Below are 72089 nucleotides of genomic sequence, written 5' to 3' on the forward strand. Positions count from 1 at the left end.
CCGCACACAGGCTATCAAAGGCCTAAAATAACAAACAATAGGCTCATGGCAGTTTTACATCGGTTACATGGATACACGGGCAGGCAGCTTGGTGGTCAGTGGAGGAGTATTTAAAGTAGGGACCGCAGACAGGCTATCAAAGGCCTAAAATAACAAACAATAGGCTCATGGCAGTTTTACATCGGTTACATGGATACAGAGGCAGCTTGGTGGTCAGTGGAGGAGTATTTAAAGTAGGGACCGCAGACAGGCTATCAAAGGCCTAAAATAACAAACAATAGGCTCATGGCAGTTTTACATCGGTTACATGGATACACGGGCAGGCAGCTTGGTGGTCAGTGGAGGAGTATTTAAAGTAGGGACCGCAGACAGGCTATCAAAGGCCTAAAATAACAAACAATAGGCTCATGGCAGTTTTACATCGGTTACATGGATACACGGGCAGGCAGCTTGGTGGTCAGTGGAGGAGTATTTAAAGTAGGGACCGCACACAGGCTATCAAAGGCCTAAAATAACAAACAATAGGCTCATGGCAGTTTTACATCGGTTACATGGATACACGGGCAGGCAGCTTGGTGGTCAGTGGAGGAGTATTTAAAGTAGGGACCGCAGACAGGCTATCAAAGGCCTAAAATAACAAACAATAGGCTCATGGCAGTTTTACATAGGTTACATGGATACACGGGCAGGCAGCTTGGTGGTCAGTGGAGGAGTATTTAAAGTAGGGACCGCAGACAGGCTATCAAAGGCCTAAAATAACAAACAATAGGCTCATGGCAGTTTTACATCGGTTACATGGATACACGGGCAGGCAGCTTGGTGGTCAGTGGAGGAGTATTTAAAGTAGGGACCGCAGACAGGCTATCAAAGGCCTAAAATAACAAACAATAGGCTCATGGCAGTTTTACATCGGTTACATGGATACACGGGCAGGCAGCTTGGTGGTCAGTGGAGGAGTATTTAAAGTAGGGACCGCAGACAGGCTATCAAAGGCCTAAAATAACAAACAATAGGCTCATGGCAGTTTTACATCGGTTACATGGATACACGGGCAGGCAGCTTGGTGGTCAGTGGAGGAGTATTTAAAGTAGGGACCGCAGACAGGCTATCAAAGGCCTAAAATAACAAACAATAGGCTCATGGCAGTTTTACATCGGTTACATGGATACACGGGCAGGCAGCTTGGTGGTCAGTGGAGGAGTATTTAAAGTAGGGACCGCACACAGGCTATCAAAGGCCTAAAATAACAAACAATAGGCTCATGGCAGTTTTACATCGGTTACATGGATACACGGGCAGGCAGCTTGGTGGTCAGTGGAGGAGTATTTAAAGTAGGGACCGCAGACAGGCTATCAAAGGCCTAAAATAACAAACAATAGGCTCATGGCAGTTTTACATAGGTTACATGGATACACAGGCAGCTTGGTGGTCAGTGGAGGAGTATTTAAAGTAGGGACCGCAGACAGGCTATCAAAGGCCTAAAATAACAAACAATAGGCTCATGGCAGTTTTACATCGGTTACATGGATACACGGGCAGGCAGCTTGGTGGTCAGTGGAGGAGTATTTAAAGTAGGGACCGCAGACAGGCTATCAAAGGCCTAAAATAACAAACAATAGGCTCATGGCAGTTTTACATCGGTTACATGGATACACGGGCAGGCAGCTTGGTGGTCAGTGGAGGAGTATTTAAAGTAGGGACCGCAGACAGGCTATCAAAGGCCTAAAATAACAAACAATAGGCTCATGGCAGTTTTACATCGGTTACATGGATACACGGGCAGGCAGCTTGGTGGTCAGTGGAGGAGTATTTAAAGTAGGGACCGCAGACAGGCTATCAAAGGCCTAAAATAACAAACAATAGGCTCATGGCAGTTTTACATCGGTTACATGGATACACGGGCAGGCAGCTTGGTGGTCAGTGGAGGAGTATTTAAAGTAGGGACCGCAGACAGGCTATCAAAGGCCTAAAATAACAAACAATAGGCTCATGGCAGTTTTACATCGGTTACATGGATACACAGGTAGCATTGTGGTCAGTGGAGGAGTATTGCAAGGAGTGTCTGTCCCAGTACTCCCAAAATATAAATAGATGTTAATGTGTCGCAAAACAACCAAAAAAAAAAAAAAAAAAAGGTGGCATACTTAGGTACAGGGGTGGGCTCATCTGCTGAGTTTCTGACATAGTAATTTGGCAGTAACTATTTAATGGTGCCAATATAGGACACAGACACAGACTACTTTAAGTTGCATCATAGATGTCTACAAATTTGTATTGTCAGTGCCAGACATTGAATGATGTCAGCGAATAGACTAAAGATTGGTGGAGCTGTGCGACATAATTTTGCACGTGGTAGAGCACAGTTTGAGCTGGGGGAGGGGGGAACTCTCTTGAGGCCGGCGGGACCGCCCCAGGGCCCCTCATGTTACAACGGTGTGTCTGACGTTGGGTGCGCACCACCACCGCCAGAGACACTACATTGTACTATGAGGGACCCAGTGGCAGTGCCGTCGACCAAAAGCGGCCACACCCACCTCTTCAGACAAACAGCAGTCTCACGGGTGCTTGCGCCAAGTCGCGATACCACGGCCCCGTGTGGGGAGTTTGGCCATTTAGGGAGGTGTAAACATGTCGTATGCTGGACAATCAGCTGCAGCAAATTATACATTAGAAAAGTAATTCACAGTAGTCCACAGGCAAGAGCTTTTCATAGGAAAGCTAGGTGTCGGCCGGGCAAGGTGGGGCAAAAGATTTCGAAATCCAGTTGTGGTTCATTTTAATGAATGTTAGATCGTCAACATTTTGGGTAGCCAGACGAGTCCTTTTTTCGGTTAATATTGAACCTGCAGCACTGAATACTCTTTCTGATAGGACACTTGCTGCCGGGCAAGCAAGCTCCTGCAATGCATATTCTGCCAATTCTGGCCAGATGTCTAATTTTGATGCCCAGTAATCAAATGGGAATGACGGTTGAGGGAGAACATCGATAAGGGATGAAAAATAGTTAGTAACCATACTGGACAAATGTTGTCTCCTGTCACTTTCAATTGATGCAGCAGTACCTGTCCTGTCTGCGGTCATAGCAAAATCACTCCACAACCTGGTCAGAAAACCCCTCTGTCCAACGCCACTTCTGATGTGTGCACCCCTAACACTCCTAGTCTGCTGCCCCCTGGAGCTCGTGTGAGAACGATCACGTGCGCTGTGTGCTGGGAATGCCTGAAGCAAACGGTCAACAAGAGTTGATTGTTTGGTTGCTAATATTAGTTCCAAGTTCTCATGTGGCATAATATTTTGCAATTTGCCTTTATAGCGTGGATCAAGGAGGCAGGCCAACCAGTAATCGTCATCGTTCATCATTTTCGTAATGCGTGTGTCCCTTTTTAGGATACGTAAAGCATAATCCGCCATGTGGGCCAAAGTTCCAGTTGTCAAATCTCCGGTTGTGATTGGTTGAGGGGCAGTTTCAGGCAAATCTACGTCACTTGTGTCCCTCAAAAAACCAGAACCCGGCCTTGCCACGCAACCAATTTCCAGTGCCCCCGGGAAAGCTTCCGCATTAAAAATATACTCATCCCCATCATCCTCCTCGTCCTCCACCTCCTCTTCGCCCGCTACCTCGTCCTGTACACTGCCCTGACCAGACAATGGCTGACTGTCATCAAGGCTTTCCTCTTCCTCTGGTGCAGACGCCTGCACGCATTAGGGGGATGCTCATGCTTATTACGGCGTTGTCTGCACTAACCAGCCGTGTGCATTCCTCAAAACACTGAAGGACTTGACACATGTCTTGTATCTTGGACCACTGCACACCTGACAACTCCATGTCTGCCATCCTACTGCCTGCCCGTGTATGTGTATCCTCCCACAAAAACATAACAGCCCGCCTCTGTTGGCACAGTCTCTGAAGCATGTGCAGTGTTGAGTTCCACCTTGTTGCAACGTCTATGATTAGGCGATGCTGGGGAAGGTTCAAAGACCGCTGATAGGTCTGCATACGGCTGGCGTGTACAGGCGAACGTCGGATATGTGAGCAAAGTCCACGCACTTTGAGGAGCAGGTCGGAGAACCCAGGATAAGTTTTCAATAAGCACTGCACCACCAGGTTTAAGGTGTGAGCCAGGCAAGGAATGTGTTTCAGTTGGGAAAGGGAGATGGCAGCCATGAAATTCCTTCCGTTATCACTCACTACCTTGCCTGCCTCAAGATCTACTGTGCCCAGCCACGACTGCGTTTCTTGTTGCAAGAACTCGGACAGAACTTCCGCGGTGTGTCTGTTGTCGCCCAAACACTTCATAGCCAATACAGCCTGCTGACGCTTGCCAGTAGCTGGCCCATAATGGGACAACTGGTGTGCAACAGTGTCATCTGCCGATGGAGTGGTTGGCCGACTGCGGTCTGTGGAAGAGCTGTAGCTTCTGCAGGAGGACGAGGAGGAGGAGGAGGAGGGGGTGCGAACGCCTACAGCCAACTGTTTCCTAGACCGTGGGCTAGGCACAACTGTCCCGAAATTGATGTCCCCTGTGGACCCTGCATCCACCACATTCACCCAGTGTGCCGTGATGGACACATAACGTCCCTGGCCATGCCTACTGGTCCATGCATCTGTAGTCAGGTGCACCTTTGTACTCACAGATTGCCTGAGTGCATGGACGATGCGCTGTTTAACGTGCTGGTGCAGGGCTGGGATGGCTTTTCTTGAAAAAAAGTGTCGACTGGGTAGCTCGTATCGTGGTTCAGCGTACTCCATCAGGGCTTTGAAAGCTTCGCTTTCAACTAACCGGTAGGGCATCATCTCTAACGAGATTAGTCTAGCTATGTGGGCGTTAAAACCCTGTGTACGCGGATGCGAGGATAAGTACTTCCTTTTTCTAACCAGAGTCTCATGTAGTGTGAGCTGAACTGGAGAGATGGAGATCGTGGAACTTGCGGGTGTGCCGGTGGACCTGGCAGACTGAGAGACGGTTGGAGACGGTATTGTTTCCGCCGGTGCCCTAGATGCAATATTTCCTCCTACAAAACTGGAGATTCCCTGACCCTGACTGCTTTTGGCTGTCAAAGAAACCTGCACAGATACTGCCGGTGGTGCGGAAAATGGTGGCCTTACAGTGAAGGAAGGGATGTTGCGTTGCTGACTAGCTTCATTGGCCGAGGGTGCTACAACCTTAAGGGACGTTTGGTAGTTAGTCCAGGCTTGAAAATGCATGGTGGTTAAGTGTCTATGCATGCAACTAGTATTGAGACTTTTCAGATTCTGACCTCTGCTTAAGCTAGTTGAACATTTTTGACAGATGACTTTGCGCTGATCAATTGGATGTTGTTTAAAAAAATGCCAGACTGCACTCTTCCTAGCATCGGATCCCTTTTCAGGGATTGCAGACTGAGCTTTAACCGGATGGCCACGCTGTCCTCCAACAGGTTTTGGCTTTGACACGCGTTTTGGGCCAGATACGGGCCCGGCAGATGGAACCTGTTGCGATGTTGATGCCTGCTGCGGCCCCTCCTCCACCTCTGCTTCTGAACTACTGCCGCCTGCACCCTGTTCCCCCAATGGCTGCCAATCGGGGTCAACAACTGGGTCATCTATTACCTCCTCTTCGAGCTCGTGTGCAACTTCGTCTGTGTCACTGTGTCGGTCGGTGGTATAGCGTTCGTGGCGGGGCAACATAGTCTCATCAGGGTCTGATTGCGGATCAGTACCCTGAGAGGGCAATGTTGTGGTCTCAGTCAAAGGAGCAGCATAGTACTCTGGCTGTGGCTGTGCATCAGTGCACTCCATGTCAGAATCTACTTGTAATGGGCATGGCCTGTTAAGTGTTTCACTTTCTAAGCCAGGGACGGTATGTGTAAAGAGCTCCATGGAGTAACCCGTTGTGTTGCCTGCTGCATCCTTCTCTCTTGTTGTTGTTTTTGCTGAGGAGGACAAGGAAGCGACTTGTCCCTGACCGTGAACATCCACAAGCGACGCGCTGCTTTTACATTTACCAGTTTCAGAAGAGGAGGCAAAAGAGCTAGAGGCTGAGTCTGCAATGTAAGCCAAAACTTGCTGTTGCTGCTCCGGCTTTAAAAGCGGTTTTCCTACTCCCAGAAAAGAAAGCTTTCGAGGCCTTGTGTAGCCAGACGACGAAACAGCCTCCACAGCTCCAGACTTAGGTGGAATATTTTTATCCCCACGACCACCTGATGCTCCACTACCACTACCATCATTACCAGCTGACAATGAACGCCCACGGCCACGACCTCTTGCACCAGACTTCCTCATTGGTTGAAAAACTTAACCAAATTAACTTTATTTGTTGCTGTCAAACAACTTACACGTTGAGCTATAACTTCAGTATGATTTCAATATCCCTTAACAGGTTGGTGAGACCACAAGGAAAATCAGGCACAATGTTACACACTCTGTTTTCTGTGGCACCAAATCACAGAGATGACACACACGCAGGACTGTCACTCAAGCACAAATGTCAATATTAATCTCCCACCTATTTTTTTTTTTTTTCTCAGGGAGACTTTAGAAACCAAATAAGATAAAATGTTTTTTTCAGGGAGACTTTAGAAACCAAATAATAAAATAAAATAAAAAAAAGGCTTTCTATGGCCCACTGAATGAGAGATGGCACACACAGGAGTGGCACACAAGCCCTGACTGAGGCCAATATTTTTCTCCCACTGACTGATGTAGTGTTTTTTTGTTAAGGTAGATTTTCGAACCCAAATCAAGGAAAAAAATAAATAGGCTTTCTATGGCCCACAATTTGAGAGAGAGAGGTGGCACACCCAGGAGTCAAGACTGGCACACAAGCTGAAAGGGCAATATTAATCTCCCACTGTTTTTTTATTTTTTTTATTTTTTTTCAGGGAGACTTTAGAAACCAAATAATAAAAAAAAAAAAAAAAAAGGCTTTCTATGGCCCACTGAGTGAGAGATGGCACACACAGGAGTCAGGAGTGGCACACAAGCCCTGACTGAGGCCAATATTTTTCTCCCACTGATTGATGTAGTGATTTTTTTAAAGGTAGATTTTAGAACCCAAATCAAGCAAAAAATAAATAGGCTTTCTGTGGCCCACTGAGTGAGAGATGGCACACACAGGAGTGGCACACAAGCCCTGACTGAGGCCAATATTTTTCTCCCACTGATTGATGTAGTGTTTTTTTGTTAAGGTAGATTTTCGAACCCAAATCAAGGAAAAAAATAAATAGGCTTTCTGTGGCCCACTGAGTGAGAGATGGCACACACAGGAGTGACACACAAGCCCTGACTGAGGCCAATATTTTTCTCCCACTGATTGATGGAGTTTTTTTTTTTTTAAGGTAGATTTTCGAACCCAAATCAAGGAAAAAAATAAATAGGCTTTCTATGGCCCACAATTTGAGAGAGAGAGAGGTGGCACACCCAGGAGTCAAGACTGGCACACAAGCTGAAAGGGCAATATTAATCTCCCACTGTTTTTTTTATTTTTTTTATTTTTTTTCAGGGAGACTTTAGAAACCAAATAATAATAATAATAAAAAAAAAGGCTTTCTATGGCCCACTGAGTGAGAGATGGCACACACAGGAGTCAGGAGTGGCACACAAGCCCTGACTGAGGCCAATATTTTTCTCCCACTGATTGATGTAGTGATTTTTTTAAAGGTAGATTTTAGAACCCAAATCAAGCAAAAAATAAATAGGCTTTCTATGGCCCACTGAGTGAGAGATGGCACACACAGGAGTGACACACAAGCCCTGACTGAGGCCAATATTTTTCTCCCACTGATTGATGGAGTTTTTTTTTTTTAAGGTAGATTTTCGAACCCAAATCAAGGAAAAAAATAAATAGGCTTTCTATGGCCCACAATTTGAGAGAGAGAGGTGGCACACCCAGGAGTCAAGACTGGCACACAAGCTGAAAGTGCAATATTAATCTCCCACTTTTTTTTTTTATTTATTTTTTTTTTTTAGGGAGACATTAGAAAACAAATAATAAAAAAAAATAAAAAAAAAAGGCTTTCTATGGCCCACTGAATGAGAGATGGCACACACAGGAGTGGCACACAAGCCCTGACTGAGGCCAATATTTTTCTCCCACTGATTGATGTAGTGTTTTTTTGTTAAGGTAGATTTTAAAACCCAAATCAAGGAAAAAAATAAATAGGCTTTCTATGGCCCACTGAGTGAGAGATGGCACACACAGGGATGGCACTCTAGCAGAAATGCCAATCTTAATCTCCCACAAAAAAAAAACAAAAAACAACAGGGACTGTCCTACAATTACTATCTCCCTGCAGTAATCTCAGCCAGGTATGGCAGGCAGCAATAGGAGTGGACTGATGCACAAATTAAATAAAAAGTGTGGACAAACAAAAAAGATAGCTGTGCAGAAAGGAAGGAACAAGAGGATATGTGCTTTGAAAAAAGCAGTTGGTTTCCACAGTGGCGTACACACAGCAATACAGCTATCACGGAGCCTTCTAGGGCAGCCCAATGAGCTACAGCGCTGAGAGAAAAAAAAAAAAAAATTAGCTTCCACTGTCCCTGCACACCGAAGGTGGTGTTGGACAGTGGAAATCGCTACAGCACAAGCGGTTTGGTGGTTAGTGGACCCTGCCTAACGCTCTCCCTGCTTGTGACGAAGCGGCAGCAACCTCTTCCTAAGCTCAGATCAGCAGCAGTGAGATAGCGGTCGGCGGGAACGCCCCTTTATAGCCCCTGTGACGCCGCAGACAGCAAGCCAATCACTGCAATGCCCTTCTCTAAGATGGTGGGGACCAGGACCTATGTCATCACGCTGCCCACACTCTGCGTTCACCTTCATTGGCTGAGAAATGGCGCTTTTCGCGTCATTGAAACGCGACTTTGGCGCGAAAGTCGCGTACCGCATGGCCGACAAGCACAGGGGTCGGATCGGGTTTCATGAGACCCGTTTCGCTCAACCCTAGTGCCTCGTTCATCTGTACAAACAATTATATGCAAGTAGAAAGAAGATGGGAATGTCCAGCCATCATACCGCTCAGGAAGGAGACGGGTTCTCTGTCCTAGAGATGAACGTGCTTTGGTCTGACATGTGCATATCAACCTAAGGCCTCATGCACACATTCAGTATTTGGTGAGTTTTTTATCCCAGTATTTTAAGCAAAAACCAGGAGTGGAACGGTCAGAGGAAAAGCATAATGTAAACATTTGCACCCCTTCTGCATTTATCACCCATTCCTGGTTTTGGCTTATAAATATTGGGATAAAAACGATTACTGTATTAACATGGGCTGTATCAACAAGACAAAACTCATCATCTTTCCCTCATCTCGCGTATACCCCCTACCTGATCTGTCTATTATGGTAAACGGCATCATGCTCTCTCCCGCACCTGAAATCAGCTACCTCGGGGTAACTCTCGATTCTGCTCTGTCTTTCAAACCGCACTTCCAAACTCTTGGCACCTCCAGTCGCCTCCAACTCAAAAATATTGCCCAAATCCGTTGCTTCCTCAGCCCACAATCTACTAAAAATCTTATGTATGCACTCATCATCTCCTGCCTTGATTACTGCAACACCCTCCTCTGTGGGCTCCCTGCTAACTTGCTTGCACCACTCCAGTCTGTCCTCAACTCTGCTGCCTGGCTAATCCACCTTTCTCCTTGCTACTCCCCTGTTTCTCCCCTCTGCAAATCCCTCCACTGGCTCCCAACTCCCCAACGAATCCAGTTCAAACTACTAACACTGATCAACAAAGCCATCCGCAACCTGTCCCCTCCCTATATCTCTGAACTAATCTCCCAATACCTTCCCTCACGTAATCTTCAATCCTCCCAAGACCTCCTGCTCTCCTCAACACTTATTCGTTCCTCACACAACCGCCTCTAAGATTCCTCCCAAATATCCCCATCCTCTGGAATTCCACACCTCGACACGTCCGATTATCCACCAACCTCGGATCCTTCAGACGGAACCTGAAAACCCATCTCTTCAGGAAAGCCTACAGCCTGCAATAACCATTCTGCCGCCTTACCACCACCCGAGCTGCCGCCTCACCAAGACCAAAGTTGCCGCCGCACCCCCAACATTCTGTCTCTTCCCTATTATCCTGTAGAATGTAAGTGTCACGGGAGACCTAGGTAGGATAGAGCTAATAACCCGGGCCCCTGCGATTTCCCTCAGACTAGGGAAACCCTGACTGACCCTCTACCCAGAGTTTACACTGATGGTGTGCATGTCCAGGGGTGGATTAAGCGTAGCCAGGGCCCCGGACTGTTCAGACACTGTGGGCCCCCCCCGGTCATGTGACGGGGGGTCATGTGACGGGGGGTCATGTGACGGGGGGGTCATGTGACGGGGGGGTCATGTGACGGGGGGGTCATGTGACAAAGATTTTGTAAGCCGCCACCATAACACGGTAGACACTTTTGGCCGGGCCCTACTCTACTGTAACCTATTAAATATTTGTTAAAATATGCAATACAATTTAAGTAAATTTTGATTTATTTTTCAATTTTTAAAATGACCAATAATATCACATACAAGGAACAAATACCACCGCACCATGACCAGACCACATATTACAACTACAGTGATCGAATAATATCACATACAAGGAACGAATACTGCTACACCATGTCAAGACCACATATTACCACCACATGGTGACCAAATAGCACATACAAGGGACAAATACCGCAACACCATTTCCAGACCACATGTTACCACCACATAGTGACTGAATACTACAATACTGATCAGTGATAAAAAAACCAAAAAAACACAATACTATCACCATAAGTGCCAGTATTCACAGGAGATCTATACTTAGTATGCAGTGTCTGTGTAGAGGTTATACAGTGATCACCGGTGACATTGTACACAGGACCTCTGTATATAGTATAAAGTGTATAGTGTCAGTGTATAGGTAACACTGACTCACCAGTGATGTCTGTAGGTGAAGTCCTTCATCTTTCATCCAGCACAGACCGCCATCATTTCTTCCAGCCAGGGCTCGTCTCTGCAGGAAATAACACAGTTATCTAGAGCTCCGCTTGCAGAACACATTACTTAATTTTTCCCAACTTCTACATTACACCACATGAAGAAAAAAAGGCGACATAGTGTCACTCTGCAAAGTAACAGGACCGCCCCCCCCATTTAAAACAATATACTCAAAATAAAATAAATACATCACTGTAGTAATAATATCCCTTAATTAGCCCCTATGATAATAATATTTCCCATCCTGGCCCCGTGTGTCTCATTCCTGGCTCCAGTCATATGTTCTCGCATCCTGCCCTCATGAGTATCCATTCTACCCCATATGATCTCCCCATCCTGCCCCATCTGTCCCCATCGTATCCATCCTGACCAATGATCCTATCCTGCCCCATGTCTTTCATTCTGCCCCGTGTCTCCAATCATGCCCCATATCTACATTCTGCCCATGCCTCCAGTCCTGCCCCCCAGTGTGTCCAGCATACTGCCCCCAGTGTGTCCAGCATACTGCCCCCAGTGTGTCCAGCATACTGCCCCCAGTGTGTCCAGCAATCTGCCCCCAGTGTGTCCAGCAATCTGCCCCCAGTGTGTCCAGCAATCTGCCCCAGTGTGTCCAATATTGCCCCCAATCTGTCCAGCAAAATGCCCCAGTGTGTCCAGCATTCTGCCCCAGTGTCTCCAGCATATTGCCCCCAGTGTGTCCAGCATTCTGCCCCAGTGTGTCCAGCATTCTGCCCCAGTGTGTCCAGCATATTGCCCCCAGTGTGTCCAGCATATTGCCCCCAGTGTGTCCAGCAATCTGCCCCAGTGTGTCCAGCATATTGCCCCAGTGACTCCAATATTGCCCCCAGTGTCTCCAACATATTGCCCCCAGTGTCTCCAGCATATTGCCCCCAGTGTCTCCAGCATATTGCCCCCAAGTGTCTCCAGCAATCTGCCCCCAGTGTCTCCAGAAATCTGCCCCCAGTGTCTCCAACATATTGCCCCCAGTGTCTCCAATATTGCCCCCAGTGACTCCAGCATATTGCCCCCAGTGTCTCCAGCAATCTGCCCCCAGTGTCTCCAGCATATTGCCCCCAGTGTCTCCAGCATATTGCCCCCAGTGTCTCCAGCAATCTGCCCCCAGTGTCTCCAGCAATCTGCCCCAGTGTGTCCAGCAATCTGCCCCAGTGTGTCCAGCATATTGCCCCCAGTGTCTCCAATATTGCCCCCAGTGTCTCCAGCATATTGCCCCCACCCCCAGTGTCTCCAGCATATTGCCCCCAGTGTCTCCAGCATATTGCCCCCAGTGTCTCCAGCATATTGCCCCCAATGTCTCCAGCATATTGCCCCCAGTCTCTCCAGCAATCTGCCCCCAGTGTCTCCAGCAATCTGCCCAGTGTCTCCAGCAATCTGCCCCCAGTGTCTCCAGCAATCTGCCCCCAGTCAGTGTCTCCAATCTGCCCCAGTGTCTTCTCTCCAGCATCCCCAGTGTGTCCAGCAATCTGGCCGTTCGCAAAGAAAAAAAAAACAAAAAACAAGTTCTCCTCACCTGTCCTGTGCGCTCCAGCGTCGAGCCCCCTCCTGCAGCGCACACTCGCCAGCGACTGACAATAACGTCAGATGCCAGCGATGTATGTGCTGCACCTGCGGCAGACTTCAGCTGCCAGCCTCCAATTGGCTGGCGGCTGTTGTTAACTATTGACGTGCGGGCGCGCGCCCGCACGTCAATACTGAAACTGCCACAGTGCCGGTAGGGGCCCGCTGAACATATGAGACGGGGCCCGATGCGGGCCCCCTCTCTGCCCACCGGGCCTATACGCCAGTCAGGGCTGTAATGCCCTGACTGGCGGTGGGCAATCTGAGCGGTAGCCGAGGGCCCCCCACACCGCTGGGCCCTGGGCTACCGCCCAGATTGACCCTCTTATAATCCGCCCCTGTGCATGTCTGAGCCTCCATTCTCGCCCTATCTCCTGTTTCAACCCTAGGCTGAAACCACAACCCACCACCCAGTGAAGAGTCCACACTCCAATACCCACAGTTAGCACAGACAAGGATAACGGAAAAATAAGCACAACGCCGCAGTCACTCAGGAATACACTATAAATGCAAAGGGCAAAACAAATACAAATATAGGAAGGAGCAAATAAGACAAAGGGAAATACACCACCAGCAACGATACTCCAACTACTAGCTCACCACTCCAGACCGAGATAACATGCACAAGACAGAAGCTATAATCGGCGACGCCCAATGTTTAGGAGAACTATTTAAAAGCAGTGGGCATGGCCCAGCTTCCAATCCGAGCACCAGGTAATTTAACCCTGGAGCAGCTAGATAAAATCTAGCCGACGCCAATGAGCGCATAGTGGTCAAAAGCGGAATTACCGCTGTCTGTCGAACGACCTTGTCTGAACAGCGTCCGACATGACAGTAAGTCCGCAAGGACAGGGTCCTCTCCCCTCTGTACCAGTCTGTCATTGGAAATTTGTTTACTGTGAATGATATCTATAACTCTTATAAGTCTTTTTCTATGCACGTGATTCCAGCATATGCTGGCACCTATGAACCTAGTGATAGGTTCCTGCACACCCTCTAGGTTTTTTTGTTGGTGGATGGAAATAATTAAAATTTCACACTGAAGCACTTGGTCACTTTATTTATATTGTGGTATATTTGCACACTTTATAATTATATATTTGTGATTATGAGGATTTTTCTATATTTTTTTTATATTTTTAATATTTTTTATATTTTATTTTATTCACAATGAATATGAGTTTTATGCTCTTCTTAAACAAGGGAGATCTATTTTTGTACAGCACGTTTTAATATATCCTTATATAGTAATAGGGGAAAATTAAGGAACGATAATTATACCTGGTACCGCGCAAGTTTGTTTAATTTGTTATATAATAATTTTTATAAAAAAACCCTTTTTTTTATTGTAACCATTGCCACTTTCATAAAATAAAGGCATATTTTAATAATCCTATGCTTTGATTTTTATTTTTTGGTATTTGGTCCTTGCTGTATTGCTTTAGTTTTAGTTCGGTCCTTCACTGTGGATTCCACAGTATTTGTCACACAGCGCACCCTGGTGGTCTATCTAAGAATATATCTTTCACTATAATTTCTATAAATATACAAATACAAGATAAAGTGTAATCTTGACCCACCATACGTGAACTGTGATTTTTATTAAACATATCTATAACTCTGTACGTATACGCTTTCTCATGTACAGGAGTGGCCATCACAAAGCCTTGAGCTCAATTATATTAAACATTTATAGGCAAAGCTGAAAAGGCAGATGTGAGCAACGCGCCCTACAAACCTGAAACAGTTACACAAGTTTTGTCAGGAGGAATGGGCACAAATTTCCGACCAACTATTGTGTGCAGCTTGTGGAAGGATATCCCAAATGTTTGACCCAAGTCATTCAGTTTAAGGGCAATGGTAGCAAATACTAATGAAATGTATGTAAACTTTTGACATTGCCGTAAGTAATAAAAATGCCTTAAAACATTCTCTCTCTCAATTATTCTGGCATTTCGCAAATATTAATAATTATGGTAATCCTAATTGACTTAAAATGGGAAAGGTTTATTCTGATTTTATAAACATGCAGATGTGTCTTTTGATATTATTTATGTAAACTTCTAGATTCAACTGAATGTTGTCAGTGGGCCTAACGCCAGCGCTGGCACTGGCCGACTCGCCCCTTCAACTGTGTAAAGATTATAAGGGATAACTCAGGAGACTCTTTGCATGGAACAAGACAACTACAGGACACAGTTTTATAAGTGGTAAAGTCTATATTATCACACGGTGATTCAAACAGGTGCAGAGAGAAACTCAAGTCCACAACACTTGGTGTAAATATTAAACGCAGCTTAACAGTCCATAGGAAACTTCAGAGGAAAATGCAATCACACAGAAAGTCTATGAAGCACAATTATTCTTGAGGATACTTGACACAAATAAGTCCTTGGTAGTCCAAACACAGATAGATATGCTTACAAGGCAGTTCAAATAATATCTTAGCACAACCAGGGAGGCCTGGGTAAAAGTCTCAGGTTTAAGCAGAGCAGCAACAGCTTACATGTCCAGCAAATGCAGATGGAAACAAACACAAGCAGCCAGATGGAGGATTACTGGAAACCGATGTATGCAGCAGAAACTCAGAGCTGAGTAGCAGGATCTCTACACAGGTTCACAGGAGCAGGTGCAGGTGCAAAGCCAGGGAGTCGTCAGGAGCTGGATGCAAGGCAGAATACTCTAGCACAGACTAAAGGCTGGGGTGGAGTTATATAGCAGGAAGACACAGTGCACATGAGACCAAAGACGCCATCTTTGAAAAGGGCAGTAATGCACAAAAGGTAATCAAAATTTTAAGAGTCCTGACAAACTGTTTCAAATTCTCACTTCTCTCTATTTACCGCTGCCAGTGCTCTAGTGTTCACTGCACCGGTCAGCTCAGCGTATTCTGATTCTCTGTGACTCTATTCCTAAGCAACAAAAAAAAGGACTTAAAAATCCTACAAAATATTGAGAAAAGTATAAACAGTGCAGAGATGTTTACCTGCCCAGGCCTCCAGACAAATGCACTAACAGGATGCAGTGGACCCACCTAGCACAGGTGCAAAAAAAGCTGATGAGACAACCACTCATGACCTGCCAATCCATGGAGGGGGTGGTTACTTTGCATATTAATGCACACAAAAAAAAGGTTTGTCTGTCTGTGGCGCTGTTCACACAATGGCAATGCAGAGCATCCGGCTTACAGCCTATTGGTCACGCTGCTACTATTAGATTAGGTGGGCTGTCCAGTTCTATCCAGAATGCATCCCATGTGAACATTAGTGCATTTGTCTGGAGGCCTGGGCAGGTAAACATCTCTGATTCTCTGTGACGTCTAAGTGCATAAGTTGCGCTGATGTCATCACTATAGAATGCGCTGATGTCACTATAGAATGACTTCTGCATTGAGACATCAAAGAGAATCAGAAGATGCTGAGGAAACCTAACCAGAGCAGTGGACACTGGAGCACTGGCAGCGGGGAACAGGGAGAGGTGAGCATTTGGTTATTTTTTTGTACGAATGGAGCAATACAGTGTGTTCGTAAAGTGACAGTGCCCTTTTGACCAGTCACTGGAAAGCAACAAAAAAAGATAGAAATGTGAAGTCTGCTCCAAATAAAAGAAAAACTCTCCCAGTTTCATACCTATTCAGTGCAGTTCGATGTGGGCTCCATTTGTTGCCCTACACACATCGAAACGATAGTGAAGTTCTTGCCACACACGGATAAGGACATCTGGTGTAACAGAGTGAATAACGTCTGTGATTCTCTGTTTTATGGAAGGTCGCCTCATCGCTAAACACAATCTTCTGCAAAAATCTTGTATGGTTGTCAATCTCATGAAGCATATCTGTAGCAAACACGCAATGTTTGGGTCTATCCGCCAGTTTGATAGCGCGTAACGGCCACAATTTGTACCCTATAAAACAGAGACGTTTCTTTAACATCTTATGAACTGTAGTCTTGCTTAGGTGTAATTGTCAAACACACGCACACACAGATTTTTAAGGGCTCCTTAGGTAGCTATCCCGTATAGCCTCTACAGACTCATCACTGACTGATGGCCTACCAGAATGGGGTTTCTCCACCAAACTGCCAGTTTCTTTCAACTGCTTATCCCACCAAGTAATGTTATTCCTGTGTGGTGGCGCTTCGTTATAAATGCGCCAATATTCACTTAGCACTTTGGTCATGGACTCAAATTTAGCGAGCCACAGAACAGACTGAACTTTCCTCTGTACTGTCCACATCTTGACTGGCATGGAAAACCACACAGCTGGTATAAGTCTGTGGTTGCATGATGTAACAGACCTGACAGTGTATTAATCAGAGCTCAGTTTATCAGGGGTTAATCTGACTGGGGGCTCAGCAACAGTTTAAATAAGTTTGTAGTTCGATTGGTTCTTGTTATCTCTCCTCATGAACAGGTGTGATATAATAGGGCCAGAGAAAGGGCCCCAAATGTAAACTATAAAGAGATCCTGTGACTGGTTAAAAGTGCTCCATGACTTTACGGGCACACTATATATGAGGCCCATTATACTGAATGTAGCAATATATGGGGCCATTATATACTGTATGTGGCAATATACGGGCCCATTATACTGTATGTAGCAATATATGGGGCCCGAGAATATATATTAAGGCGGCACCACAGTCAAATAAGTAATGGGATCCTAACCCTGACCTATGAAAAACATGCCATGTTGAACCAAGAGAAAGAACAATAGGCCATAACACGGGGATCACCATAGACAATATATGGGGCCTATTATACTGTAAGGGGCAATACACTCACCGGCCACTTTATTAGGTACACCTGTCCAACTTCTTGTTAACACTTAATTTCTAATCAGCCAATCACATGGCGGCAACTCAGTGCATTTAGGCATGTAGACATGGTCAAGACAATCTCCTGCAGTTCAAACCGAGCATCAGTATGGGGAAGAAAGGTGATTTGAGTGCCTTTGAACGTGGCATGGTTGTTGGTGCCAGAAGGGCTGGTCTGAGTATTTCAGAAACTGCTGATCTACTGGGATTTTCACGCACAACCATCTCTAGGGTTTACAGAGAATGGTCCGAAAAAGAAAAAAAATCCAGTGAGCGGCAGTTCTGTGGGCGGAAATGCCTTGTTGATGCCAGAGGTCAGAGGAGAATGGGCAGACTAGTTCGAGCTGATAGAAAGGCAACAGTGACTCAAATCGCCACCCGTTACAACCAAGGTAGGCCTAAGAGCATCTCTGAACGCACAGTGCGTCGAACTTTGAGGCAGATGGGCTACAGCAGCAGAAGACCACACCGGGTACCACTCCTTTCAGCTAAGAACAGGAAACTGAGGCTACAATTTGTACAAGCTCATCGAAATTGGACAGTAGAAGATTGGAAAAACGTTGCTTGGTCTGATGAGTCTCGATTTCTGCTGCGACATTCGGATGGTAGGGTCAGAATTAGGCGTAAACAACATGAAAGCATGGATCCATCCTGCCTTGTATGGAGCATCTTTGGGATGTGCAGCCGACAAATCTGCGGCAACTGTGTGATGCCATCATGTCAATATGGACCAAAATCTCTGAGGAATGCTTCCAGCACCTTGTTGAATCTATGCCACGAAGAATTGAGGCAGTTCTGAAGGCAAAAGGGGGTCCAACCCGTTACTAGCATGGTGTACCTAATAAAGTGGCCGGTGAGTGTATATGTGGCTCATTATACTGTATGAAACAATATATGCGGCCTATTATACTGTATGGAACAATATATGGGGCTCATTATTCTGTATGGAGCACTATACGGGGCTCATTATATTGTATGGAGCAATATATGGGGCTCATTATTCTGTATGGAGCACTATATGGGGCCCATTATACTGTATGGAGCAATATATGGGGCCTATTATACTGTATGTAGCAATATATGGGGCCTATTCTACTGTTTGGAGCAATAAATGGGGACCATTATTCTGTATGGAGCAATGTATAGGGCCTAGTATACTATTTATACCGGAGAAAAGTGAGTCAAAATTGGCCATAAAGTAAATTTTTTTTTAACATTTATTGAAAATTCATGTCATTAATTTTCACCTAAAACATCCACATAATGTATAGCAAATAGTAGTTCACAAAAAATACATAGTGGCTATATCCCTAGATGCAACCAATGATCCAGGTATGCAGAACAGGACACTGGTAAAATGTTAGCACAAACTGCCTTTTACCTATACATGAATACTAGTAAGTCCAATGTATGGCACATAGAGCAAATGGTACAATCTCATGGTTACACAGGCTAAGTTAGTAAAATCGCCATACACCATAAGTTGCAGACTGAGACTGTGAGATAAAGTAAAAAGGTAAAAAGGCTAATTACTCATGTATATCAAAGTGTCCTGCCTGGGTCCCGGTCCCGTACCCCAACGCGTGTTTCACGTTCGTGTGTTACCGCTTCCTCAGGGTAACGTGAAACGCGCGTTGGGGTACGGCTAGTGGGCATTCTGATGTGTCAGCCTCCTCTGGTTCTGTGCGCCTGAGGGATCATGTTTATCACCCCTATAGGAGACAATCCAAATATCAGGCGGAACCTGAGGGTAAACAAAATTGGGTAATTAATCTAAGCCATTATACCTTATCCCCTGCTGATCTCTCTCTTCTTGGTAGGGGTCTTTCTTTTTCTCCCACTCCTGATTATGACAAATTCACTGCCGTGAAAGATTTGAATCTGTTTGCAAGATCATTGCTGTTGAGACGCCATTTTTATGACAATGAAAGTAATACACTTTTTCCTACAGAGGAAGAACAGGCTACGTTAAGGATTCTGGAGGAGCTGGCGGTGGAGCATGTCCATGAGGGAGGTAAGATCCCTCCCTCTATTCGATCTCGGTCGACTAAGTTTCCCCCCCTGGCTACATGCTCTAGTGTTGATCTTTTCGTCCGGGTGGTGACCCAGGATCTGTGTCAAATTCCCAGATTTTCCTATTCTGACAATTTGTCAGGAATGGAACGTAAGCGTCTGGAACATCTTAAGAATCTTCCTGGGATCCTATACAAACCCGCGGATAAGGGAGGGAATGTAGTGTTATGGCCTATGGTTTTGTACGAAAAAGAGGCTTTTTGCCAGCTAAACAATTCTGTTTGTTATAAAAAATTAACATACAACCCTTTAAGTGCATACTCGAGTCAATTGGGGACCATAATTAAAAAAGCGCTGGAGGATGATATTATAACCAAAGAGCTTGCTTCCTCCCTTACCGTTGGGGATCCTACGGTAGCGACCTTCTATCTTCTCCCGAAAATACACAAGAGCCTGGAGTCGCCACCCAGTCAACCGATTGTGTCTGGGAGGGGGAACTTTCTTGAACATGTCAATAACTGGATTGATTTCCACCTCCAGCCCCTGGTGTCTGTTCTTCTGTCTTATTTAAAGGACACTGGTAAGCTGCTCCGCAGGGTCGATGGCATCAGTTTTGAGGGTGAATCTCTACTAGTTTCAGCAGACGTCGAGTCCCTATATACAAACATAAGACATAAGGACGGCATTGCAGCCGTAAAATTCTTTCTTGGTACTTCTACAATGTCTTTGGGACTTAGGGGACTTCTGCTGGAACTACTGGAATTCACCCTTACACACAATTTTTTTGTGTTTAAGGGGTCCTTCTACCTACAGCTCCAGGGAACAGCCATGGGCGCGGCCTTTGCGCCGGCCTATGCTAATCTGTTCCTGGGGTTGTGGGAGAGGGACCTCTTCCTGTCGGACAGGCTGTTGTCGATGGACCTTGTCGCCTTTTGGACGCGGTACATCGACGATGTCCTTTTTGTCTGGCAGGGTGAGGCCGTCGACCTGGAGCAGCTCATAGGATGTCTCAACAGCAATGATCTTAACATCACGCTCACCTGTGAGTGGGATAAGTCTAGGATTAGCTTCCTTGATGTTATGATTATGAAGGACGAGTTGGGGAACATCAATACTGATATCTACCGTAAAGCCACGGCAACAAATATGGTACTACATGCCTCTTCATGCCATCCCCGTCATATGGTGTCGTCAGTACCGATTGGGCAGTTCCTTCATTTACGGAGGATCTGCTCTACGGATAATGACTTCGAGAGACGGGCAAGGGAGCTTTCGGCACGTTTTGCCGAACGTGGGTATAGTAAACGGACTATTAAGAAGGCCTATCATAGGGCAAAGCACTCGACCCATAATCATCTTCTGTATAAACCACAGGTGGATAGAGCTAGGCCTGGGGGTGATCAACTCAGGTTTATCACCACATTCCATCCACAGGCGGATAAAATTAGAGAGACACTCACTAAGGCTTGGCCTATTCTACAGGTTGACCCAATTATCAGCAAGTTCCTTCTGGAGAGACCGCTGTTAACATTTAGGCAGGCAAGGAACTTGAGGGATCACCTGGTAAAGAGCCACTATGAGGGACAGGGATTAAGGACTTTTCTGGACGATTTTCCTTCTAGAGGGGGCTGTATACCCTGCGGCCGCTGTGTCGCGTGCCCAAATGTGGATAGGTGCAATACGTTTGAGAATTCGAACGGTAGTAGGAGCTATAATATTAGGAAACGGATTACGTGCACTACTAGATATACCATCTATTATGCTACCTGCCCCTGCGGGTTAATCTACGTTGGGATGACGACAAGACAGCTTAAAGTAAGAATTAGGGAACACATGCTAGGAATTGATGCAGCAGCTACCCAACATGATCCAGCTATGCTGAAAACAATCCCGAGGCCTTGAGCCCTACACCGTAGTGATAGTACTCTTTTGAGGGTACGGGGCATTGATGCACTCAATATTAATATCCGCGGGGGCAATTTGTTTAAGCGTTTGGGTCAGTTGGAGACACGTTGGATATGGGCCCTGGACACTGTTTCCCCAAAGGGTTTGAACGAGAACATTAGTTATGCGCCTTTTCTTTAGTCACCACTTTGTTGTGTAGGGGTATGTACCCGCATGCTTATTGATTTTATTTGGTTTTAATTTTTTCCCCTTTTTATTCCTTTATTGTAGGTCCCTGTTTGATGGGATAGGGATGTGGGCATCTGTTCTATCTGGAGTCTGTCAGGATTCTTGGAGCAGAAGATGAACTCTAGTCTAATTGAGCAGAGAGCATATTATGGGGGTATGAAATGCCTATTTGAGTGCTGTTATTTGGATATGGTGAAGAGATAATGTACCCCCTATGGACATATGAATATATAGTTATACGTCTGATTTAATATGTTTACTTTCTATATATTATTAGATATTTATACTGATATTGTGTATTATATTCTCTATTTTTTCTCTTGATGAGGTAATATGCTATATATTTTTATGTGTACTTTCTTACTTCTGGGGTGTCCTATATTCGCGCTCTCTTGCTGCACAGTATCGTTTTCCATGTATAATTATATCCACATGGATTAGTAATGGATTAACCTCTGGTCCATTTGGACCTTATACCGTCCGTTATAGATGGATATCTGGGTGCAGCTCTGCTATTGCGGCTCCGCGGTTTCCTTGCCCACACTCTTTCCCTTTGTTGTAATGGCGGCACTGTACTCTTAGTAAGCGCACGCATGCGCTCTTCTTATTACCGGTTCTCTGCTGGCTGTGCGCGGACTGCCTGGTCACGTGGGGCCCCACGTGTTTCCGGCTGCCTAGCGCTCGGCTAGCTGTGACTGGGCAGAAGTGACGGTATGTGCTGCTGCGCCGCCTGTATGAAGGGACCCTATTTATTCAGTCTTGCCCTCTGTTCGTTTATGCGCCCCCTGAGGAAGGAACACTACCGAAACGCGCGTCGGGGTGTACGGGTGTCCCCACTTTACAGACCATCGGCATCGGGTAATGTATATGGCCTATTTCAGCCCGGATATTTAATGTCTATATGGAGTATTCAATGCTGGGGATACAATACCTCCCAGCTATACGGGAGACTATCACTTTATAGCTGTGTGTACTTTGAGCCATTCCCCATATGCCATTAGTATTACTGCTTGTTAGGTGGCACCCTGCCTTGGGCTTCTTTTTGTATGTTGTAGGTGACCCGCTATTGTCATCTTTTTAGCCCTGTCATGCATCGTTTGTCTGTATTTTTTCATGTTTTTGATATAATAATAAAAATAGTATTGTCTGGACTTTATGACTGCTTGTCCTCTTTTGATTTGCATAGTATATATTGCAGTTGTCCATATGTCCATGCATATGTGGTGTTGTGATAGATGATGTTGGACAGGTGTGTGTGTATATATACACACACTTATAATATACTATCTAGGTTGTCCCCACCATCTAGTATGCTCATCAGAATTTTTCCATATACAATATGTAGCAATATATGGAGCATATTATACTGTGTGGAGCAATATATGGTGCCTATTATACTGTATGTAGCAATATTTGGAGCATATTTTTTTGTATGGAGCAATATATCGGACTCATTATACTGTATGGAGCAATATATCGGGCTCATTATACTGTATGGAGCAATATATGGGGCCTATTATACTGTATGTAGCAATATATGGGCCTACTATACAATATGTAGCAATATATGGAGCATATTATACTGTGTGGAGCAATATATGGGGCCTATTATACTGTATGTAGCAATATTTGGAGCATATTTTTCTGTATGGAGCAATTTATCTGACTCATTATACTGTATGGAGCAATATATCAGGCTCATTATACTGTATGGAGCAATATATGGGGCCCATTATACTGTATGGAGCACTATATGTGGCTCATTATACTGTATGGAGCACTATGTGTTGCTGATAATACTGTTTTGAGGACTATGTAGTGTGTCTTTTATGTTGTTCTTTCTGTTATATAATTGAGCTTTATGTTGATTTTTATTGATAGACTCTTTTATAGCATTTTAAATATTTGATCAGCTTTCTACATTGGTTATCTATGGATCACATACAGATCAGGTATGATTTTCATCCTCTGAGATTCCTTTCTTTGTCGGAGAGCACTCCTATTCTGGTCTTTAGGGGCATGATCTTTGGGGATGTGTTCTCTGGGGGGGTCATCTTTAGGGGCATGTCAAATGTCCGTACAAATTTTAGGCTGTCCATTAATTTGAGTCCAGGTGTACAGAAACACTTTTTTTAGTAGGTTAGCAACCCTGTCGCTAGGTAAGGACTACATCCCTGCACCATATTGACTGAAATCTGAGTATCACTGAGCACGTTCCCTCATCCCTAATTTTAAAAGATATCTTTTAGAAAGTACAATTCGGGCTTGTTATGTAGATTATTTGTACCGCTCATAATTTTTTGGTATATTACTTTAGACGTCTGGAGCCAACCAGCCTGTAGTCTTTGAAGCAGGTAAATATTTTGACTAGGTAATGTAGTGGAGAAAATCAAAAATAATGAAAATAATAAAAAAGGTTATACATGTAAAAAAAATATTTAAAAAATCTGAGGTGGTGAAGAGACTGTTATGAGCTGAAAAAGTGGATTTTTATTGCGATAAGAGGATTTGTGTGTGAGATAGCACAATAAAAAATGGTGAAGGAAATTTGGAGCTCTGCGCTAGAGAAATGAAGCTCAAAAATGAATAAAGATAAAGAATATCAGAAAATTTAAACAGCACAAAATGTCCATAATTTATATAAGCAAATGTGATTTTTCTGCAGATATTCACATGTCTGATGTTATATTATATTTAGTGTCTCTATGACTTCATCAGAGGTGGCACTGCCCTGTAACATCACTGCTCCAGATACTGCGCATCATTCACATGACATCACTGATGACATCATCAGCAGCTCCACCCACAGATAGAACAGTTCTGATGCTGTGTGACATCACAATGCTGGGTCCGGTGTCCTGTGTGTCGGGATGCACTCAAGTCTTTTGAGAACCAGTTGTTGGAGAATATGGAGCCATGGAAATTACTTATTTTGGTGAAAAAGTCCCAGAGAGGCCGACAGGTAATGGATGTTATCAGTTGGGTACAGTTGTTTTTTTGGGTTCAGTTATAAAAAGAATAGGTTTCTATCTCCCTCTCATGCTGCATTATTTGAGGGCATATGTGGTTTTCATGTCTTTATTTCCATTCTTTCCCTTATGTACAGAGACTTCACAGATGTCACGGATGGAGACATTCCCCTTATTGGCCGGCGTCAGCGACAGTAACACCTCATGTCTGTGCTGCTATATGTCACCTCGGCTGCCCAAGACCATAATCTCTCTTCAGGCCATCTTTAAGCCACACTATTGCTATCATACCGTTTCCCTAGGTCATTAGCGCCAATATCTGACATTACATTAGCATGAAGATTTTCAACATCCCCGGAGTGGCCGGTGCGAAGTGTCCATCTGAGAAGTTCAGGAACAATAGTCCAATATGGGCCATTATCCCTGAACTCAGCACTGGCCGCGGTAAGCATTTCACCCATCATCCATCACATCCACATCACTCACACTACATAACACTAGGCACTTACTCTACATGATAGGTATATACACTCACACACAGATACATAGCACGTAGATGGAGATTTTGGCTTTTGATCCTGGGATTTAATCTGATCGCCATTTTTGTGGTCAGGAAGGAATTTTTCCCCCTTATATGAAGACTATTGGTCCTCATAGGGGGTTTTGCCTTCCTCTGGATCTACACTGCCTTAAATAGGTTTAGTCTAATCTAATAATAAGTAGATTAACTCATAAGTAATGAAACAAAAAAGTTTAAACATTTTTAAAAAATATATAAAAAAGTTTATTTTACACAAACAGAAACATTTTAATATTAAACAATGAAATACAATATTTTTTTTTAAAACACACGTACACTGCACCACGTAGGCACGAGTCTTTGATCCCGGTGTAACAGTCCAGATTAACCCCCTGCCCAGAATATACCCGGGGTTAGCGTGGCCTAGGCCAGATTATACCCCTCTGGGTCAGAATATACCTCAGCTGCTGTAGATCAGATTTTTCACACTTTTGAGAACCATTGAATGATATACTTAATAATGGGGCCCCAGACATGGAACAGGGGCCCCAGAAATCACACAGGATTGAGTGATATACTCAAGAACGGGGCCCTAGACAGCACACAGGGGGCCAAAGACATCACACGGGGGGCAGAGACAGCACACAGGGCCCCTGTAAGCTATCTCTGTCCCCCTGTGCACTGTCTCTGCCCCCCCTCTGCGCTGTCTCTGACCCCCTGTGTGCTAACTGGGACCCCATGTGTGATGTCTGGGGCCCTGTGTGCTACCTGGGACCCCGTTCGCTGTCTCTGCCCCTTGTGTGGTGCCTGGGGCCCCGTGTGCTGCCTGAGGCCCTTGTGAACTGCCTGGGGCCCTGTGCACTGCCTGGAGCTCCTGTGTGCTGCCTGAGGCCCCGTGTACATCCAGAGGCCCCTATATTCTGTCTGGGGCCCCTGTGCACTACCAGGGGCTACTGTATACTGCATAGGGCTCCTGCATGCTGCCTGGGGCCCTATGCACTGCCTGGGGCCTCTGTGAGCTGCCTGGGGCCCTGTGCACAGCCAGGGGCTCCTGTGCACTGCCATTGCATCCTGTATGTTGCCTGTATGTTGCCTGGGGCCCTGTGTGCTTCCTGGGGCCCCGTGCACTGCCTGAAACCTAGTTCACTGTCTCTGCCACTCCGTGTGCTGCCCGAGGCTCTGTGCGCTGCCTGGGGCCCTGTGTATTTCCATTGGCCCTTTTATGTTGCCTGGGGCCCCTGTGTGCTGCCTGGGGCCCTGTGCACTGCCAAGGGCCCCTGTATGCTGCTTGGGGTCCATGTGCGCTGCCATTGGCCGATGAATGTTGCCTGGGGCCCCAGTGTGCTGCCTGGAGCCCTGTGCGCTTCCTGGGCCCTGTGTGCTGCCTGGGGCCCTGTGTGCTGCCTGGGACCCACAAAGAAGAACCCCACCCCCGCAGGTGACACTGACTTCCTAATGAATCCTCTTGCCAGATTTTCCTGGATGTATACTGACATTGCCTCCGTCTCCGGGAGAGACAGGGGATAGACTCGTCCCTGGGGAGGATCTGACCCAGGCAAGAGATCAATAGGACAGTCATAGGGGCAGTGAGGCAGAATAGTCTCTGCAGCTCTCTTGGAGAATACGTCCGCATAAGACCAACAGTGTGGTCTTATGCGAGAGTGGTAACGCAACCAAGGTATCCCTAGCAGAATCTCGTCTATTCCCACAGGAATGACGAGAAGGGAAATGATCTCTTGATGGGATGGAGACATGGATAATGTAAATGGGATAGTCTGGTGTGCAATTTGTGAGGGCAGTGTCAACCCATTCACCACTCTTACGGTCACTGGTTTGGCTAGCATACCCAGGGGTATTGCGTGCAGTTGGGCGAAGGCTGAAGACATATAATTTCCCTCCGCCCCGGAATCCACACAAAGTTCAACCATAAAAGTGGAAGGGCCAAAGGTAATTGTCCCGTTAAAGGACAATTTGGAGGAAAACGCCGCTGTGTCTAGTGAACCTCCTCCTACAGTTACTAGACGCGGTCGTTTCCCCTGCCGCTGTGGACATTTCTTGGTATAATGTCCAGAATGATGGCAGACATTACAGACCATGGGTATTCGAGCTGCCTGAGACTTAGGACCCGCTTGAGAAACCTCCATGGCCTCATAGGGCTCGGACGCCTGAACAGGGTACTCCAGAGGCTTTGCGAAGGTAGGTGCCAGCTGAAACCTCTGCCTACACTAAGCTCGCTCCAACCCCCGCTCTTGAAAATGGAGGTCAATGTGAGTGGTTATGGCTATCAGCTCTTCCAGTGTGGCGGGAATCTCCCTAGCAGCCAAGGCGCCCTTCGCATGGTCAGCCAGTCCTTTCCCGAACACAGGTATAAGGACTTTACCCTGGCCACTGCAGCTCAGATGCCAAAGTCCGGAAGTGAACCGAAAAATGACTGACCATGGATGAACCCTGTGTCAAAGCCAGCAGTTGGAGCACCGAATCATGGGTGACATGAGGGCCCAAAAAGACCTGTCTCAGAGAGTCCAGAAACCTTGGAGCACTCTGCATCACATGATCTTCATGCTCCCACAGCGGCTTTGCCCACTCCAATGCCCTGTGCGACAACAGGGATTCAATAAATCCCACCTTCGCCCGCTCCATGGGAAAACGTGCAGCCAGGAGCTCAAGGTGTATGGCACACTGACTCACGAATCCCCAATACAGCTTACTGTCACCAGTAAACTTATCAGGTAGCGGGAAACACTAGCAGCCTGAACAGTGATCGCGGTAACATCCACAGCCGAGGTTGCACACTCAAGAGCCACCAACCTACCCTCCAGCTGCTGGAAGTTCCGGTGTAGACGCTGTTCGTCTGCCATTACAAGCCAGACCCTGGCGCTAGTGTAATGTTAGGACTGGCGGAACGCACCAAATAATAATTAGAGACGATATAAGGTGCGTTCGCAGTCCGGGGTCCACCATGCAGCTAAGACACCTGCTGCTTGGTAATGATGGACTATATGGTGGTATAATGTGAGTACACACATGGGTTAGCTTCACACGGTATGAAGGAAGCGAACCCTGTTGCGTCACAGAGCCGCGATACCGCACAGAGAGTGCAAGCAAAGTGACACAGAACTCTGCCCCGAGATTCAGGATAAGAGTCCCTCTAGATCTCTTGCGCTCGACACCGCTACTGCGGTGCCAAGGGAAACAACTAAAGTAAATATTTATCGCACAGGAGTGCATGCAGCGCTGCTCTGGTGGACACCACTAACCACCCTAACTAGGGCCAGGAAAGTGCACTATCTGTGCACGGCGCCGCTCTGGTGGACACTGCTAACTGGATTCAGCAACTTGTACAATTGTGCAGGATAGCACTGTCGGGCGCTATGTAGCTCTACCATTCATGAGCAGGCAACAACACTAGGGATGGGAATGATTCGGAGCTTTCATCCTTCGACAGGCATTCATCCACACAAACACAAGTTAATAAGTTTACACTAGCGCATGGCCAAGCGGCCATTCGAACCTTTTATAGCAGTAGCGCTCTGGGACCTTCCTGATGGTCCAATAGGAGCCACAACAGGACCTGAGCATGTGACCCCAGACCTCCAATGGGAGGTCATCCCGTGGGCATTCTCAGTGTGGGAAAAGCAGGATTTAGTCCCTGAAATGCCTGCTCACTGCTGAACAGTGCTGGCTACAAAGGCAGAGCCTGGAAAGGTAGCAGTACCCAAACGCACAGTATCAGCTTGAGCCAGATGCTGGGATCAACGTCTCTGCTGAGCAGGTTCCACTGCAGCTGCTGCTCCTGCTGGAGGAGAATTTGAGACAGCAGTGGACATGGTTCGAGATTCCCCCTGTGCAGCGGCGGGAACTCGACACCTAACACCCATGGCTGCCAAACCTCGAAACGCACCACGGCAGCTGCAGGACCTCATAATGCACCGCCACGGCTGCCGGTCCTCGAAACTTTCCCCCGCGGCTGCTGGACCTCAAAACACGCCACAGTGGTTCCCAGACCTTGAAACCTGCTGCCGCGGATGCCAAAACTCAAAATGCACCACCGCTGCTGCCGGACCTCGAAGCGCTCCGCCACGGTTGCTGGACTTCCGCACGCGCCATTGAATCTCAAAATGCCCCCCCCTGCGGCTGCTGAACCTCAAAATGCACCCCGGTTGCTGCTGGACTGTGAAACGCACCCCCATCGGAACTCAAAACACATTCCCACGCCTGCCAGACCTCAAAACGCACCCCCACGGCTGTCGGACTTCGAAATGTGCCACGGCGGCTGCCTGACCTCAAAGTGCGCCACACCACGGCTGCCGAACCTCGAAACACATCCCCGCGCTTGCTGAACCTTGAAATGCACTGCTGCTGCTGAACCTCAAAACACTGCCATAGGAAATAAGAAAAAATGAAAAAAAAAGTTCACGCATAGATAGGCCAATATATGTGAGCCCAATTGCCACGTCAAGGCATCTTTCGTAAATTGGGTCCCTGTGCTGATATGTCACCTCTCCTGGGCAAAAAAGCCTACAATTTATGGGGCAAGAATTTATGCCATTTCGATGGTGTCAGGCCCTCATTTGCTTAAATGTGAACACTCCTGGTTGGTTGTCCATCTGCTGGATTGGGCGTAGTGGAAGACCTGTCAGCCCCTATTATACTATCTACTATACTGTGGTGAAATTGATGCCATTTTTGTGCTGTCTGCAAATAATTTTTGGAAATGTGAACACTCCTGGTTGGGTGTCCATCTGCTGGATTGGGTGTAGTAGAAGACCTGTCGGTCCATATTATACTATCTAGAGTTGAGCGACTTTCATTTTTTTAAGATCGAGTAGGGTTTTGAGAAACCCGATTTTGTCCAGAGTCGAGTCGAGTGCAGTCGGCCGATTGTCGCTAAAAGTCGGGGATCGACCGAAACACGAAACCCAATGCAAGTCAATGGGGAAGCATAGTCGGCAGTGAGTGGAGGCCAGGAAAACACCTACAGTGCCCATTTTAATGCCAAAAACATCCATTCTTGTTTCTGAAGCTTGTCAATCTTAATTAACTTTATAATAATAGTTGGGCATAGGAAATTGGGGGTCATTTGGCAAAAGTTGTGGGGGGAGTAGGGCTGGCTCAAGTTTTTCGTGGGCCCAGGAAATGCGGACTACGTCACGGCGGTGTTGCAGGGAGAGGTAAGTATTTCAACGTTGCAAGTGCTGTGATCCTGAGCAAGCAGGGGGGGCCACTCGTTCGCATTGGCACTGGCACAGGGCCCCTCAAAGTACGGCGGTGTGTTTGCATGGCGGGGGCGCCTCCCACCAGCAGCGACACTTTTGCGTACTCTGAGTGGCCCTGTGCCAGTGACGTCGCCAACGAGTATGCCCCCCGCACCTGATGAAGGAACCTGCACTTTCATCTGCACCTTCCTCTTTGTCCCTGTGTAAGGTGGTATAACATGCGGGAAGGGGAACCTTACTTTCAGCAGGGTCAGATTCTGGCTGTGTAGAGTACAAGGGGAATGTAGTGGTCTAGGTCAATGTACCAGCAGACTCATCTAGCAGTGGCTGAGCAATGGGCAGGATGAGGAGGAAACAGATATAGGGCCAAAGAATAAAGTAGGCTAAATGCAGATCAAAATTGGTAACAGGACTAAACAGGCGGCATTGCTTTGTTCAGTGGAGTAGCAAACCCAAGAGCAGCAGACACTGTTTCAAGGGCCTAACCACACTAGTAGGCCAAATGCTGTTTAATATCTGATAGTATAGGCCGAAAGCCAGAATGTGGAAGCTCAGCTTTGTTCAGTTGAGGACAACACCAGGGAGGGGCAGACACCGTTAGTAGGCCGGAACAGCCAATTTCATTTTTAAAAATCGTAATTTGGAACAGAAGGTTGAAGCACAGCTTTATTCAGTTGAGGACAACACCAGGCAGGGGCAGACACCTTTAGTAGGCCGGAACAGCCAATTTCATTTTTAAAAATCGTAATTTGGAACAGAAGGTTGAAGCACAGCTTTATTCAGTTGAGGACAACACCAGGCAGGGGCAGACACCTTTAGTAGGCCGGAACAGCCAATTTCATTTTTAAAAATCGTAATTTGGAACAGAAGGTTGAAGCACAGCTTTATTCAGTTGAGGACAACACCAGGCAGGGGCAGACACCTTTAGTATGCCGGAACAGCCAATTTCATTTTTAAAAATCGTAATTTTGAACAGAAGGTTGAAGCACAGCTTTATTCAGTTGAGGACAACACCAGGCAGGGGCAGACACCTTTAGTAGGCCGGAACAGCCAATTTCATTTTTAAAAATCGTAATTTGGAACAGAAGGTTGAAGCACAGCTTTATTCAGTTGAGGACAACACCAGGCAGGGGCAGACACCTTTAGTAGGCCGGAACAGCCAATTTTTTTAAAAAAAAGCAGTTAATAAGAGGCAGAAGGTAGAAGCTCAGCTTTATTCAGTTGCAGCTTCTTGGCAATAATATAAAGAAGACGCGACAGGACAACACTCGGTGGATGCCATATCTGTGTTTTCAATGGAAAAAAACCTTTCAGTTAACTACTTGCAGGAGAAAGTTTTTGTAGCTGGTGGCCAATTTTTTTTTAAAAAAGCAGTTAATAAGAGGCAGAAGGTAGAAGCTCAGCTTTATTCAGTTGAGGACAACACCAGGCAGGGGCAGACACCTTTAGTAGGCCGGAACAGCCAATTTTTTTTTAAAAAAGCAGTTAATAAGAGGCAGAAGGTAGAAGCTCAGCTTTATTCAGTTGCAGCTTCTTGGCAATAATATAAAGAAGACGCGACAGGACAACACTCGGTGGATGCCATATCTGTGTTTTCAATGGAAAAAAACCTTTCAGTTAACTACTTGCAGGAGAAAGTTTTTGTAGCTGGTGGCCAATTTTTGTACTGTACCAGTTTTTTGTTGTATGTGTTTTTGTTTTTAATGTTAAAATGTCTGCATTTGATATCTCTCCAGTATTTTCTTTTTTATAAGCAAAATACTGCAGTTTTACATCGGTTACATGGATACACAGGCAGGCAGCTTGGTGGTCAGTGGAGGAGTATTTAAAGTAGGGACCGCAGACAGGCTATCAAAGGCCTAAAATAACAAACAATAGGCTCATGGCAGTTTTACATCGGTTACATGGATACAGAGGCAGCTTGGTGGTCAGTGGAGGAGTATTTAAAGTAGGGACCGCAGACAGGCTATCAAAGGCCTAAAATAACAAACAATAGGCTCATGGCAGTTTTACATCGGTTACATGGATACACAGGCAGGCAGCTTGGTGGTCAGTGGAGGAGTATTTAAAGTAGGGACCGCAGACAGGCTATCAAAGGCCTAAAATAACAAACAATAGGCTCATGGCAGTTTTACATCGGTTACATGGATACACAGGCAGCTTGGTGGTCAGTGGAGGAGTATTTAAAGTAGGGACCGCAGACAGGCTATCAAAGGCCTAAAATAACAAACAATAGGCTCATGGCAGTTTTACATTGGTTACATGGATACACAGGCAGCTTGGTGGTCAGTGGAGGAGTATTTAAAGTAGGGACCGCAGACAGGCTATCAAAGGCCTAAAATAACAAACAATAGGCTCAAGGCAGTTTTACATCGGTTACATGGATACACAGGCAGCTTGGTGGTCAGTGGAGGAGTATTTAAAGTAGGGACCGCAGACAGGCTATCAAAGGCCTAAAATAACAAACAATAGGCTCATGGCAGTTTTACATCGTTTACATGGATACACAGGCAGCTTGGTGGTCAGTGGAGGAGTATTTAAAGTAGGGACCGCAGACAGGCTATCAAAGGCCTAAAATAACAAACAATAGGCTCAAGGCAGTTTTACATCGGTTACATGGATACACAGGCAGCTTGGTGGTCAGTGGAGGAGTATTTAAAGTAGGGACCGCAGACAGGCTATCAAAGGCCTAAAATAACAAACAATAGGCTCATGGCAGTTTTACATCGGTTACATGGATACACAGGCAGGCAGCTTGGTGGTCAGTGGAGGAGTATTGCAAGGAGTGTCTGTCCCAGTACTCCCAAAATATAAATAGATGTTAATGTCTCGCAAAACAACCAAAAAAAAAAAAAAAAAAAAAAAAGGTGGCATACTTAGGTACAGGGGTGGGCTCATCTGCTGAGTTTCTGACATAGTAATTTGGCAGTAACTATGTAATTGTGCCAATATAGGACACAGACACAGACTACTTTAAGTTGCATCATAGATGTCTACAAATTTGTATTGTCAGTGCCAGACATTGAATGATGTCAGCGAATAGACTAAAGATTGGTGGAGCTGTGCGACATAATTTTGCACATGGTAGAGCACAGTTTGAGCTGGGGGAGGGGGGAACTCTCTTGAGGCCGGCGGGACTGCCCCAGGGCCCCTCATGTTACAACGGTGTGTCTGACGTTGGGTGCGCACCACCACCGCCAGAGACACTACATTGTACTATGAGGGACCCAGTGGCAGTGCCGTCGACCAAAAGTGGCCACACCCACCTCTTCAGACAAACAGCAGTCTCACGGGTGCTTTCGCCAAGTCGCGATACCACGGCCCCGTGTGGGGAGTTTGGCCATTTAGGGAGGTGTAAACATGTCGTATGCTGGACAATCAGCTGCAGCAAATTATACATTAGAAAAGTAATTCACAGTAGTCCACAGGCAAGAGCTTTTCATAGGAAAGCTAGGTGTTGGCCGGGCAAGGTGGGGCAAAAGATTTCGAAATCCAGTTGTGGTTCATTTTAATGAATGTTAGATCGTCAACATTTTGGGTAGCCAGACGAGTCCTTTTTTCGGTTAATATTGAACCTGCAGCACTGAATACTCTTTCTGATAAGACACTTGCTGCCGGGCAAGCAAGCTCCTGCAATGCATATTCTGCCAATTCTGGCCAGGTGTCTAATTTTGATGCCCAGTAATCAAATGGGAATGACGGTTGAGGGAGAACATCGATAAGGGATGAAAAATAGTTAGTAACCATACTGGACAAATGTTGTCTCCTGTCACTTTCAATTGATGCAGCAGTACCTGTCCTGTCTGCGGTCATAGCAAAATCACTCCACAACCTGGTCAGAAAACCCCTCTGTCCAACGCCACTTCTGATGTGTGCACCCCTAACACTCCTAGTCTGCTGCCCCCTGGAGCTCATGTGAGAACGATCACGTGCGCTGTGTGCTGGGAATGCCTGAAGCAAACGGTCAACAAGAGTTGAATGTTTGGTTGCTAATATTAGTTCCAAGTTCTCATGTGGCATAATATTTAGCAATTTGCCTTTATAGCGTGGATCAAGGAGGCAGGCCAACCAGTAATCGTCATCGTTCATCATTTTCGGAATGCGTGTGTCCCTTTTTAGGATACGTAAGGCATAATCCGCCATGTGGGCCAAAGTTCCAGTTGTCAAATCTCCGGTTGTGATTGGTTGAGGGGCAGTTTCAGGCAAATCTACGTCACTTGTGTCCCTCAAAAAAACAGAACCCGGCCTTGCCACGCAACCAATTTCCAGTGCCCCCGGGAAAGCTTCCGCATTAAAAATATACTCATCCCCATCATCCTCCTCGTCCTCCACCTCCTCTTCGCCCGCTACCTCGTCCTGTACACTGCCCTGACCAGACAATGGCTGACTGCCATCAAGGCTTTCCTCTTCCTCTGGTGCAGATGCCTGCTCCTTTATGTGCGTCAAACTTTGCATCAGCAGACGCATTAGGGGGATGCTCATGCTTATTACGGCGTTGTCTGCACTAACCAGCCGTGTGCATTCCTCAAAACACTGAAGGACTTGACACATGTCTTGTATCTTGGACCACTGCACACCTGACAACTCCATGTCTGCCATCCTACTGCCTGCCCGTGTATGTGTATCCTCCCACAAAAACATAACAGCCCGCCTCTGTTTGCACAGTCTCTGAAGCATGTGCAGTGTTGAGTTCCACCTTGTTGCAACGTCTATGATTAGGCGATGCTGGGGAAGGTTCAAAGACCACTGATAGGTCTGCATACGGCTGGCATGTACAGGCGAACGTCGGATATGTGAGCAAAGTCCACGCACTTTGAGGAGCAGGTCGGAGAACCCAGGATAAGTTTTCAATAAGCACTGCACCACCAGGTTTAAGGTGTGAGCCAGGCAAGGAATGTGTTTCAGTTGGGAAAGGGAGATGGCAGCCATGAAATTCCTTCCGTTATCACTCACTACCTTGCCTGCCTCAAGATCTACTGTGCCCAGCCACGACTGCGTTTCTTGTTGCAAGAACTCGGACAGAACTTCCGCGGTGTGTCTGTTGTCGCCCAAACACTTCATAGCCAATACAGCCTGCTGACGCTTGCCAGTAGCTGGCCCATAATGGCACAACTGGTGTGCAACAGTGTCATCTGCCGATGGAGTGGTTGGCCGACTGCGGTCTGTGGAAGAGCTGTAGCTTCTGCAGGAGGACGAGGAGGAGGAGGAGGAGGGGGTGCGAACGCCTACAGCCAACTGTTTCCTAGACCGTGGGCTAGGCACAACTGTCCCGAAATTGATGTCCCCTGTGGACCCTGCATCCACCACATTCACCCAGTGTGCCGTGATGGACACATAACGTCCCTGGCTATGCCTACTGGTCCATGCATCTGTAGTCAGGTGCACCTTTGTACTCACTGATTGCCTGAGTGCATGGACGATGCGCTGTTTAACATGCTGGTGCAGGGCTGGGATGGCTTTTCTTGAAAAAAAGTGTCGACTGGGTAGCTCGTATCGTGGTTCAGCGTACTCCATCAGGGCTTTGAAAGCTTCGTTTTCAACTAACCGGTAGGGCATCATCTCTAACGAGATTAGTCTAGCTATGTGGGCGTTAAAACCCTGTGTACGCGGATGCGAGGATAAGTACTTCCTTTTTCTAACCAGAGTCTCATGTAGTGTGAGCTGAACTGGAGAGATGGAGATCGTGGAACTTGCGGGTGTGCCGGTGGACATGGCAGACTGAGAGACGGTTGGAGACGGTATTGTTTCCGCCGGTGCCCTAGATGCAATATTTCCTCCTACAAAACTGGTGATTCCCTGACCCTGACTGCTTTTGGCTGTCAAAGAAACCTGCACAGATACTGCCGGTGGTGCGGAAAATGGTGGCCTTACAGTGACGGAAGGGATGTTGCGTTGCTGACTAGCTTCATTGGCCGAGGGTGCTACAACTTTAAGGGACGTTTGGTAGTTAGTCCAGGCTTGAAAATGCATGGTGGTTAAGTGTCTATGCATGCAACTAGTATTGAGACTTTTCAGATTCTGACCTCTGCTTAAGCTAGTTAAACATTTTTGACAGATGACTTTGCGCTGATCAATTGGATGTTGTTTAAAAAAATGCCAGACTGCACTCTTCCTAGCATCGGATCCCTTTTCAGGGATTGCAGACTGAGCTTTAACCGGATGGCCACGCTGTCCTCCAACAGGTTTTGGCTTTGACACGCGTATTGGGCCAGATACGGGCCCGGCGGATGGAACCTGTTGCGATGTTGATGCCTGCTGCAGCCCCTCCTCCACCTCCGCTTCTGAACTACTGCCGCCTGCACCCTGTTCCCCCAATGGCTGCCAATCGGGGTCAACAACTGGGTCATCTATTACCTCCTCTTCGAGCTCGTGTGCAACTTCGTCTGTGTCACTGTGTCGGTCGGTGGTATAGCGTTCATGGCGGGGCAACATAGTCTCATCAGGGTCTGATTGCGGATCAGTACCCTGAGAGGGCAATGTTGTGGTCTCAGTCAAAGGAGCAGCATAGTACTCTGGCTGTGGCTGTGCATCAATGCACTCCATGTCAGAATCTACTTGTAATGGGCATGGCCTGTTAAGTGTTTCACTTTCTAAGCCAGGGACGGTATGTGTAAAGAGCTCTATGGAGTAACCCGTTGTGTCGCCTGCTGCATCCTTCTCTCTTGTTGTTGTTTTTGCTGAGGAGGACAAGGAAGCGACTTGTCCCTGACCGTGAACATCCACAAGCGACGCGCTGCTTTTACATTTACCAGTTTCAGAAGAGGAGGCAAAAGAGCTAGAGGCTGAGTCTGCAATGTAAGCCAAAACTTGCTGTTGCTGCTCCGGCTTTAAAAGCGGTTTTCCTACTCCCAGAAAAGAAAGCTTTCGAGGCCTTGTGTAGCCAGACGACGAAACAGGCTCCACAGCTCCAGACTTAGGTGGAATATTTTTATCCCCACGACCACCTGATGCTCCACTACCACTACCATCATTACCAGCTGACAATGAACGCCCACGGCCACGACCTCTTGCACCAGACTTCCTCATTGTTTGAAAAACTTAACCAAATTAACTTTATTTGTTGCTGTCAAACAACTTACACGGTGAGCTATAACTTCAGTATGATTTCAATATCCCTTAACAGGTTGGTGAGACCACAAGGAAAATCAGGCACAATGTTACACACTCTGTTTTCTGTGGCACCAAATCACAGAGATGACACACACGCAGGACTGTCACTCAAGCACAAATGTCAATATTAATCTCCCACCTATTTTTTTTTTTTTTCTCAGGGAGACTTTAGAAACCAAATAAGATAAAATGTTTTTTTCAGGGACAATTTAGAAACCAAATAATAAAAAAAAAAAAAAAAAAAAAAAAAAGGCTTTCTATGGCCCACTGAATGAGATATGGCACACACAGGAGTGGCACACAAGCCCTGACTGAGGCCAATATTTTTCTCCCACTGATTGATGTAGTGTTTTTTTTTAAGGTAGATTTTTGAACCCAAATCAAGGAAAAAAATAAATAGGCTTTCTATGGCCCACAATTTGAGAGAGAGAGGTGGCACACCCAGGAGTCAAGACTGGCACACAAGCTGAAAGGGCAATAACCCACTGTTTTTTTTTTTTATTTTTTTTTTTTTTCAGGGAGACTTTAGAAACCAAATAATAAAATAAAAAAAATAAATAAATAGGCTTTCTATGGCCCAATGAATGAGAGATGGCACACACAGGAGTGGCACACAAGCCCTGACTGAGGCCAATATTTTTCTCCCACTGATTGATGTAGTGTTTTTTTTTAAGGTAGATTTTAGAACCCAAATCAAGCAAAAAAATAAATAGGCTTTCTATGGCCCACTGAGTGAGAGATGGCACACACAGGAGTGGCACACAAGCCCTGACTGAGGCCAATATTTTTCTCCCACTGATTGATGGAGTTTTTTTTTTAAGGTAGATTTTAGAACCCAAATCAAGCAAAAAAATAAATAGGCTTTCTATGGCCCACTGAGTGAGAGATGGCACACACAGGAGTGGCACACAAGCCCTGACTGAGGCCAATATTTTTCTCCCACTGATTGATGTAGTGTTTTTTTTTAAGGTAAATTTTAGAACCCAAATCAAGCAAAAAAATAAATAGGCTTTCTATGGCCCACTGAGTGAGAGATGGCACACACAGGAGTGGCACACAAGCCCTGACTGAGGCCAATATTTTTCTCCCACTGATTGATGTAGTGTTTTTTTTTAAGGTAGATTTTCGAACCCAAATCAAGGAAAAAAATAAATAGGCTTTCTATGGCCCACAATTTGAGAGAGAGAGGTGGCACACCCAGGAGTCAAGACTGGCACACAAGCTGAAAGGGCAATATTAATCTCCCACTGTTTTTTTTTTTTATTTATTTTTTTTTTCAGGGAGACTTTAGAAACCAAATAATAAAATAAAAAAAATAAATAAATAGGCTTTCTATGGCCCAATGAATGAGAGATGGCACACACAGGAGTGGCACACAAGCCCTGACTGAGGCCAATATTTTTCTCCCACTGATTGATGTAGTGTTTTTTTTTAAGGTAGATTTTAGAACCCAAATCAAGCAAAAAAATAAATAGGCTTTCTATGGCCCACTGAGTGAGAGATGGCACACACAGGAGTGGCACACAAGCCCTGACTGAGGCCAATATTTTTCTCCCACTGATTGATGGAGTTTTTTTTTTAAGGTAGATTTTAGAACCCAAATCAAGCAAAAAAATAAATAGGCTTTCTATGGCCCACTGAGTGAGAGATGGCACACACAGGAGTGGCACACAAGCCCTGACTGAGGCCAATATTTTTCTCCCACTGATTGATGTAGTGTTTTTTTTAAGGTAAATTTTAGAACCCAAATCAAGCAAAAAAATAAATAGGCTTTCTATGGCCCACTGAGTGAGAGATGGCACACACAGGAGTGGCACACAAGCCCTGACTGAGGCCAATATTTTTCTCCCACTGATTGATGGAGTTTTTTTTTTTTAAGGTAGATTTTCGAACCCAAATCAAGGAAAAAAATAAATAGGCTTTCTATGGCCCACAATTTGAGAGAGAGAGGTGGCACACCCAGGAGTCAAGACTGGCACACAAGCTGAAAGGGCAATATTAATCTCCCACTGTTTTTTTTTTATTTTATTTTTTTTCAGGGAGACTTTAGAAACCAAATAATAAAATAAAATAAAAAAAGGCTTTCTATGGCCCACTGAATGAGAGATGGCACACACAGGAGTGGCACACAAGCCCTGACTGAGGCCAATATTTTTCTCCCACTGATTGATGTAGTGTTTTTTTGTTAAGGTAGATTTTAAAACCCAAATCAAGGAAAAAAATAAATAGGCTTTCTATGGCCCACTCAGTGAGAGATGGCACACACAGGGATGGCACTCTAGCAGAAATGCCAATCTTAATTTCCCACAAAAAAAAAAAAAAAAACAGGGACTGTCCTACAATTACTATCTCCCTGCAGTAATCTCAGCCAGGTATGGCAGGCAGCAATAGGAGTGGACTGATGCACAAATTAAATAAAAAGTGTGAACAAACAAAAAAGATAGCTGTGCAGAAAGGAAGGAACGAGGATATGTGCTTTGAAAAAAGCAGTTGGTTTCCACAGTGGCGTACACACAGCAATACAGCTATCAGGGAGCCTTCTAGGGCAGCCCAATGAGCTACAGCGCTGAGAGAAAAAAAAAATGTAGCTTCCACTGTCCCTGCACACCGAGGGTGGTGTTGGACAGTGGAAATTGCTACAGCACAAGCGGTTTGGTGGTTTATGGACCCTGCCTAACGCTCTCCCTGCTTGTGACGAAGCGGCAGCAACCTCTCCCTAAGCTCAGATCAGCAGCAGTGAGATGGCGGTTGGCGGGAACGCCCCTTTATAGCCCCTGTGATGCCGCAGACAGCAAGCCAATCACTGCAATGCCCTTCTCTAAGATGGTGGGGACCAGGACCTATGTCATCACGCTGCCCACACTCTGCGTTCACCTTCATTGGCTGAGAAATGGCGCTTTTCGCGTCATTGAAACGCAACTTTGGCGCGAAAGTCGCGTACCGCATGGCCGATGCAACGCTGGGATCGGCTCGGTTTCATGAGACGTCGACTTTGCCAAAAGTCGGCGACTTTTGAAAATGAACGACCCGTTTCGCTCAACCCTAATACTATCTATATTGTGGTGAAAATTGATGCCACTTTGGTGGTGTCTGCCAGTATTTTTTGGAAATGTGAACACTCCTGGTTGGTTGTCCATCTGCTGGATTGGGCATAGTGAAATACCTGTTGATCCATATTATACTATCTATACTGAGGTGAAATTGATGCCAGTTTGTTGGTGTCTGCCACTAATTTCTGTAAATGTGTAGACTCCTAGTTGGGTCTCCTTCACGCATGTTGCCTGTAGCAGTTGGCCTCTGAGACCATCAAGCCTCCACTTACTTGGACTCAACTACCCGTGTTGCTATCCTTAGATTTTTGTGACAATAGTGGTCTACAAAATTTATATGATATTTGTGCCACCTGAGTGTGGCTGAGCATGAACGCAGGTAGAGGTGTTGCATGTGGGATCAGGGATCCCAGTACAGGAGGCCTACACTGATCTTTCACCCACCTTGTCTAACTGTGAAGTTCAAATGAAAGCTGTAAATGGTGTCCCAGAACCTGATACCTCATGCATGGCTGATTGCTGCAGTTCCATGCTACAATTTTTACTGTGGGTGAATTGAGGCCACTTTCCTGGTGTCTCCCCATAATTTGATGTGTTTGGCAGCTTTTGGGGTTGTTTTTAGAAGGTGTTGTGCATGTGTTTATTTTTGCCTCCAATTGCTTTGAATGGCGTTTGGTTATGTTCGGTGAATATTCAATGAATAAATTGCCGAATGTTGCAAATTTGGCGATCGTAAACTGAACATTGAAATATTCGCTCATCTCTAGTGATAAATAAAAAATACTTGCTTTTATGTCAAGCTTACTGGCTGTTAGGGTTGGCTGAACGCACCGAGCATATACTGTATATATGTATTAATAGGTGTGTTCGCAACCCGGGGTCCACCGTGCAGGAGAGGAACCTGCTGCTGGCAAATGGCGGCGCTATATGGCGGTATAACAGTGTAAGCGAACTCTGTTAACTCCACAGATTCACTAGAAACAAGATGCTGTGCCCTGTTAACCTCACAGAAGTACACAGCTACCAAACAGAGCAAAACTATGGTCATGCAGTCAGAGAAACAACTCCTCACTGGAGGTGCCGGTATTCTAGCGGCTTATTTCAGCCAAGGCCCTGAATACACACATACAAACTCCTCGCTGAAGGTGCCGGTATTCTAGGGGCTTATTTCAGCTAAACCCTAACCACATCCAGACATGACCACACTGGCGCTGAGCTCATAGACTTTGGTTTGATACTAGCGCATGGCTGTGCGGCCATGCAAACCTTTCATAGCTGTAGCAGACAAGGACCTTCCAAGTGGTACAATAGGAGCTGCTACAGGGCCTGAGTGTGTGACCCCAGACCTCCAATGAGAGGTCCTCTCGTGGGCATGCTCAGTGTGTGCAAAGCAAGACTTAGTCCCAGAAAAGCGTGCTCGCCGCTGACCACTGCAGGCTACAACAGCAGAACTTGGAAAGGCCGCAGTAACCCTTTGCACAGTATCAGGCTGAGCGAGACGCTTTGACCGATGTTTCCGCTGAGCAGTCTCCACTGTGGCTGAAGCAGAATGGGAGACTGCAGCAGACATGGCTGAGATTCCCCCTCTGCAGCGGCGGGAACTCTACTCCTAACACTTGCCATAATAATATTTTGTTTAACAATAACTACCCTTACTGAGTATTATACATTTTTTATCCTTTTAGCAAATTACTTTGAGGAATGAGAATCATTAGCAATGGATCCTTTTTATTTAAACATTCTATTTAATTATGTTTTTCTATGTCATATTTATCTACTCAGGATTACCAATGTAAGAAAATTTGGCACTCAAAAAGTGAAAAAAAAAGTTCTGTTTATTATGTATCCAGACAATCTGTCATTATTGAACGTTTTCGGTCCACAACAGAACCTACATCAGAATTGTCTTGTTCAGTAGTATAGATGAAATGGAATATAATTCGCCTCATGTAATGATGCTTCAGAAATGGCGCCTGGATGCCTTGGTATGTGGAAACAGCACGTCTGTGGCATGCGACGACCGTCGCAGTGGGTATGCGCTGAATGGTGGAGGGGGTGTATGCCAGGACAGTGCGTCTGTGGTGTGCGACCTCCATTGCTATGGATATGCGTATATCATACTCTGTTTACTTAAGTTGTTATTATTTCATTTCCTTTTCATTATATCACGGTGTCTGAAAGAACCAATCTATAAAACTACCGTGTTATTTATTCCATAGTGTGAACACCGTAAAAAAAAAAAAAAAACACCAAAAAATGTCACTTTTTCATCATACTGACACCCAATAAATAGAATAAAAAGCAATTAAAAAGTAAGAAAAAAGAAAAACAGATGCAGCAAAAATGCCAAGCTGTCCCACAAAAAAGCAAGGCCTAGCATAACTTGTTTGGGAGAAAAATTAAAAGTTACAGCTCTTAGAATATGATGATGCAAAAGCAAATTCATTTTTTGTAAAATATTGATTTTTGTCTGTAAAAGCAGCAAGGCATAAAAAATATAAATCTGCTATCGCTGAAGTCATACTGATCCGGCGAACAAATCAGTCTTATCACTTTTACGGTGAACGGCGCAAAAAAATTATAATCATTGAATTGCTGAATTGCTTGTTTTTGTTCATTCTGTGTCTGAAAAATCTGAATAAAAGGCAATAAAAATAGTATGTTCTCCAAAAGGGTACAAAACAAATCTCCAACTCATTGCCCCAAAACAAAAAATAAGCCCTCATACAGCTCTGTTCACTAAAAAATAAAAAAGTTACAGCTCTCAGAAGATAGTAACGAAATAACTATTTTTTTTATATAAAAAAAGAATTTTACTCAGTGATAGCAGCAAAATATATATATAAAAAACTATATAAATCTGGTATCTCTGTAATTGCATTGACCCAAAAAATAAATCCGCCTTATCACTTATACCAAATCGTTTATTGAGCGAAAATAAAAAATATTATTCATGTACTGTTGTCTATTTGTTTATCATGCCTCTAAAAAATTGGAACAAGGCTCAGCTCACATTTATCCTGCACCCTCCGGTGAGAGCTTACACCCTAAATCCCCCCAACCACTATTCACACAAAACCTCATCGGAACTACTTACTTATGAGGCAGATGGACTGGTCTGTGTTTTGGATGTGTTCCATCATTTTAGGTGTCTTTTTAGAGCACAAGAGTTGTTTACGACAGATCCGAGCATGCCTAAAAAGATGGATACCACAGAAGCAGACACCAAACATACTCCAAAGTGTCTCCATTTGACTCATAATGGTGTGTAGTTCCATTGGGGGCTTTGTCTGAATCTGAATTTTGTGTGATTTACATGGAAACACTGACTTAAGTGCTCATCGTAGAACAAGAGAATGTGATTCAGCCTTATTCTGGAAACAATAGAAAAATATGTACCACAAAATGATACCCATAAAAACCCCTAACTTATCTAGCACTAAACCAGCCCCCACTCATGTCCATCATCTGTCACTGGAAATACAGTGGGTTCCCATGTTACTGGTAGAAAAAAGACTGGAAAAGCGACATGGCTCCCACCCCCTCAAATAAAGTCCAGTGAATTCTGCGCTCCCAAAGCCAAATGCCCCCTCCTTCTGAGCCCCACTGCGCCTAAACCACAGTAAGCCACCACATGTTTATCATTATTGTAGTTGGGAGAACCCAATTAAAAATTTACGGTGTGTGTGTCTCTAGAAGCACAAGATGGGCACAGTATATGAGGGAGCTAAAATGTATGGGGGGCACAATGTATGGCACTAACTGGCATATTTGCAATTCTCCGGAATAAAGCTTGGTGTGGATGTTACAAAATAGTCATTGCAGCCATAGATTAATTCATTGGGATGTTCAGTTTCTACAATGGGGTCGCTTTTTTAATTTATCTGCTGTTCTGGCACCTTCGGGCTCCGTAAATGTCGCCCGTAAGCTATTCTAGCAAAATCTTCCATATTCCTTATAAAATACTGTGTGCCACCTATGGGTTCAAAATACTTATTATACCACTAGATGAATTCCTTAAGCAGTGAAGTTTACAGTTTACAATATGAGGTCACTTGTTGGGGTCTCTGCTGTTCTGACACCTTAGGGGCTGCCACATTCCATAAAAATTGCATAACAAACTGTGGGGTCCACTTTCTCTTACTATCCCTTGTGGAAATTATACATTTGATGCTAAAACAGTATTTTAGTGGAAAAATGATTTTTTTTCATATCTAAATGTTATAAAGTTTTGTGAATAACCTGTAGATTACAAATGTTCAATACACCCCTAGATGAATTCCTTGAGAGGTGTATGGGATCACTTGTGGGGGTTTCTGCTGTTTTGGTACCCACGGGCTATGCAAATAAGACATGATATCTGCAATCTATTCCAGACAAATTTATGATCCAAATACCAAATGTCACTTCTTCCCTCCAAGCCTTGCCTTGTGACCAAACAGAACTTTTTGACTACGTGTCCATTTAAATCTGAATAGGTCCCTAAAGAAACAGGTTTTATAAATTTCTTGAAAAAATGAGCAATTGTTACTAATCTTTTAACAGCTCTAACATCCTAACAAAATAAAATTACATTTGAAAAATGATGCACATGTAATGTAGACATATGAGAAATGTTATTTATTAATATTTTGTACAGCATGACTAACTAGTTAAGGATATAAAGATTGAAAGCTTGAAAATTGCTACTTTTACACAAATTTTCACCAAAATTTAGATTTTTTTTTCACAATTGAACGCAAAACATATCAACCTTAATTTACCACTAATAAAGTACGAAGTGTCAGAAAAAAGTAATCTCAGAATCACTGATATACGTTAAAGCATTCCAGAGTTGTCACAACATGAAGTGACACTGGTCTAATTTAAAACATTTTGCCATTCTCCTTCACTAAGAGGGTCACTAAGAGGTTAAAGAAATCAGTCTGGTTTTGGGTGTATTAAAGCTATTTGTTCAATTGAATAATAATGATTGGCACTGTTCATGAGATACAATAGACTGCAAAGGTAACACTTTTGTGGAGCCTTGTAGTTTCATCAGCAACTCAGCATCAGTAGAGACAAGCACATACCAAGGACCACCTAAGCCAACTGTGAACACAGGACATTTGTTATGTAAATGACATGGTTAATTGTATAGAAAGCCATATGAAAATGAAATGGATACAAATAAATTGAAGATCCCCATATATATTTCGTAATCCTTGTCCAACGCAATAAAATTTGATCACTGTCTAATGCAAATGAAGGTGTCCTGATTGCTTCACAAGATACACATGAGTGTGTAAATTGATATGAAATAGAAAATAGTTAATTAGTTAGAACTTAGAATTTTGTAGACATTGAGTTTGAGCTTATCACACCTCATGTCATGTCTGGTAACAGCAAAGATTGATAATGATTTTCTTCCTCAAAGTATCAGACCACAGGGATAAACATTTTCTTAAAATTCAGTAATGTCAGCTATTGTAAAGGAAATATTCCCATAAGTTTAACAAAAAGGTAATTAACCTAAATTATATTTAAAAACTTGATGGAATAATGGACAGAAACCAAACTTAATTTCATCTTAGGGTCTATATGAATGAGGTAAGTATGGAATTCGACTTCTTCAGTGGAGGCCATCACTATGAGTAAAATATTATTTATATATCGCAAAAAACTCAGCTGAAATTGTGGGTTAGCCTCTACATTAGACCCCATGGCGGTACCCCTTTATTAACCCCTTCATGACCCAGCCTATTTTGGCCTTAATGACCTTGCCGTTTTTTGCAATTCTGACCAGTGTCCCTTTATGAGGTAATAACTCAGGAACGCTTCAACGGATCCTAGCGATTCTGAGATTGTTTTTTCGTGACATATTGGGCTTCATGTTAGTGGTAAATTTAGGTCGATAATTTTTGAGTTTATTTGTGAAAAAAACGGAAATTTGGCAAAAAATTTGAAAATTTCGCAATTTTCACATTTTGAATTTTTATTCTGTTAAACCAGAGAGTTATGTGACACAAAATAGTTAATAAATAACGTTTCCCACATGTCTACTTTACATCAGCACAATTTTGGAAACAATTTTTTTTTTTGCTAGGAAGTTATAAGGGTTAAAATTTGACCAGTGATTTCTCATTTTTACAACAAAATTTACAAAACCATTTTTTTTAGGGACCACCTCACATTTGAAGTCATTTTGAGGGTTCTATATGGCTGAAAATACCCAAAAGTGACACCATTCTAAAAACTGCACCCCTCAAGGTGCTCAAAACCACATTCAAGAAGTTTATTAACCCTTCAGGTGTTTCACAGCAGCAGAAGCAACATGGAAGTAAAAAATGAACATTTAACTTTTTAGTCACAAAAATGATCTTTTAGCAACAATTTTTTTATTTTCCCAAGGGTAAAAGGAGAAACTGGACCAGGGACGTTGTTGTCCAATTTGTCCTGAGTACGCTGATACCTCATATGTGGGGGTAAACCACTGTTTGGGCGCACGGCAGAACTCGGAAGGGAAGGAGCGCCATTTGACTTTTTGAATGAAAAATTGGCTCCAATCTTTAGCGGACACCATGTCGCGTTTGGAGAGCCCCCATGTGCCTAAACATTGGAGCTCCCCCACAAGTGACCACATTTTGGAAACTAGACCCCCCAAGGAACTTATCTAGAAGCATAGTGAGCACTTTAAACCCCCAGGTGCTTCACAAATTGATCCGTAAAAATGAAAAAGTACTTTTTTTTCACAAAAAAATTATTTTAGCCTCAATTTTTTCATTTTCACATGGGCAACAGGATAAAATGGATCCTAAATTTTGTTGGGCAATTTCTCCTGAGTACACCAATACCTCACATGTGGGGGTAAACCACTGTTTGGGCACATGGTAAGGCTCGGAAGGGAAGGAGCGCCATTTGACTTTTTGAATGGAAAATTATCTCCATCGTTAGCGGACACCATGTCGCGTTTGGAAAGCCCCTGTGTGCCTAAACATTGGAGCTCCTCCACAAGTGACCCCATTTTGGAAACTAGACCCCCCAAGGAACTCATCCAGAGGCATAGTGAGCACTTTAAACCCCCAGGTGCTTCACAAATTGATCCGCAAAAATGAAAAAGTACTTTTTTTTCACACAAAATTTCTTTTAGCCTCAATTCTTTCATTTTCACATGGGCAACAGGATAAAATGGATCCTAAAATTTGTTGGGCAATTTCTCCTGAGTATGCCGATACCTCATATGTGGGGGTAAACCACTGTTTGGGTGCACGGCAAGGCTCGGAAGGGGAGGCGTGCCATTTGACTTTTTGAATGGAAAATTAGCTCCAATCGTTAGCGGACACCATGTCGCGTTTGGAGAGCCCCTGTGTGCCTAAACATTGGAGCTCCCCTACAAGTGACCCCATTTTGGAAACTAGACCCCCCAAGAAACTTATCTAGATGCATAGTGAGCACTTATAACCCCCAGGTGCTTCACAGAAGTTTATAACGCAGAGCCGTGAAAATAAAAAAATAATTTTTCTTTCCTCAAAAATGATTTTTAGCCCAGAATTTTTTATTTTCCCAAGGGTAATAGGAGAAATTGGACCCCAAATGTTGTTGTCCAGTTTGTTCTGAGTACGATGATACCCCATATGTGGGGGTAAACCACTGTTTGGGCGCACGGCAGGGCTCGGAAGGGAAGGCACGCCATTTGGCTTTTTGAATGGAAAATTAGCTCCAATCATTAGCGGACACCATGTCGCGTTTGGAGAGCCCCTGTGTGCCTAAACATTGGAGCTCCCGCACAAGTGACCCCATTTTGGAAACTAGACCTCCCAAGGAACTAATCTAGATGTGTGGTGAGCACTTTGAACCCCCAAGTGCTTCACAGAAGTTTATAACGCAGAGCCAAGAAAATAAAAAATAATTTTTCTTTTCTCAAAAATGATTTTTAGCCCACAATTTTTTATTTTCCCAAGGGTAACAGGAGAAATTGGACCCCAAAAGTTGTTGTCCAGTTTCTCCTGAGTACGCTGATACCCCATATGTGGGGGTAAACCACGGTTTTGGCACACGTCGGGGTTCGGAAGGGAAGTAGTGACGTTTTGAAATGCAGACTTTGATGGAATGCTCTGCGGGCGTCAGGTTGCGTTTGCAGAGCCCCTGATGTGCCTAAACAGTAGGAACTCCCCACAATTGACTCCATTTTGGAAACTAGACCCCCAAGGGAACTTATCTAGATGTGTAGTGAGCACTTTGAACCCCCAAGTGCTTCACAGAAGTTTATAACGCAGAGCCGTGAAAATAATAAATGTGTTTCCTTTCCTCAAAAATATTTTTTTAGCCCAGAATTTTTTATTTTTGCAAGAGTAACAGGAGAAATTGGACCCCAAAAGTTGTTGTCCAGTTTCTCCTGAGTACGCTGATACCCCATATGTGGGGGTAAACCACTGTTTGGGCACATGCCGGGGCTCGGAAGGGAAGTAGTGACGTTTTGGAATGCAGACTTTGATGGAATGGTCTGCGGGCATCATGTTACGTTTGCAGAGCCCCTGATATGCCTAAACAGTAGAAACCCCCCACAAGTGACCCCATTTTGGAAACTAGACCCCCCAAGGAACTTATCTAGATGTGTGGTGAGCACGTTCAACCCCCAAGTGCTTCACAGAAGTTTACAACGCAGAGCCGTGAAAATAAAAAATCATTTTTCTTTCCTCAAAAAAGATGTTTTAGCAAGCAATTTTTTATTTTCACAAGGGTAACAGGAGAATTTGGACCCCAATATTTGTTGCCCAGTTTGTTGTGAGTACGCTGATACCCCATATGTGGGGGTAAACCACTGTTTGGGCACACGTCAGGGCTCAGAAGGGAAGTAGTGACATTTGAAATGCAGACTTTGATGGAATGGTCTGCGGGCGTCACATTGCATTTGCAGAGCCCCTGATGTGCCTAACCAGTAGAAACACCCCACAAGTGACCCCATTTTGGAAACTAGACCCCCGAAGGAACTTATCTAGATGTGTGGTGAGCACTTTCAACCCCCAAGTGCTTCACAGAAGTTTACAACGCAGAGCCGTGAAAATAAAAAATCATTTTTCTTTCCTCAAAAAAGATGTTTTAGCAAGCAATTTTTTATTTTCACAAGGGTAACAGGAGAATTTGGACCCCAATATTTGTTGCCCAGTTTGTTGTGAGTACGCTGATACCCCATATGTGGGGGTAAACCACTGTTTGGGCACACGTCAGGGCTCAGAAGGGAAGTAGTGACATTTGAAATGCAGACTTTGATGGAATGGTCTGCGGGCGTCACATTGCATTTGCAGAGCCCCTGATGTGCCTAACCAGTAGAAACACCCCAACAACGCAGAGCCGTGAAAATAAAAAATAATTGTTCTTTCCTCAAAAATTATGTTTTAGCAAGTAATTTTTTATTTTTGCAAGGGTAACAGGAGAAATTAGACCCCAACAGTTGTTGCCCAGTTTGTCCTGAGTACGCTGGTACCCCAAATGTGGGGGTAAACCACTGTTTGGGCGCACGTCGGGGCTTGGAAGGGCGGGAGCACCATTTGACTTTTTGAACGCAAGATTGGCTGGAATCAATGGTGGCGCCATGTTGCGTTTGGAGACCCCTGATGTGCCTAAACAGTGGAAACCCCTCAATTCTAACTTCAACACTAACCCCAACACACCCCTAATCCTAATCCCAACTGTAGCCATAACCCTAATCACAACCTTAACCCCAACACACCCCTAACCACAACCCTAACCGCAACACACCCGTAACCCTAATTCCAACCCTAATCCTAACCCTAATCCCAACCGTAACCCTAATCCCAACCCTAACCACAACTGTAACCCCAACACACCCCTATCCGTAACCCTAACCACAAGCCTAATCTTAACCCTATTTCAAACCCTAGCCCTAATTCCAACCCTATCTCTAATCCTAACCCTAAGGCTATGTGCCCACGTTGCGGATTCGTGTGAGATTTTTCCGCACGATTTTTGAAAAATCTGCAGGTAAAAGGCACTGCGTTTTACCTGCGGATTTACAGCAGATTTCCAGTGTTTTTTTTGTGCAGATTTCACCTGCGGATTCCTATTGAGGAACAGGTGTAAAACGCTGCGGAATCCGCACAAAGAATTGACATGCTGCGGAAAATACAACGCAGCGTTTCTGCACGGAATTTTCCGCACCATGGGCACAGCGGATTTGGTTTTCCATAGGTGTACATGGTACTGTAAACCTGATGGAAAACTGCTTCGAATTCGCAGCGGCCAATCCGCTGCGGATCCGCTGCCAATCCGCGGCCAATCCGCTGCGGATCCGCGGCCAATCCGCTGCGGATCCGCGGCCAATCCGCTGCGGATCCGCTGCCAATCCGCTGCGGATCCGCGGCCAATCCGCTGCGGATCCGCGGCCGATCCGCTGCCGATCCGCTGCGGATCCGCGGCCGATCCGCTCTGTGTGCACATGCCATAACCCTACCCCTAACCCTAACCCTACCCGTAACCCTAACCCTACCCCTAACCCTACCCCTAGTTCTAACCCTAGTTCTAACCCTAACCCTAGTGGAAAAAGAAAAAAAAATATTTTCTTTATTTTATTATTGTCACTACCTATGGGGGTGATAAAGGGGGGGGGTTTATTTATTATTTTTTTATTTTGATCGCTGTGATAGAACCTACCACAGCGATCAAAATGTACCTCTAATGAATCTGCCGGCCGGCGGGCGCACTGAGCATGCGCCCGCCATTTTGGAAGATGGCGGCGCCCATGATGGAGGCGGACGGGGACCGGGAGCCTCGGTAAGTATAAGGGGGGGGAGATCGGGGCACGAGGGGGGCGTCGGAGCACGGGGGGGTGACATAGGAGCAGGGGGGGAGCGGGCAGGAGGACGGGGGAGCGGACAGCAGGACGGGGGAGCCGGCAGGCGGACGGAGGGGACCGGACCCTATAACGGAGCACTGGGGGGGCGATCGGTGGGGTGTGGGGGGGTCACATTAGTGTTTCCAGCCATGGCCGATGATATTGCAGCATCGGCCATGGCTGGATTGTAATATTTCACCAGTTTTTTAGGTGAAATATTACAAATCGCTCTGATTGGTAGTTTCACTTTCAACAGCCAATCAGAGCGATCGTAGCCACGGGGGGGTGAAGCCACCCCCCCTGGGCTGAAGTACCACTCCCCCTCTCCCTGCAGATCGGGTAAAATAGGAGTTAACCCTTTCACCCGATCTGCAGGGATGCGATCTTTCCATGACGCCACATAGGCGTCATAGGTCGGATTGGCACGGGTTTTCATGACGCCTACGTGGCGTCAAAGGTCGGGAAGGGGTTAAATAAAAAAATCACTTCTAATATAAAGATATTTTCAAAAACAACAATTATCAAGAGAGGTAAAATTATTGTTGGGAAATACTGTTGTAAGTTCTGATAGTGTTTGTGCGGCAGACCTTAGCCAACTCCATTTCATAATCAATAAACGTGCAATAAGTTAGTATGTCAAAAAACATTAATTTGTAATTATTAATAATTATTTGACCAGAAATGTTAATAAGAACGCCAGATGTGTCTTTGATAAAAGTTGACATTTATTAATTTGTGTAGGACCCTGTACCTGTAAGTAGCGTTACTAGAATTTATGGAACCCATCCAAGAGAAAATAGAATGAGCTGATTGTGTTGTTTCAGGTATTGTCTTTTCTGCCCAAGAAGATTCATATCTGTCATATGGTATATGAAAGAGTAATGACAGTACAAAACTGGGCAAACTTGTTAAATAGCCATTATAAATCAATACATAACTTGTTTTGTTATATACTATTTACCCATCTTACCCATCTATGTCAATTTTTGGCTATCAAAATTTAATATTAGCAAAATCTATGACAATATAAGAAAAACAGACATTAAATAGAGCATTTAATTTGTTCCGTATTTGTATCACACTATAACTTAAATGTAAAAAATAAATATGTATAATACACATGAGAGGAAGAAAGAGTAAAAATGTATATTTATAACTAAAATCCTAAATAAAATTAATTTTTTAGAAAGTTTCATTTTTCAATCCATAAGCCAGTCAGGTATAATAATAATAATAATAATAATAATAATAATAATAATAATGGCTCTTTTAGTATTATCCAATTGACTTAACAGGCACTATAGACATTGCAGAGGTCACATTAGTCCTGATCCTTGTAATCCCTCCAGCAACTCAGCATGAGAAGAGACATGAACATACCCAGTACCGAACTAAGTCAACTGAACATAAAGGGTATTTATTTATATATAGATTATTATTATTATTATTATTATTATTATTATTTATATAGCACCATTAATTCCATGGTGCTGTACATGAGAAGGGGTTACAATAAAATAAAAATATAACTTACAGTAAACAAAACTAACAACGACAGACTGATACAGAGGGGAGATGAGCCTGCTCTGAATGGGTTAATCACACAAGGAATAGACATATTGTAAGTGTGATAAATTTATAGCTAAATAGGTACAAAATAAATAAATAAATGGCCACCATATGTTTTATTTCCCTTGTTAATTTCCCTCATATTATAAACATTGCCAATATCAATATTTTTGATAACCAAATGGAAATCAACATTGATAAGTAAAAATTGTATACAGCACATAACATGTAACACCTTTGTTTAGTTTGGTAAAATAATTATTATCAAACTACTAGACACTGGCGCTGACCACTAGGGGAGGACAAAAAAGGTGTACAGTTGCTGCTGGTGAATAACAGGTGCTGTGTCTGACCCTGTTAGTGCATTAAACCGAGAGGAATATAAAATAAATATATGAAAAGACTTCAAATACTAGCCTCCAAAGGCCAAACATCAGTGATTCTTAACAAGAAAGAATACCAATTTATTTATAACAAAACTCCTTCTATAGCTATTTTTTACCACATCCCTAAAATTCACAAGGATGTACATAACCCTCCGGGTAGACCAATCATATCCGGCATAAATTGTCTTAAGGCTATATATATATATATATATATATATATATATATATATAGACACAATAGAAACACACCTGCAGAAATGCATGACGTTAATCCTGGCTGCCAAGCAGCACAAACTTTTCTCAATGCTCTAATAATTTACAAGGATACGCAAATACGATTTATTGTCGAAAGCATAAACTTCATACTCAAGCATAAGTACTTTATGTATGATGGTCAGTACTACCTCCAGACACATGGCACTGCCATGGGCACGCGGTTCGCACCAAGTTTTGCAAATGCGTATGTTGGCATGTGGGAACAAAACAACATTTACAAGGAAAATCGTTTATGCAAAGGCCTCAAACTTTGGAGTCGATTCACAGACGATATCCTTCTCGTATGGGAAGGACCTCTATCAGAGCTGTAATCCTTCATATCTAGCCTTAATAATAACAACTACGGTTTGGAGTTCACACCAACCTACAGTAGAACCAGCGTCAATTTGCTGGATCTTACTATTTGTGTAGATGATAACAGATTAATCACCAATGGGTATCATAAAGATGTAGAATCTAATAGTTTCATTCATCTAATGGCTCAACAATATCCCTAAAAGTCAGTATACGTGAATAAGAAGAAATTGCACAAATTTAGAGGATTATCATGAGGAAACGGGACATTTAACAGATAAATTTGTGGAAAAGGGGTATAACCCCCTATTCCTGGATGCAACCAAACAGGAGGTAGAAACTATATATAGAGAAGCTCTCATTTATAAACCACAAAAAGAGCATACTCAACACACTCTGCAGAACAAATTTCACAACTACCAATAGTTACCCAATTTCATGCAGGCTACAAATGATCTAATAAAATCATACACAAACATTCGTCTACTTTACAGGGCGACAAGTGTATATGCAACCTACTCCCCCAAAAAAACAGGTTTGTCTACACCAGAGCCCAAAATCTGGCACTTCTACTGGCCCCAACAACAAAATCATTTAAGTCAAATACTACTGTCTCCATGAAACAAACATTTTTAAAAACACCGTCACCAGACTTCTCCCCTTTTGGGAGATGCCCATCTTGTACACGAACTCATATGCAGAAGGAACTGTACACTAATTTTACGGATAGCACAAAAAGCAATCTACCGTATATACTCGAGTATAAGCCGACCCGAGTATAAGCCGACCCCCCTAATTTTGCCACAAAAAACTGGGAAAACTTATTGACTCGAGTATAAGCCTAGGGTGGAAAATGCAACAGCTACTGGTGAATTTCAAAAATAAAAATAGATGCTCCATACTGTTCATTATGGCCCCATAGCTGTGCCATATAGTGCTCTGCACCATTATTGCCCCATAGCTGTGCCATACACTGCTCTGCACCATTACTGCCCCATAGCTGTGCCATATAGTGCTCTGCACCATTATTGCCCCATAGCTGTGCCATACAGTGCTCTGCACCATTACTGCCCCATAGCTGTGCCATATAGTGCTCTGCACCATTATTGCCCCATAGCTGTGCCATACAGTGCTCTGCACCATTATTGCCCCATAGCTGTGCCATACAGTGCTCTGCACCATTACTGCCCCATAGCTGTGCCATATAGTGCTCTGCACCATTATTGCCCCATAGCTGTGCCATACAGTGCTCTGCACCATTACTGCCCCATAGCTGTGCCATATAGTGCTCTGCACCATTATTGCCCCATAGCTGTGCCATACAGTGCTCTGCACCATTACTGCCCCATAGCTGTGCCATATAGTGCTCTGCACCATTACTGCCCCATAGCTGTGCCATACAGTGCTCTGCACCATTACTGCCCCATAGCTGTGCCATTTAGTGCTCTGCACCATTACTGCCCCATAGCTGTGCCATACAGTGCTCTGCACCATTACTGCCCCATAGCTGTGCCATATAGTGCTCTGCACCATTACTGCCCCATAGCTGTGCCATATAGTGCTCTGCACCATTACTGCCCCATAGCTGTGCCATACAGTGCTCTGCACCATTGCCCCATAGCTCTGCCATATAGTGCTCTGCACCGTCCATTATTGCCCCATAGCTGTGCTGCTGCTGCTGCTGCAATAAAAATAATAAAACACATACTCACCTGTCTTGCTTGCAGCTTCTCGGCGCCATCTTCCCGGCGTCTCCCTGCACTGACTGATCAGGCAGAGGGCGGCACGCACACTATATGCGTCATCGCGCCCTCTGCCTGCAGTCAGTGAGGAGAGAGAGACGCCGGGAAGATGGAGACAGCGCCCGGCGTGTGGAACGCGGACAGGTGAATATGACATACTTACCTGCTCCCGGCGTCCCGCTCCTTCCCCCTGCCTGTGTTCGGTGCCGCAGCCTCTTCCTCTGTCAGCGGTCACCGGCACCGCTTCATTAGAGAAATGAATAGGCGGCTCCGCCCCTATGGGAGGTGGAGCAGCCTATTCATTTCTCTAATGAGCGGTCCCACGTGACCGCTCAGGGGAAGAGGCTGCTGCACCCGGAGACCGTGGGACGGGCAGGGGGAGTGACAGGATCGCCGGGACTAGGTAAGTATGCCTCAGCGCCCTCTCCCCCTCACCCGCCGACCCTGCCACAGACCGTGACTCGAGTATAAGCCGAGGGGGCACTTTCAGCCCAAAAATTTGGGCTGAAAATCTCGGCTTATACTCGAGTCTATACGGTATTCTATATCAATAGTAAGATAATGTGCGATTCCACAGGAGTCATTTATATTTTGAAATGCCCCTGTGATATGATGTATGTTGGCTCACTAAAAGGCACCTGAAAGACCGCATCAAAGAATACATTGATAATATCAGCAAGGGATTTAAAGGACACCTGCTATCTAAACATTTCCGAGATAAACATAATAAATCACGTAAGGATGTTGTTTTTCTGGGCATTCAGACAGTAAAGGTACCATCACACTCAGCAACTTTGCAAAGAGAACGACAACAATCCGTGACGTTGCAGCGTCCTGGATAGTGATCTCGTTGTGTTTGACACGCAGCAGCGATCTGGATCCCGCTGTGCCATCGCTAGTCGGAGCTAGAAGTCCAGAACTTTATTTCGTCGCCAGGTCGGCGTGTATCATCATGTTTGACATCAAAAGCAACGACGCTAACAATGGATGTAATGGAGCTAACAACCAGCGAGAACGAGAAGTGAGTCGCCGTTGTTACTGGATCGCTCCTGCATCGTTCTGGAGTTGCTGTGTTTGACGTCTCTACAGCGACCTAAACAGCGACGCTCCAGCGATCTAGTTTAGGTCGGCTCGTTGTCTATATCACCGCAGCGTCGCTGAGTGTGACGGTACCTTTAGAAAGAACGCTAGAGGAGGCCACTATCTTAAGGCCATGTCGAGGGTGGAATCCAAGTGGATATTCACCCTCAACACCCTAGCCCCACACGGACTTAATCAAGAGAATTGTACGCATTTTAAACCACTTTATTTTCAATTTTGAGCCCGTTGTACTCCACCATTTTTGGCCCCCATTTTTAATATACACTTATTTGGTTCTTCGATTTAATATGTATTCCTTTTTGAGTACTAACTTTATTCATTTTATCAAACTTTTTTCAAAAAGGTTAGACATGTTCATGTTTTAGTTTTCTGTTTCTTCTGTTCTATAGTAACTAAACAAATATATGGGGAGTGAAACCACATGTTTAAACATTCGGGCGATGCATTTCTTAATACATGCATTTTTCCGGGGGCACAATATTCCAAGTAGCAAGTAAGCACCATCACTGGCACCCCCATAGAATGACCCAATTTTATACATACTACAGAAAACTTTTATTAGTTTTTACCTAATACATTTTTACCTTACACATGTTAGGGCTAGCGGAACGCACCTAATGAAAGTATATATTTTATTAGGATAGATGCGTTCGCAGCCCGGGGTCCACCATGCAGGAGAACCTGCTGCTAGCAAATAGCGGAACTAATGGCAGTGTTAGCTAACTCTGTTACTTCACAGAGCAGCCGTGAACTCAAAGCCCTGTGCCCTGTTAGACTCCACAGAGGCACAGGTTAGCTGTCTAAACAAGAGCAGTTAGTGGTCTTGCACGCACACGAAACTCCTCGCTGGAGATGCCAGCATTCTAGGGGCTTATTTCGGCCAGGTCCCTGAACACACAAGCATACGAACACCTCGCCAGAGGTGCCAGCATTCTAAGGGCTTATTTCAGCCAGGTCCCTGAACACACTCATACAAGACCACACTGGCACAAAGTACATAAATGAAAGCAATACTAGCGCATGGCCGTGCGTCCATGCGAGCCTTATATAGCTGCAGCAAGGAAAAGACCTTCCTAGAAGGACCAATGAAAGGCTGCCATACCTGAGCATGTGACCCTAAATCTCCACTGAGAGATCTTGCCCTGGGCATGCTCAGTGTGTGCCAAGCAGGACTTAGTGCTACCACCTACAGGACCTTCCTGAAAGGACCAATGGACTTCGCTGCAGTATCTGACCATGTGACCCTCGATCTCCACTGAGAAATCTTACTCAGGGCATGCTCAGAACAAGAAGAGCAGGACTTAGTCTCAGAAGCGTCTGCTCGCCGCTGCCCAGCACTGACTTCAATGGCAGAAGCAGGAAAAGCAGCAGTAACTCTTAGCACAGAGTGGGACTGAGCAAGACGCTGGGACCGACGTCTCCGCTGAGCAGGCTCCACTGCGGCAGGAGAAGAATGGGAGACCGCAGTGGAGATGGACCAAGATTCCCCCTGTGCAGAGGCGGGAATTCGATGCCTAACAATACATTTTCCCTTCCCCCATCATGTTTTTATTGATATGTCCTTTTTATTCTCATTTTTTAAATCTAATTTTCTTAATAAAGGTATTTTTATAATAAAGGTGATTTACCAATCTTACTACTAACTACATCCACATGACACATTTGTCCCGTAGGATCTTTTAATTACACCTATGACTGGTACTGCAGCTTAGAAGACACATATTGAATCCACAATTATGCCCCCTATAGTGCAAACCACACCATTTAAAATAATCCAATTAGCTGGATATCACAAACAAGCGTGCTATAATGCTTTTCCATTAGAAACCCTAGGGAAAGAACTTTTGGATCCATTAGATTAGATTATTGGAGACTTGATTCAGGTGATGCACTCTGAGGGCAGGCTGATATGGAAGGGAGGAAGCAGCAGGGATGGACTTAGCCATCCTTCCTTACAGTGACGTCACGTCAGCCCTGTTCCTCATCTTCGCCACGTCCTCAGTGTTTGCTTCTTGCTGGGGCACGCTAGGTGCAGGCGTCTCGTGCTCTCCCCTATTCCCCGCTGGGGAACTGCAAGTGGCAGAGACATACTCCTGACTTAAAGGGCCACTGTCACCCCCCTCCAGCTGTTATAAACTAAAAGAGCCACCTTGTGCAGCAGTAATGCTGCATTCTAACAAGGTGGCTCTTTTAGTTTTAGGTTCAGGTATACCCCCAAAAAAGCGATTTGATACTTAGCCACAATTCCTGTCTCTAGCCAGGGAGGCGGCTCCTCACTCCCCAGCTCGAAACGCTCCTCTGCCGTCACTCACATCTTCTTGGTCTTTCTGCGCCGCCCCCTCAGCGCTGTTTACGTTTTCAAACCGGCGCCTGCGCTGTGTAGTAATGTTCTGCGCAGGCGCAGTAAGCTCTGGCCGTCTGCCGTCCAAGCCAGGCTTGCACACTGCGCCTGCGTGGCAGTGCGGCCACCCACCTTTGGAATCCCAGCCCCGCACTGTGTTATGCATTATGCACAGTGCGGGGCTGGGATTCCAAAGGTGGGTGGCCGCACTGCCGCGCAGGTGCAGTGTGCAAGCCTGGGTTGGACAGCAGATGGCCAGAGCTTACTGCGCCTGCGCAGAACATTACTACACAGCGCAGGCGCCGGTTTGAAAACGTAAACAGCGCTGAGGGGGCGGCGCAGAAAGACCAAGAAGATGTGAGTGACGGCAGAGGAGCGTTTCGAGCTGGGGAGTGAGGAGCCGCCTCCCTGGCTAGAGACAGGAATTGTGGCTAAGTATCAAATCGCTTTTTTGGGGGTATACTTGAACCTAAAACTAAAAGAGCCACCTTGTTAGAATGCAGCATTACTGCTGCACAAGGTGGCTCTTTTAGTTTATAACGGCTGGAGGGGGGTGACAGTGGCCCTTTAACAGCGCCAGACAATTTGTAGCACCACTACCGCTAATACTCAATTTCCACTTTTGGACATTATATCCTCTCACGTCACCAAGAGAAATTGCTAACCTTCTCCACCACAAGAGTAAGTACACTCTATTTTTTTGTCCTTTTAGACCAATTGGTACAACAGTAGTGCGGTGAATATTATTTATTTTATATTCCTCTTTGTGAAATAATTATTGTTTCAAATACCTATAATCAAAGTTTTAGTTCTAATTTTCAGCTATATGAGTGCATACATTTTAAATTATGGATTTAATAGATAGTTACGTCAATAGATAATAATATTGTGTAGCAGATACTCAAAAATAATAGACAGATGATAGGTAGTGTTGAGCATTCCGATACCGCAAGTATCGGGTATCGGCCGATACTTGCGGTATCGGAATTCCGATACCGGGATTCCGATACTTGCCGCGTATCGGATACCGGAATCGGAAGTTCCAAGATTCAAAATGCAGAAATTCAGCCAATGAGAATGATTCCAAGTGTGGGCACATCCTGTTTAGCATGGAGGGCATGAAACTACTGGCAAGGCTGTGATTGGCTGCTGAAATGATGTCATGATGCAGTTTAAAAGTCGCTGGCGCCATTTTGCGATCACTCTGCTGTGAATTCAGTTAGTGACAGGACGCTGTTTGCTGACTGAGAGACAGTTTAGAGATAGCGATTTGCTTCTTTGTGCTTTCCAAAGGCTAATTTAGCAACCGCTGTGTTCACCTACTATTCACCTTGCTTTTGCCTTGTAGCGCTGTTTTCACAGCGATCTGCAAGGTCTGTGTGTGTGTGTGTGTGAGTGCAGCCCACTCTCTAGTCTGAGTGCAGCCACATAGGCCATCCATAGCTGGTTGTATTCAGTTCAGGGAGGGTGGTTCATTGCCTCATACTGTTCTTTTTTTTTTTTTTTTTCAAGTAGTGTAGTTTGCTGCTAATTTATTCAAAAAAATCCTATTAGTGTCTTTCCACCCGTCTCCAGCTAATTTGTGGAAAAACACTACATAGGATAACGTAGAGGAGGGTTTTTGGGCCTTGCAGCGCCGTTTACGGCTGTCTGCACGGTCTCCGTGTGATTGCAGCTCGCCCTGTAGTCTGTGAGCAGCCATAGCCTGGTTGTCTCCAGCTCAGGGTTGTTCACTGCGTCATACCGCCAAATCAATTTTCATTTTGTTTTAAGTAGTGCAGGCTGCTGCACATTTTTTCAAAAAATTCCTATTAGTGTCTTTCCACCCGTCTCCAGCTAATTTGTGGAAAAACACTACATAGGATAACGTAGAGGAGGGTTTTTGGGCCTTGCAGCGCCATTTACGTCTGTCTGCACGGTCTCCGTGTGACTGCAGCTCGCCCTGTAGTCTGTGAGCAGCCATAGCCTGGTTGTCTCCAGCTCAGGGTTGTTCACTGCGTCATACCGCCAAATCAATTTTCATTTTGTTTTAAGTAGTGCAGGTTGCTGCACATTTTTTCAAAAAATTCCTATTAGTGTCTTTCCACCCGTCTCCAGCTAATTTGTGGAAAAACACTACATAGGATAACGTAGAGGAGGGTTTTTGGGCCTTGCAGCGCCGTTTACGGCTGTCTGCACGGTCTCCGTGTGACTGCAGCTCGCCCTGTAGTCTGTGAGCAGCCATAGCCTGGTTGTCTCCAGCTCAGGGTTCTTCACTGCGTCATACCGCCAAATCAATTTTCATTTTGTTTTAAGTAGTGCAGGCTGCTGCACATTTTTTCCAAAAAATCCTATTAGTGTCTTTCCACCCGTCTCCAGCTAACTTGTGGAAAAACACTACATAGGATAACGTAGAGGAGGGTTTTTGGGCCTTGCAGCGCCGTTTACGTCTGTCTGCACGGTCTCCGTGTGACTGCAGCTCTATCCGTTGTCAGTTCAGCCCCCAAAAAATAAATAAATAATAAAGTTCACCAAACACACCAGTTACACCACTTTACATTTGTGTAGGCCACATTAGCTCATATTAAAGTCTAGACCACACTTTAGAAAATTAGTGTTTCTTATACCTGTTAGGAGGAGTTGCTCAGGAATAAGCACACAAAGCCGTTAGTACTTTTCTGCTTATCTTTATCAGTCAACCAAGATGAAGAAGGCAGTGAGTAAGGCACGTGGGCGTGGGCGCGGAGCAGGGAGGGGACGTGGGGATTCTGTGCCTGCTGCGGGCACCGGTGACTCATCAGCACCCACTTTCACCAGGCAACAGTCATTCATGCGCAGGTTTGTGTCAGAGTGCCGTACACCGCTGCTGCGTGAAGACCAAATTGAAGCCGTTGTCGGATGGATGGCAGCTAATGCATCAACTTCAATTAGTGCCACATCCTCTCAGACACAGAGCACTGGAGAGCAGCCATCTGTCTCTTCACCACCTGCCAAATTGCCCAGGCAGACAGAGAGCCCAGGACAGGAGCCGTCTCTACTTCTGTTCTCTGAATCTCTTGGCTTGGAAACAGGGGGCCAGCCAAGCAGCATTGGAGAAATGGAAGAAGAGGCAGGGTGCAGTGATGCCCAACAGCTTTTTCTCTCTTCCTCTGAAGAGGCGGGTGGGCCAGTGGCTCCGGTCACCACATCGCAGGCCGCATCAGCTGATGATGACACTCAGGTGCCACTTACTGGTGCGTGCTCTGCTGCTGAGACTACCCAGGAGGAGCAGTTGGGGGCAGAGGGTAGTGTAGATGATGAGGTCCTTGACCCATCTTGGCGTGAGGGACAGGAAGGTGGTGGGAGCAGCTCTGAGGAAGAGATTCCCCGTACGGCCCAAAGAGGGAGAGGGAGGGGGAAGACTGCGGATCCTGCAGCCTCCGCTTTGGCACCCGTTAGGAGCATGTCTCTTCCAAAAGCCAAAAAGGGCGCTCCCAAGACTTGCAGTGCCTGGGCCTTTTTTGACACAGTTGCAGATGACATTTGCTATGTCAAATGCAAGGTGTGTCATCACAAAGTAAAAAGAGGTCGAAATGTCAGCAGCCTCAATACCTCCAACATGTGGAAACATGTGCGCACCAGGCACCCGGCGTTGTTAGAAAAACACACTGAAGAGCTAGGCCAACCAACAGCGGCAGCTACCACCTCTTCAGCTCGTGTTGCCTCTTCCTCCAGCTCACACGCAGCTGGTTCGGCTTCCTCCCAGGATCGCCGTGGAAGAACCTCTGGCCCTGTTGTCCAGAGACCCGCTGTAATTCCACCCGCAGCACCACTTTCCCAGTCATCCACACACTCCCAGCCCAGTCTACAGCCATCGGTAGTACAGGCATGGGAGAAAAGGCGGCCTTTCTCGTCAAACCACCCACGAGCACAGGCTCTGACTGCAGGCATTTCCAAACTTCTGTCACTGGAAATGCTGTCATTCAGGCTGGTGGAGACTGACAGCTTCCGTGACTTGATGTCATTGGCAGTCCCACAGTACAATGTGCCCAGCCGCTTTTACTTCAGCAGGCAAGCCGTCCCTGCCCTGCACAAGCATGTGGAGGGACACATAAAACACGCGCTACTGAACGCCGTCAGTAGCAAGGTCCACCTCACCACCGATGCGTGGACCAGTCAACATGGACAGGGGCGATACCTTTCCCTCACTGCCCATTGGGTTAATGTCGTTGAGCCGGGTACAGACCGTGCGAGTGGCGCAGGACGTGTCCTGCCCACTCCAAGGATTGCAGGAATCCATTCTGTACGCATTGACTCCTCCTCTTACACCAGTTCCTCAGAATCATCGCTGCAGGAGCCGTCACAGTCCACCTCCACATGGACCCGTGATGAACGTGTACCTGTTACGACCGACATGAGCACAGCCGTGGCCAAACGTCAACAGGCCGTCTTGAAATTAATTTTTTTGGGGAATCGTAGCCACACAGCGCAGGAGCTCTGGAATGCCATCAAGCAGGAGAGCGATGTGTGGTTTGTGCCAGCGAATCTCCAGCCAGGCATGGTAGTGTGTGGTAATGGCCGAAATCTGGTGGCAGCTCTGGGCCTCGGCAACCTCACTCACATCCCATGTCTGGCACATGTGCTCAATTTGGTCGTGCAGAGCTTTTTGAGGGACTATCCGGATCTTGATGCACTGCTGCACAAGGTCCGCCTAGAGTGTGCTCACTTGCGGCGTTCCAGCACGGCAAAAGCGCGCATTGCGGCTCTGCAGCGCCGACACTGCCTGCCGGAACATCGCATCATATGTGACCTACCTACCAGGTGGAATTCCACGTTACATATGTTGGAGCGGTTGTGTGAGCAGCAGCAAGCTGTAATGGAGTACCAGCTGCTTCAGGCGCAAAGAAGTCGCACTCAGCGCCGTACAGACTTCACAACCACAGAGTGGGCCACTATGAATGACGTCTGCCAGGTTTTGCGTCCCTTTGATTATTCCACGCGGATGGCGAGTGCAGATGATGCACTAGTCAGCATGACTGTCCCCCTTATCTGCCTGCTTGAAAAATCACTGCAAGCGCTAAGGGATGATGTTGTGGAAGAGGTGGAGGATGAGGATTCACCATTTCCATCATCTTCTGGACAGTCAGCGCCACGTGGTTCCTCACAAACGCATAGGCAGGGGACAGTTTGTGAGGAGGATGAGGAGGAGTCAATGGAGGAGGAAGACATCCGTCCAGAGGAGGGAGTTACCGAATTGTCCAGTACTCAGTGTGTACAGCGAGGGTGGGGTGATGACGAGCGGGCAGATATCACGCCTCCAGCAGGGGACAGCGTTTCTTGGGCAGTTGGCAGTCTGCAGCACATGGTGGATTACATGCTGCAGTGCCTGAGAAACGACCGCCGCATCGCCCACATTCTCAACATGTCTGATTATTGGGTGTTCACCCTCCTCGATCCTCGCTACCGGGACAACGTAGAAAGCCTCATCACACCGTTGAACCGGGAGCGAAAAATGCGGGAGTACCAAGACACACTGGTCAATTCCATCATCTTCTCCATTCCAACTGAGAGAAGTGCTGCTAGTGCATTCCAAAGCAGCTCAGTGCGTCCAGGCAGTGGTGGAGGCTCTGCACAAAGAGGGAGCAGAAGCAGTGCCTCTGCCCAAGGCAAGACCAGTATGGCCCAACTGTGGCACAGTTTTGTGTGCCCCCCACAAAAGTCTACACCATCACAGACGGCTCCAGTCAGCAGGAGGCAACGGTTCCGTCAGATGGTGACAGACTACATGTCTTGCCCTCTTGCTGTACTCCCAGACGGCTCTTCCCCTTTCAAGTTTTGGGTCTCAAAGCTGGATACATGGCCAGAGCTAAGCCAGTATGCATTGGAGGTGCTGTTTTGCCCTGCGGCCAGTGTATTATCGGAACGTGTCTTTAGTGCTGCAGGTGGTGTACTAACTGACCGTCGCATGCGACTATCCTCCGATAACGTTGACCGGCTTACTTTCCTGAAAATGAACTAGGCCTGGATCTCGCAGGAATTTTCCACTCCTCCTCCTGATTAAATAATTAGGTCACTGTATACGTTATCCAGGTCTCCTGTTGTGTTCATCTTTCTACCACCTGAACTTAAATTCCTGGGCTCCAACACCGCCAGTTGAGGCTCAGAAGTGCCGTCTGCACAGTCAAAACATACGACCCAGTGTTCTTGGGTTTCAGTAACGTCAGCTGATCCCCAGCTGTGTAGCTGGCAATGTGTCATGCGACCGCCACGCTGACACAACAACTGAAATGTAAGGGAATCTGTCCCCCCCCCCAAGGCGTTTGTTACTGAAAGAGCCTCCTTGTGCAGCAGTAATGCTGCACAAGGAAAAGGTAGCTATTTTGGTTTAGCTCCTTGCACACGCAGAACTTAAAACTTATAAAATGTGTCCACTGATACCGTAAAACCGTCCCGGAGGTGGGACTTTCCTTCGTAATATGACGCAGCACAGCCGTCATTCCTCCCCCCCCGGCGCCGCGCCCCGGCTCCTCAGCGTTGTTTGATTCCGTCCCGGAGCCTGCGCTGTTATGTTATCCCGTGGCCAGGCACACTTAGCGCTGCCCGTCTTCTGGCATCATTTGGTGTCAGGATGGCTGCGCCTGTGCGGCCGCGCTGGCCGAGGGCCCGCCTCGCAGTGTCTTCTGATTTAATCCCACTGGGGGCCTGGGATCCATGGACATGCGCAGTGCATATCTGAACCTCCACCTCTCACTCATCTCCCTACGGCTTCTTCAGACTGTTCGGTGTCAGCTGGTCCCTAATAGCATGCCACGGCCGTGACACCGCACAGTCTTAAGAAGCCGTAGGGAGGGGAGTGAGAGGCGAGGATATGCACTGCGCATGGCCATGGATCCCAGGCCCCCAGTGGGATAAAATCAGAAGACACTGCGAGGCGGGCTCTCGGCCAGCGCGGCCGCACAGGCGCAGCCAGCCTGACACCAAATGATGTCAGAAGATGGGCAGCGCTAAGTGTGCCTGGCCAAGGGATAACATAACAGCGCAGGCTCCGGGACGGAATCAAACTACGCTGAGGAGCCGGGGCGCGGCGCCCGGGGGGGAGGAATGACGGCTGTGCTGCGTCATATTACGATGGAAAGTCCCACCTCCGGGACGGTTTCACGGTTTCAGGGGACACATTTTATAAGTGTTTAGTTCTGTGTTTGCAAGGAGCATGATGAAAAGAGCCACCTTTTCCTTTTGCATCTTTTGTGCTGCACAAGCTGGCTCTTTCAGCTACAAATGCCTTGGGGGGGGGTTAAAGGTTCCCTTTCGACTTTCTCAGGCTTCGGCCTACATTGTGTTCCTCTGCTTTTCCACCTGTCCCTGGGCTCCAACACCGCTAGTTGTTGCCTGGTAGTGCTGTACGCACAGTCAACAGTCCCTCCTCTGTTATTGGGGTTCAGTAGCGTCAGCTGTTCCCCTGCTGTGTGTGTGGCAATCCCTCCTACCTCCTCCACCTCCTCCTCCTCCACCTGTCCCTGGGCTCCAACACCGCTAGTTGTTGCCTGGTAGTGCTGTACGCACAGTCCCAACAGTCCCTCCTCTGTTATTGGGGTTCAGTAACGTCAGCTGTTCCCCTGCTGTGTGTGTGGCAATCCCTCCTATCTCCTCCACCTCCTCCTCCTCCACCTGTCCCTGGGTTCCAACACCGCTAGTTGTTGCCTGGTAGTGCTGTACGCACAGTCCCAACAGTCCCTCCTCTGTTATTGGGGTTCAGTAACGTCAGCTGTTCCCCTGCTGTGTGTGTGGCAATCCCTCCTACCTCCTCCACCTCCTCCTCCTCCACCTGTCCCTGGGCTCCAACACCGCTAGTTGTTGCCTGGTAGTGCTGTACGCACAGTCCCAACAGTCCCTCCTCTGTTATTGGGGTTCAGTAACGTCAGCTGTTCCCCTGCTGTGTGTGTGGCAATCCCTCCTATCTCCTCCACCTCCTCCTCCTCCACCTGTCCCTGGGCTCCAACACCGCTAGTTGTTGCCTGGTAGTGCTGTACGCACAGTCAACAGTCCCTCCTCTGTTATTGGGGTTCAGTAACATCAGCTGTTCCCCTGCTGTGTGTGTGGCAATCCCTCCTATCTCCTCCACCTCCTCCTCCTCCACCTGTCCCTGGGCTCCAACACCGCTAGTTGTTGCTTGGTAGTGCTGTACGCACAGTCAACAGTCCCTCCTCTGTTATTGGGGTTCAGTAACGTCAGCTGTTCCCCTGCTGTGTGTGTGGCAATCCCTCCTACCTCCTCCACCTCCTCCTCCTCCACCTGTCCCTGGGCTCCAACACCGCTAGTTGTTGCCTGGTAGTGCTGTACGCACAGTCCCAACAGTCCCTCCTCTGTTATTGGGGTTCAGTAACGTCAGCTGTTCCCCTGCTGTGTGTGTGGCAATCCCTCCTATCTCCTCCACCTCCTCCTCCTCCACCTGTCCCTGGGCTCCAACACCGCTAGTTGTTGCCTGGTAGTGCTGTACGCACAGTCAACAGTCCCTCCTCTGTTATTGGGGTTCAGTAACGTCAGCTGTTCCCCTGCTGTGTGTGTGGCAATCCCTCCTATCTCCTCCACCTCCTCCTCCTCCACCTGTCCCTGGGCTCCAACACCGCTAGTTGTTGCCTGGTAGTGCTGTACGCACAGTCAACAGTCCCTCCTCTGTTATTGGGGTTCAGTAACGTCAGCTGTTCCCCTGCTGTGTGTGTGGCAATCCCTCCTATCTCCTCCACCTCCTCCTCCTCCACCTGTCCCTGGGCTCCAACACCGCTAGTTGTTGCCTGGTAGTGCTGTACGCACAGTCAACAGTCCCTCCTCTGTTATTGGGGTTCAGTAACGTCAGCTGTTCCCCTGCTGTGTGTGTGGCAATCCCTCCTACCTCCTCCACCTCCTCCTCCTCCACCTGTCCCTGGGCTCCAACACCGCTAGTTGTTGCCTGGTAGTGCTGTACGCACAGTCAACAGTCCCTCCTCTGTTATTGGGGTTCAGTAACGTCAGCTGTTCCCCTGCTGTGTGTGTGGCAATCCCTCCTATCTCCTCCACCTCCTCCTCCTCCACCTGTCCCTGGGCTCCAACACCGCTAGTTGTTGCCTGGTAGTGCTATACGCACAGTCCCAACAGTCCCTCCTCTGTTATTGGGGTTCAGTAACGTCAGCTGTTCCCCTGCTGTGTGTGTGGCAATCCCTCCTACCTCCTCCACCTCCTCCTCCTCCACCTGTCCCTGGGCTCCAACACCGCTAGTTGTTGCCTGGTAGTGCTGTACGCACAGTCCCAACAGTCCCTCCTCTGTTATTGGGGTTCAGTAACGTCAGCTGTTCCCCTGCTGTGTGTGTGGCAATCCCTCCTATCTCCTCCACCTCCTCCTCCTCCACCTGTCCCTGGGCTCCAACACCGCTAGTTGTTGCCTGGTAGTGCTGTACGCACAGTCAACAGTCCCTCCTCTGTTATTGGGGTTCAGTAACGTCAGCTGTTCCCCTGCTGTGTGTGTGGCAATCCCTCCTATCTCCTCCACCTCCTCCTCCTCCACCTGTCCCTGGGCTCCAACACCGCTAGTTGTTGCCTGGTAGTGCTGTACGCACAGTCAACAGTCCCTCCTCTGTTATTGGGGTTCAGTAACGTCAGCTGTTCCCCTGCTGTGTGTGTGGCAATCCCTCCTACCTCCTCCACCTCCTCCTCCTCCACCTGTCCCTGGGCTCCAACACCGCTAGTTGTTGCCTGGTAGTGCTATACGCACAGTCCCAACAGTCCCTCCTCTGTTATTGGGGTTCAGTAACGTCAGCTGTTCCCCTGCTGTGTGTGTGGCAATCCCTCCTACCTCCTCCACCTCCTCCTCCTCCACCTGTCCCTGGGCTCCAACACCGCTAGTTGTTGCCTGGTAGTGCTGTACGCACAGTCCCAACAGTCCCTCCTCTGTTATTGGGGTTCAGTAACGTCAGCTGTTCCCCTGCTGTGTGTGTGGCAATCCCTCCTATCTCCTCCACCTCCTCCTCCACCTGTCCCTGGGCTCCAACACCGCTAGTTGTTGCCTGGTAGTGCTGTACGCACAGTCAACAGTCCCTCCTCTGTTATTGGGGTTCAGTAACGTCAGCTGTTCCCCTGCTGTGTGTGTGGCAATCCCTCCTATCTCCTCCACCTCCTCCTCCTCCACCTGTCCCTGGGCTCCAACACCGCTAGTTGTTGCCTGGTAGTGCTGTACGCACAGTCAACAGTCCCTCCTCTGTTATTGGGGTTCAGTAACGTCAGCTGTTTCCCTGCTGTGTGTGTGGCAATCCCTCCTACCTCCTCCACCTCCTCCTCCTCCACCTGTCCCTGGGCTCCAACACCGCTAGTTGTTGCCTGGTAGTGCTGTACGCACAGTCCCAACAGTCCCTCCTCTGTTATTGGGGTTCAGTAATGTCAGCTGTTCCCCTGCTGTGTGTGTGGCAATCCCTCCTATCTCCTCCACCTCCTCCTCCTCCACCTGTCCCTGGGCTCCAACACCGCTAGTTGTTGCCTGGTAGTGCTGTACGCACAGTCAACAGTCCCTCCTCTGTTATTGGGGTTCAGTAACGTCAGCTGTTCCCCTGCTGTGTGTGTGGCAATCCCTCCTATCTCCTCCACCTCCTCCTCCTCCACCTGTCCCTGGGCTCCAACACCGCTAGTTGTTGCCTGGTAGTGCTGTACGCACAGTCAACAGTCCCTCCTCTGTTATTGGGGTTCAGTAACGTCAGCTGTTCCCCTGCTGTGTGTGTGGCAATCCCTCCTACCTCCTCCACCTCCTCCTCCTCCACCTGTCCCTGGGCTCCAACACCGCTAGTTGTTGCCTGGTAGTGCTGTACGCACAGTCCCAACAGTCCCTCCTCTGTTATTGGGGTTCAGTAACGTCAGCTGTTCCCCTGCTGTGTGTGTGGCAATCCCTCCTACCTCCTCCACCTCCACCTCCTCCACCTGTCCCTGGGCTCCAACACCGCTAGTTGTTGCCTGGTAGTGCTGTACGCACAGTCAACAGTCCCTCCTCTGTTATTGGGGTTCAGTAACGTCAGCTGTTCCCCTGCTGTGTATACGGCAACGTGTACTGCGACCGCCACGCAGGCACAACAAGTTAAATTTAAGGGAACCTGTCCCCCCCCCCCCAGGCGTTTGTTACTGAAGGAGCCACCTTGTGCAGCAGTAATGATGCAAAGGGAAAAAGTGCCTCTTTTCGTGTTGCTCCTTGCACATGCTGAACCTAACACTTATGAAAAGTGTCCCCTCCTACCGTGATACCGTCCGGTAGGTGGAACTTTCCTTTGTGATGTGACGCAGCACAGCCGTCATTCTTACCCCCTTGGCGCCGTGCGCCGCCTCCTCAGCGTTGTTTGAATCAGTCCCGGAGCCTGCGCTGTTAGGTTAGCCCTTGGCCATGCACACATTTTGCGCTGCCCGTCTTCTGACATCATTTGGTGTCAGGCTGGCTGCGCCTGTGCGGCCGCGCTGGCCGAGATCCCGCCTCGTACTGTCTTCTGATTTCATCCCACTGGGGGCCTGAGATCCATGGACATGCGCAGTGCATATCTGAACCTCCACCTCTCACTCATCTCCCTACGGCTTCTTCAAACTGTGCGGTGTCAGCTGGTCCCTAATAGCATGCCACGGCCGTGACACCGCACAGTCTGAAGAAGCCGTAGGGAGGGGAGTGAGAGGCGAGGATATGCACTGCGCATGGCCACGGATCTCAGGCCCCCAGTGGGATGAAATCAGAAGACAGTACGAGGCGGGATCTCGGCCAGCGCGGCCGCACAGGCGCAGCCAGCCTGACACCAAATGATGTCAGAAGACGGGCAGCGCAAAATTTGTGTATGGCCAAGGGCTAACCTAACAGCGCAGGCTCCGGGACTGATTCAAACAACGCTGAGGAGGCGGCGCACGGCGCCAAGGGGGTAAGAATGACGGCTGTGCTGCGTCACATCACAAAGGAAAGTTCCACCTACCGGACGGTATCACGGTAGGAGGGGACACTTTTTATAAGTGTTAGGTTCAGCATGTGCAAGGACCATAATTAAAAGAGCTAAGTTTACCTTTTCCAGCATTAGTGCTGTACACGATGGCTCTTTCAGCTACAAACGCCTGGGGGGGGTTAAAGTTTCCCTTTCAACTTGCTCCAGTGCAGGCTTCGGCCTACACTCTGCTCCCTCTCCTCCTCCTGCTGACCCTGGGCTCCAACACCGCCAGTTAGGGCCCGGTACTGCTAGCTGCACAGAGAAAAACACCAGCCAATGTGTCAGTGGGGTTCAGCACCGCCAGCTGTTCCCCTGCTGTGTAGCCGGCATCGTGTCCTGCAAAAGCCACGCAGACACAAGAACTGAAATTGAAGGAAACCTGTCCCCCCTCCCCCAGGTGTTTCTACGTTTTACAGCCACCTTGTACGACAGTAATGCTGCATGTGTGCAAGGTGGCTCAGAAACTTAGTCTCCTTGCCCATGGGGAACTGAACACGTCTAAAATGAGTCCTCTGCGACCATTAAAACGTCCCTCAGGTGTGATTTTCCTTTGTATTGACACGCAACAAGCTCCTTGGTAGCGCTGCCCGTCTTCTGGCATCATTGTTTGGCTGCCTGCGCCTCTGCGGCCGCCTTGCCCCACACAACGCCCCTCGGTGTCTTATTAATTTGGACTGCGAGGGTGTGATTGATGGGCATGAACGGTGCATTTCTTCGCCTGTCCCTCATCTCCTTCCGCCTTCTTCGGACTGTGCGGCTTCATGGCCGTGGCATGCGATAAGGGATCAGCTGACGCCGCACAGTCTGAAGCGGGTGTAAGGACCCGAGTGCGAGAGGCCAACATATGTGCTGCGCCAGGCCATGAATCCCAGCCCCGCAGTGTTTTAACAATGTTAAGACACTGCGGGGCTGGGATTCATGGTCATCGCGAACCGCACCGGCCGACATTAAATGAGGTCAGAAGATGGGCAGCGCTAACAGCGCTAGGCCGGGGGATAACACGACAGCGCAGACTCCTGTACAGCAAATAACAACGCTCAGGAGGCTGCACCCAGCACCAAGGTGGGATTCTTGACATCTGTGCTGCGTCTCATTACAAAGGGAACTCGCGCCTCCAACACAGTTTGACTGTATAAAGGGCTAAATGTTATACGTGTTTCATTCGGCGTGTGCAAGGAGCAAAATTAAAAGAGCAACCTTTGACTTGTGCGGCACTACTGCTGCATAAGCTGTGGTGTTATGACCCCAGTGGACAAGGT

The 72089-nt window shown here is 46.5% G+C and overlaps 1 long non-coding RNA gene across 2 annotated transcripts; it reads left to right on the plus strand.

The window, feature by feature from the left end:
• The first annotated feature begins 15971 nt into the window (after positions 1–15971).
• On the plus strand, positions 15972–52599 carry LOC143768899 (uncharacterized). 2 transcript variants are annotated; one of them, XR_013214107.1, is made up of 5 exons: positions 15972–16015; positions 19304–19366; positions 21541–21652; positions 24197–24460; positions 52490–52599. It is a non-coding gene; the product is annotated as an uncharacterized LOC143768899 (long non-coding RNA). The 2 variants fall into 2 exon arrangements; XR_013214106.1 differs by lacking the exon at positions 52490–52599 and adding an exon at positions 24605–24986.
• Positions 52600–72089: the final 19490 nt, after the last annotated feature.

The sequence above is a fragment of the Ranitomeya variabilis genome, chromosome 4 (genome assembly GCF_051348905.1).
Source record: "Ranitomeya variabilis isolate aRanVar5 chromosome 4, aRanVar5.hap1, whole genome shotgun sequence".
Lineage (NCBI taxonomy): Eukaryota > Metazoa > Chordata > Amphibia > Anura > Dendrobatidae > Ranitomeya > Ranitomeya variabilis.